This window comes from Akebia trifoliata, chromosome 2 (genome assembly GCF_017979445.1).
Source record: "Akebia trifoliata isolate Shusen 1 chromosome 2, ASM1797944v1, whole genome shotgun sequence".
NCBI classification, from domain to species: domain Eukaryota; kingdom Viridiplantae; phylum Streptophyta; class Magnoliopsida; order Ranunculales; family Lardizabalaceae; genus Akebia; species Akebia trifoliata.
Window position 1 is genome coordinate 15444325 of NC_141376.1, and position 72089 is coordinate 15516413.

Consider the following 72089-nt stretch of genomic DNA (forward strand, 5'->3'; position numbering starts at 1 on the left):
AATAACTATAATTACTCAAAAGCTTTACCATTATAGTAATAGAAGATTCAATAAGTGAATTTCTGTTAATTTACACTATCTTTGGGGGGGACAAATGGGGCATGTAAATTAGTTAAAAGTATAGGGGTGTCTCAAAATTTTGTGGGGGCAATTGCCCCCACCAACACCAACTCCTTACTAGCTCCGGCCTAGAGCGTAGGGGCATTTGTCAGAAGGGGGTGAATGATTCATCAAAAAAAAGGAAGGGTTGCCAAATAACTATAATTACTCAAAACCTTTACCATTATAGTAATAGAGATTCAATAAGTGAATATGTGTTAATTTACACTATCTTTGGAAGATGAAAATGCCATCACTTTAACATTTAATCTCATTATTATCAATGTCATTTTTGTATAAAAAAAATATAATTTCATTCCTTAGTTTTTAGCTTTCAAAATTAGAATAAAATAAAAGAAAAAAAAATGAAAAAAACCATTTGTACTAAATCTACAAAATCACTTGTGTTAATTAGGGGTGCAACTTGATCCGGTTCAAATCGAGAATCGAATCAAACCGATGGTTTTGGGGTGGTTTGGTTTGGAACAAGTTGCAGTTTGGTTCTGGGTTACAAAAATGAAGAACCGATCAATTTGATTCGATTCTCGGATCAAGCTTGTATAGAACCGAACCAAACCAAGAACTCAACCCCTATGCAATCAATAAATATATATGTATATAATAATTATTATGAATTATTTTAAGAGTTATTACATAGATTAGTGATCTTTTATGGATAAACTAATGATTTTTTATGGATAGATTTGTGATTTATTATATGAAATTTTATATTTATTTTTTCATTAAAAAATATTACTTATAATTTATAAAATATTTGCAATCCGTAGAATCGAACCGAACCAAACCGACTTTAATTTGGTTTGGGTTGGTTTGGTTTCAATGGAATTTGGTTCGGTTCTGATTCTTATTAAGTGGAACCGACCTATGTTTGTTCGGTTCCAATTTGACATCAAATCAAACCAAACCGAACCAAACCGAACCAAACCAAGTTGCACTCTTAGTGTTAATATCCAAAATTATTTAAAAAAAAAAAACCTCTTATACTATGTTAAAGCATCGTCTTGAAGTAACATTAAAATTGACATTGATTCTCACATTACAAATGTGGAAGTGCATAAATAGTTATAGATGCTTTTCACTTGTATCTCAATGAAAAGCATCTATGGTTATGTACGTACAACCATGTCAGTAATGTGAGAATAGATGTTAATTTTAATTTTAATGTTACTTTAACATTTTCCTATGTTAAATGATAAAATTTGAAATAAAATTAGATCATGTACTTAATTTTTTTTTTTAAATAATTATAAAAATTTAAATCAGATATAAATATTATTTTGTATTACTTTAGCCTTTGAACATGATGTTAATTTGTAGAAAAGGTCAAAGATAATGGGATTATTAAAAAATGAAAAAAATCAAAATTTTTTACAAGAGATTGAAGACGAGCATTGGAATAAAAAATATTCAATTCTTATAAGAAATGAACGATGTTCATGAGATCATTAATCCTTTTCTTCTGTCTTTTGAAAGACATTTGATTAGAGGGAGAAAATAAGGAAAACCAATTGTGAGGTGGGAGACAAAGACCTTTGAATTCGGGATAAGAGGAGTTTATATTAGTCAAAGATAAGGATGGCTATTTCCCTCAACTTTTATAATAATAACAAAAATAATATAAAAAAATGGATGTGACCTTTGACCATCCAATGGGAGTGTAATTAAGGACTTCTTGCCCCTCTTAAAGTGAGTTCCATGCACGAGTTGGTTACTACTTACTAGAATTTCTTCATTAGTAGCATGTTATATGGTCACCCCAATTTTTTTATCACACCACCCAATGCATGATATCCTCTCTCTCTCTCTCTCTCTTTCTCTTTCTCTCTCTTGTTTTTTGTTTTTGTTTTTTTCATTTTCATTACACCCTTTTGAGATGGGACAAGTCCTTATGGTCACACGTCATGATCTAAGTACTGAAAATTTTCAATGTATAACAAAATAAGTCAAGAGACCACCAAATTTCGAACACACGATTAGATGGAGATAGTTTTATTGTGACTACTTATGACATTTTTTCTCCCTCTCCCATGGCATCTTCCTAATAGGTCATGTTGCGAGCTTTGGACCAAATCTATATCAACTCGCATGATTTTTGTGGAGGTCGTTTTGGTGATGAATCAATAACGAAGGCCAAGCCTCTATGTCTTCCCAAGTCCCTTAAAAAGTACGCTCACAATTATTTTCCTAGATTGGCTTTTTTCTTGAAAAACAAAACCTCCGATGCTAAAGTTAGATTTTTTTAGGAAATTTTACAGAATCTCTCCTATGTTTTATGTCAAGATCACATACTTTTATTATGTATTCCTTCTTCTATTTATAAAGAACCCTCTTTCCTCTTTTTCCGTCTCCTTCTCTCCTTTCCCAATCCCTTGAAGATTCGAATTTTTCTAAGATATTGCGCTCAAATCCTAAGAATCCAGGGATCTGCGCACCTTGTCCTTCTAGGTTGTTATTCTTCCAGATCGTGCCCAACCTATGTTGGATTGGAAACGGGAACAACCGGACCATGCGAACCATTGGACACTCTTCTGACCAAATCTATTTTCTCCTGTGGTTGAGGGATTTATTCCTCCACAATTATTTTTTTCTCTCTTATAGGTTTCTTCTTCTAAATTTCTCTAAGAAATCTTAGAAGAAGACCCTAAGAAATAAAATAATAGAGAAAAATCCTAGAAATCCTAATTCTAATATTGTTCCAACTTTTTTCTCTCCTTATCCCTCGCTTTACTTCCACTCTCATTGGTTCTAGTTGCAAAGAAATAATGTAAAAAAAAAAAAAAAAAAAAACTTTCAATTTGAAAATTGTTTGATTTTAAGATTGATAGAAAGATTACATTAAGAGAGAAAGAGAGATAAGATATCCTTTAATTTGTTGGACAACTCACTTTGGGTTAAATTGGGAAATTAAATGTCTTAACCCTCTTTTTTAAAAAGGCCAATTTTCCCCTATAAGAAAGATGTTTTATGGTCCTTCTGACAATAAAAAGAATGAGAGGATGCTTATTTATATATATAGACAACATTGATAGACAAAGTTTTAATCTATATGACAAAAAAATTTCAGAATGGGCTGACTTTTTTAAGATGGTCTTTATGGCGATGAGATCATCCTTATAAAAAATCAGCTCATTCTGAAACTTCCAACCCCATGAAAAATAGTTACAAACTAGTAGTAAAAATTGACGGTCCACGATTCTTCAACTTGTAAATTAAGGATAGAAATTTCAGAATTGGCTGATTTTTTGTAAGGACAATTCCCTCACCATTTAAGACAATACTTTATCTAGAATTTTGTCTCTTGAAATTTTGTCTTATATGGGTTAGAAGTTTTGTAATGAGCTGATTTTTTGAGAGAATAATCTCTATGGTGAGGAGATCATTCTCACAAAAAAAAAAAAACAGCTCAATCTCTATCAAAAGTGATTTAGAATTGTGAATTGTTGATTTTTTACAGTTAATTTTTAAACAACTTTTAATGGGGTTAGAAGTTTCAGATTGAGCTGATTTTTTGTGAGATTGATCTCCTCACCATAAAGAATATCCTCACAAAACATCAACCTAATCCGAAACTTTTAACTCATATAAGACAAATTTTGACTCCCAATATTAGCTACCGAACGCTACCCATACATATATACAAAAAAAATAAAGTTATATATAAAAAAAAAGTTACACCTTTAATTTCCCTAGAACCATTTGAATGTCAAATGATCAAATCCATACATTGTATTACCATTTAGGGTGAAGTATACCTTGTATCGAAAATCCTAAAATACCTATCCCTTTCATCCATGTTTCAAGAGCTTGAGAGGTTGATTTAGACTTATGGTACGAAGCAAAACTTGGAGCCAAAGGTTGGCTTTTTACTCCTTGTTTTGTTTGACTTCTAATAAGTTAACTAGCCAAGGGAGGGGCCATATAAAACTCAAATGAAAACTCCCGGGGAATAAGAAGCCCTCTGGGGTTGATTTTAAGGTTTAAAAGCGGGATTGATTATCTCGAGCCAACCTCCTCCCCCCTTTTGTTTATCACGGATCTCTCTTTTATAGTCAAGAGCTGACGCAGACATAGGTCATGGTGGGAGCAAAGGACGGGAAAACATTAAAACTGGGGAAACCATATGTGCGATGAATGAGAGGGGGTAATCCCACACATACGGCTAGGGGAGCTTCTTGAATCGCATTTACGTGTCCAGGTCATAATCTTGAGTGTTAGAGCTCAGGAGCTCTTTGGTTTGGTTGAAGTCGACTCCCGGTCAATCAACCATACTGGCTAAGTATTACTAACCTACGAGCTATTTCCTCGATAATCTTCGACATTTGTTTACTAAAAAAATCCCAAAGAATATCAGCTGTGCGAGGAACGACCTAGAGATGATATGTCACTAGATGATATGTCACTAGGGAATATTGCAAGATTCTTTTTTTAGAGATGTGCTATTGGCACCCCAACTTTTACTTATTATATCCCAATTAAAAAAAATTTAAAAAAGAGAAATTTCCATAAACTTGAGTAACTTGTGACAAAATTTCGGTTCAGTACACTGGTACATTTTAACTCCTAAAACATGTTTTCCAGTGAATTCATCACTTTTATAATCAACGAACTCATTGATAAATTACCAGCAAGATCACAAGTAATTTTATAGTGACTTTTATAATTAGCGATCTCGCTGGTAAATTACCGACGAGATTACAGGTAATGACGAGTTTGTTGGTATTTTATCAGTGAGATCAATGAGTCATTTTTTGCTCACAGACTCGTTAGTGCTTGCCATGTCAGGCATACAAGGATAGTTTTGTAACTAACAAGGGTATTTTTGAATGCCATTCGATACACATGGGTAAATGTGATTGGTGGATCCCAAATTTCTATGAGCAAATTTTTCTTCAAGATTGATGATCATAAAAGTTACAAACTCATTGGAAAACATGTTTTTAAAATTAATATGAAAAGTGTATTGAATCTGGAATTTTGTTGTATTCAACTCATGAAATGGTAGAATGTTCATTTTAATTCCTAAATCATGTTTTCGAACGAGTTTGTTGGTAGGTATTATAATTTAAAGTGATGATCTCACTGCTAATTACCAGCGATCTCGCCATTAAAAATTAAGGATATTTATCTTTAAATTTACCAGTGAGATCATCACTTTTTTTTATCAACGAGACAATCTCTTTAAAATCAAGGATATTTGTTTTTCAAATTAATAAGAGGGATCGTCACTTTAAATTATACCTCCCATCCACGAAGTCGCATGAAAAAATGTTTTGGGAATTAAAATGAATTGTGCACCGGAGTCATAATTTTGGCAAAGGTTGCACACATTTAGAAAAAAAAAAAAAAATGTAAATGACTAAGCATAAGTAATAGATGGGGTGCCAATAGAAACTATCTTTTCATTTCGATATCTATTTGTTAGATTTTAGATTTTATGAACCTAATCCTAATTGTAAACAATTCTGTTTGAACCAAGCTTTTGTAGTATTTTGATACATAATTTAAGAAATTGGGATGCCATAAGTACAAGTTGGGGTGCCAATAGCAGCTCTCTATTTTTTTTTTTTTTTTAAATAGCAGTTGGTGAAGTGGATATTACAACTAATGACTTGAAAATATCTCTGGACTTGAAAATATCTCTGGACCCCATCTTAGGCAACCAACCAAAGTCTACATCATCTCACATGACTCCCCAAATTGGGGAAAAGTCTTTTCAAAGTCAAAAGATTAAAAAAAATAGACCATCCAAAAGATTCAGAGGAAAAAATAAGAAGAGTCATGAATTGGAACCATAGATAGAACCATGTTGATATTAGAATGAATCAAGTCCAAATATTCAAATAATATGATCATCATCATTCCAAAGATTTCAAGTCGGATCCGATAAGCAAATTGGCTGAAGAATCTTTTATTCCTCCATTCAATTCTGTCTAGGCCCATGGCCACTGGGTTCAAATCTGAACCTAGGGATCGATAAAATCGCAGAAGTCGAAAAGAAAAAATCCTTATCAAGGATTTTGTTTTTGTTTTTGTTTTAAAGAAAGATTCAAAGACCATGACATCTTTAGAGAGGGCATTACATGAATAGCGTGAAAAGGTGCTACTTTTCTTTTGGTCAAAGTTGTTCAAAGAATAAAGAGAAGTCTCTTCTTTGAGGACAATGTCAGAGATGAGTAAAGGTTAATTATGCACCAAGTTTTCCTTTTTTTTTTTTTTTTTTTTTTTATTTCTTTTGTTTCTCAAGGTAGGTCTCCTTGACCTCCTCTACTTGTGATTATCTTTATTAATACACATGTTCACACCTATCAAAAATAAAATAAAATAAAATAAAAGGTGTTCATATTAAGCCATCACTCATCTAATAAAAAATGGCTCCAATTGATGATGCCATATGGGGCATATTGACATCATTGGCGATGATGATTATGCCATTTTGACTGGAGAAGAATTCTTTGACATATTCGGCCATTTTTGTCAGTGAGGATAGAATTCAAGGGATACGAAAACGGCTAAAACACTTTTAGACGAACCCATTGCAAATGATGGTTCCTTCGGCTTCCTTTGCCACAATTTCAGCAACAAAGATGCTACCAGAATCACACCAGCCACCTAAAACATCCCTGTTGGAGGACTGCAGTAGAGTGGCAGATATTCAGATATGGACACCAATGACCATTGCCGGGTAACTTTAAGGTACCCCTCCTGGGTTTTGGTGAAAATTAGAGATTAACCGCACCCCCCACCCCACCAAATGACATATGCCTCTTGACGACAGTCTTCTGTGAAGGACTAACAAAATGACCGAAATGTTTTCGTCTTCAACCTCAAAATCCTATTTTGTTTTTGAGGTTTGAAGTTTGGAGATAGAACGTTGACGTTGAAGACGAGTAAAAATTTTTACCCTAGACATTGAAGAGACAAGATATTTTTGGAGGAAAATCAGTGACATTTAACAAGTGGTAATTTAGATCATTTTTATTACTCTCCCATGAAAGACCAAAAACCCAAGGGACCATCTCTAATTTTCACCAAAACCCGGAGGTGTATCTCAAATTTACCACACCAATCTAGATATTTCAAAAGGACATAAAAGACATCAAGAGCTACAAGAGACCTAGATTTTAGATGATGAAAAAGAACATCACACCTTGCTAAATCCCAGCCAGTTGGAGTCGCCTCGAAATGAAAATAGCTTCTCGTTATCTTTCCACCTTCCTCCAAAGACCTGCAAAAGTAAAGTGTTTATTCCACGGTAGAAAAGAAACAGATGCATCATGATCAAACCTGCAAGTAATTCAATCCCAAAAATTCTCTAGTTATGAGGGTGACCCTCTCACTTGTCTACAACAGATTCTAAAACCTTCCAATTTTAATATAGTTTGAAGGAAAAAAAATAAATAAACCCCATACATTTGCACAAATATATACTGAAAGTCGTGAATCATACAAACTAGCGACGGTGTAGAGATGAGACAAAAAAAAAAGTGATAAGAAACTAAGATGTAGAGTATAATAAGATAACAAGTTAAAATTAATATACTTTGTAGGAGCCTTAATAATTTGACTTTTGCTTCACTGAGCATACCCTTCTGAGGAACAACTCAAAGCTGCATTTTTAGAGACATTTTAAACACTAGTACGAAACCATTTAAGAGAAAAGTAAATAGACTTACATTTTGAGAAGATAAAAGGGTACCAAGTTACCATGAAGTAGCATAATATGGTGATAAATATTTGATTCTTTTTCTTTTTTGAGAAAAGTATGCTGATATGAAATTATGGATAGTAGTGCTTTCGTCATAAGTCCGTATATAAGAGGCGGCTTGCGTCAGATAGAAAGTAGGTTTACGAATTTTCTGATTATCTAACATGAATCCGGATACTTAGCATCAGTAGCATTAGGTAGAACAAATGAAGGAACATGATTTATATGGCCGACCCATAGATTTTGGAAAAGGGTTTGTTGGTGAAGAAAATGATGATTGTAACTGATTTCATGATTAAATATCAATAAATCACCCCAAGCTGGATGTAATGGAACCATAAGAATTGAAAGAACTCTTCAAACAATCACCTCATAATCAACTCCTTGTATGTAGATATAATTTGGGTCAAGTGATGAGAAAGCAAGTCCTGTTATCTGCATTATCAATAAGAGAAAAGTAACCATCTAACATCAAAATGCATTACTAAATCTACAAGAAAGATGGCCACAGATATAATATGGCAGAACAGAATGAAAAGGAAAAACACCACACCAGAGTATTATAAACAGAACTATGTAGAATATATGGCACATACACCCAGTTGATTGCCCCAATACCACCAACTAGATTTTCTAGGTCAAAAATCAATTTGAGCAAATAATCACAATCAATTCTTCTGGATTTCTAGCCAGATCTTTCTATACCACCCAAAATAATGAAAGAGAATGAACGGTGAAGATCATCCCCACACATTAAATATTGACTGAAGAAATCTTTATTTAGGATGGGTCTATGGTGCGCTTCAAACACATCTTGATAGCCTTCAGACACTCTAGGTCCCTATCCTACTACAAGATTATAAAAGGCCCATTGCCCACACAAACTTTTAATCGACAATGCATCAGTCTCGATAGCTTTATGAAATGTGAATATGTAAACATGTAACTCAGATATTGTGTATGAAAAATTCTTGCGCTTGAAAATTGAACATGTGACTTAAATTTATATTATATTAATATTTTTAGTTTAAAATTTCACAGGAGAGATTGAGCAGTCGTTTGGGACTGTGCTTGGATGACAATAAGGAAGAAGAAAAAAAGAGGAAGTTGGGAGGCAGTCGATTGTGACAAGCCAAATGACAGGAGAAAGTATGTGGAATGCATGTTCTTTCTCTCAACACTTTTTTCAAGAAATCAAAGTAAGATATAAGAGTTGCTATGAATAAACCAAGTCAGAGAACAGGAATAAATGGTGAACACAACAACATCGAAGGGGAAAGAGCAACACATAATTGGATCTCCTTTGGATAATAGGGCCAATGCAATACTAATCTGGACCATATTCCAATCCGAGGAGACGATAAGGGGATCCTTGTACCAATTCTAGTCGAGTCAGACAAGCCAATAATGAGAAGGAATTGACCCAAGCAAACAACTAGAACATAGTGATCCACTTGGTGAGGGCATACCTCCAGGTGATAGCATGCTTAAACACCGTCCAAAGTAATACGTTGTTCCCCGAGATCGTTCTGGAGTATCATCCTCTTTGAGGTCAAGGGGCTAAAATATGATAAATAATAAAGTTGGAGGGGTTTATTGAAAAATCGAGAGAAGAGGAAAAATAATAAAGTTGGAGCGGTGTTCTTGGAAGAGGGTAGAAGAGAAAAAGGTAATGAAGTGGTAAGGGTATTCTTGGAAAGTAATAGATGAGGAAAGAGAATAAAATAAAAGTTTTCCTCGAGATCCATAGTAAGATTAAATCTCAGCCCCTCTTTATGTGGGGGCTAAGGGAGGGTGGTCCACCATTGTGTTTAATTATATAGATAGATAAGTAATCATGTATAAGTTCCTGTTCATTTGTACCAAAGCTCATTAAAGAAACATAGAAGCACCCGAACAAATGAATGGATGGGAAAGCTGAGTCTAGTGTCCAACCTGACTGTTGTAACTTGGACGTTAGATCAATTTTCATCTATGCATTCAGCCCATCACAGATGGACAATGCACTCCTACTGTCACTTCTTTTCTTTTCTTTTCTTTTTTCACAAGTTTTCTAGAATTATCTCTGCCCATTTGAATTGAACTATTTCTAGGAAAAGAAAGTAGAAAAGTCAAGAGTTAAACATAGAATACAAAATATGCTTTCTAATACCTTTTATAATGAACGATGATAGCGGGTGAGACTTTGAAGTGTCATAGGTGCATCAAATTGAACAGAATTAAACTGTCTCAATATTGCGACGTTGCAGGCAAAGTGGCATCTTGAGACCAGTGAAGAGTGGACAATAATGCTCTAAGAAACAATGTTTTAAGAAAAGGGGCGCCAGTTGGATTCAAGAAATCTCAAAGTGGTGTCTAGACATCTGATTCAGGGCTTCAAATTCAAATTCTCAATCCTAAGAAGGGGCAAGTCTAGGTCCATCTAAAGTCCTGATGTAGACTACGGGATAAAAGAACCTGACACATGAAGAAGAGAACGCTAGAGGGTGATAAAATAACCCAATAGTGGGGGAGTGTGTTCTGCCACCCAACTGAAATGCAATTAGCAGAAAAAGTTAAGCATGATCCCAAGTCATGTAGAGTATCATGGTCGTGATTGTAACAGAAATAGTCACACAAGGAAACTTCCTAAAATAGTAGATTCAATACAATCAATAAAAGGAGGCAAATTTTACTCGTTTGATTCATCCATTTTTGAACTTGAGAATAGTGTAAGTATGACTCTGTCTTAAGCATAGGAATGCCTTTTGGCACATACCATACCAATACGAGACATAGGAGAAGAATACCGGAGTCAAGTGACTTGTGATTCAGATCTTGAGGTGTGCGGATTCCACAAAAACTCCCCCAAAATACACATTATGAACAGTACCATGATAAATGGTAATATAGGATGAACAATACCGACTCTATGCTGAGTTGAAATATGCTCTAGCAAGATTTAGGGTCTATGGGGCATAGACCTGTAGCTTGGTTTGACAGATTGCAAATCAACTTTGAGGTCGTGCATTCAAGTCTGCTTACTCATAAAAAAATTAGATTTAGGGTTTATGAGGAGGAGGAAGAAGAAGAAGAAAAAGGGAAAGTTGTGTCTCTATACACAACTCCTAAATGGATTTATTTAAAAAATAACGTAATATTTGTGAACAATAATATCCATACAGATATAACTAGTCATATATGAAGAAAATAGAAATAAAATGGACTAAACTACCCTTCACAACATTTTGTACTATGAATAGAAGGTCCGTCACCCTCAACAGATCGTTTAACTACCAATGTACCAACACCATTATGAAATATGAACATTTGACTTGGATCTGGTGCTTGACAAGTTGTTCCTGAAAATTGAACATCTGACTTAGGGTGTGTTTGGAAACCGAGAGTTCACTATGAGAGTTGGACTTTCAGAGATTCAACTCTCAGAAGTTCAACTCTTGAAAGTTGATGGTGAGCGTCAATTAGAACTTTGGTGTTTGAGGAGGGGAAGGAAGAAGAAGAAGAAGAAAAAGGGAAAGTCGTGTCTCTATACACAACCCCTAAATGGGTTCATTTGAAAAATAATGTAATATTTGTCAACAATAATACCCATAACTGGGTTTATTTAAAAAATAACATAATATTTGTGAACAATAATATCCATATAGATATAACTAATCATATATGAAGAAAATAGAAATAAAATGGACTAAACTACCCTTCACAACATTTTGTATCATGAATAGAAGGCCCTCCACCCTCAACAGGCCGTTTAACTGCCAATATACCAACACCATTATGAAATGTGAACATGTGACTTAGATCTGGTGCTTGACAAGTTGTTCCTGAAAATTGAACATCTGACTTAGGGTGTGGTTGGAAGCCGAGAATTCACCATGAGAGTTGGACTCTCAGAGATTCAACTCTTGAAAGTTGATGGTGAGAGTCAATTAGAACTTTGGTGTTTGGTTGTTGTGAAAGTTCATTTTTTATCCTATCTTTCTTCCCCAAATTACTAAATAAATAAATAAATAAATAAAATCAAAAACATTAAAAACCAAATCAGCAAAGGTTTTCAGAGAAGAAAGGAAATGAGTTTTATCCAAAGGGGGAAATCTCTATTAATCCAAATTAATTTTAGGTATTTGCAGAAAATTGAGAGAGAGAGAGAGAGACCATCAGGGTTTTCAACTATTACACTGTAATTGAAGCTCTAAATAGGATTCTTTTGAGTCCAATTTCAAGTTTTCAGGGTATTCGAGGATTAGGGGCATGGGAAGGAGGTGAGAATTGAATTTCTTGTGAGCAGAAGTGATTGAAGAGAAAGCGAAGAAAAGGAGGAAAAATCCAAGAGGATTCATGGAAGAAAGAACAAGAAATCGAGGATTTAAGAAATCTTTCTGGGGAATTTATGAAGGAGTTGGAGAGATCTGAAATTATGGTAGGTGGGTTTTTAGGTTGTAGAGTTCTTGAGATTGAGAGCTCCGTTTCTTGATCCAGGTGAAATCCTAGAAATAGTTTCGTCTTCTGGTTTGAGAGAGAGAGAGAGGAGGAAGAGAGCTTACCCAGCGGATTGATGCAAACCAGTTTTGCATGAGCTGAGTATTGAGGGATGGATTTTGAACAGTTTCACATGTTGACCACATTCACCGAATTTGATGAATGTTTTAATACCCAAAAAAAGGAGAGTTCAGGGGTTGGCGAGTTGAGAACCAGCGTTGGTTGATGAATTCAAACACCAAAAGTTGAGCAACTCTCTCACATAACTCATGGTTTTCAAACACACCCTTAAAATTTGTCATGTTAACAGTTCTACCATAGAAATCATGGATGCCCAATGGTTGTTTGTTAACAAATCTAAGCTGCTCCCCCAAAGTGTAACACCACATTACAAGCTAAAGGTAACTCCTAGTGTTTGTGCAGTTCACTGATGCTTGGTTTATCGGAGTAAAAAAAAAATAATGATACACCAGACCCATGTTATCTACACTCTAAAAATCATGGTAGACCAGATCCAATTTTAACACTCATAAACAATTAGGCCAGTTTAACTTACATGTTCTGAATAAACACCACCAAAAGGAAATAACTAAAAATAAAAAGAAAGGTCATAATTAAATAGCAACAAAACAACAGAAGCCGACTGACAACCATAACAACAATGATTTACTATAAACTAACAGTTGAATCCAATAACAATTGACATTAAATCTTTGACAAATGCAAACTAACAAACAAAAAGAACACAAAAAAAGAACCAACTCATCCCAATGTAAGCTCTCTTGATTGTAAAGAGAATAACACAAACATCATGATTGGATAAAGTGGGATCCCCACACACCTCATACTTTGAGCAGTTCACCCACCTTGATAAGGCTGACCATCTGCACCCAAGATGTAGAACACATTAACATAGAATGTTCCAAAAAATGTAATTAATAGCTAAATGAGCTCTCTTGCTTTAAAAGATATACCCTTGTCCGTAATAGACATATTCATTGCCACATCAAACCTTAAGCATTTGTTCATTAATTGATTTTCCAATATCCTATGATCCAAACATGTTCTCAAGAAAAGAAAACTTCGAGAAAAAAGGGCACCCATTGAGAGATGCAGCTTGACAAAAATATGACTGTCACAAACCTGCGAGGATCATAGATGGTTACAGTACGATCAGATCCACCAACTGCAATATTCCCTGCTGAAGAGCCGCAAACAGCATAAAAGATGTCTCCAGGGGAACCACAGATGCGTTGTACACAGCCGCCATTCTCCTTTGTTCTCAAGTCCCATATGGTTAACTGCAGTTCCCAAAGTGTGTAGCAGAATCAATTTAGTGGCAGTGTAAAAATAAAAGCTCATAGACAAGTGGACTAAAATGTGCATAACGCAAAGAGTCGCAATCCAGAACAGTGTCCTGTTCCTATAGCAACATACAGTGTCTACATGGCACTTTTTGGTTGGAGATTAAAAACATTGGGCTGCGTGCCACGTAGAATATGGCTAGATTAGGAGCCCAATGTGTTTTAAACTCCTACCAAAAGGTACCATGTAGACACTGTTCCTATTCTAGAGAAACGGGACACTGTTCTGCATCCAGATTCAATGCAAAAAACCAGACCTGGCAGCCTTCAGCAACTGCTAATATAGAACTTTCATTCCCAGGAAATGAACTTGGAAGAAAGCTTAACGAAGATGGATACCACAAGCTGCAACATAACCATGTCAAGAACAAAAGAAAACATCCAAAAGAGCACTTACAAGCAAGACTGGTGCATGTGTGTTTAACAAACAAAAGATATACCTATATATATATATATATATATATATATATATATAAGATGCAACGGTTGTGTTCTCAATGTTTATCCTCCATAAAGAGGGGTTCAGATTCAATCTTACATATATACTGAGGACAACTTTCAATTTTATTGCCTCTTCTCCTCTTCCCTTTCCAAAAATACCTGTTCAACTTTATATATAACCTTTTCCCTCGCTTCCACCTTTTCCAATAATATCCCTTCAATTTTATTGATTTTTCTCTTCTACACCTTTTCCAATAATATCCCTCCAACTTTATTGTCTTTCCTATTCTACTCCTTTAACCCCCAAAGAGGATGCCCATGCCAACATAGTCACCATGTTGGGATTCAGGAATAAGTCGGCAAAGGAAAATTTTGAAAAATCTGGTAAATCGGGAAAAAAATCAAAATAAGTAGGGAAAAAATCGAGCTAGGGCTAGTGTAGTGTAATTATTCCTAACAGGCAGTGCTATCATGTTAGATCATCAAATCTTATATTAAATAACAATTATAAATCACCAACAAGGCTTTCATTTCCAAAAATCCGTTTTCAATTTCGACAATTTTGAAAAATTACTTTTCTGACACTTTGCCAAATTTTGACAGCTTCTCAGCTTTTATGCCTTATGGTTTTATCGTGGTTTCCGAGCCTTTTGACTCAACCAAAACCATATAATGAAATTGGTTGATGTCTTATGGGCCTCGAATAACTTTAAAAACAAATATACTTTGATAGATAGGTAGGAATTTAGACGATGGGTTAATCGATTAATTGATGAATGGATATGGAGAAATTTACATGGGATTATTGCATGATGAAATTTGGAAAAAGTTCAACAATGTTTATAGGTGTTTAATTCCAATAAGATCCATCAATTTCACTAATTTGTAAAATTATAAACAAAGTTAGAAGAAATAACATCAACAAGAATGAGAAATTGATATCATCCATGTCCACAACAAATAACCATATGTTTATAACACATTCAAGGCTTATATTGTGCTGATTAAAATCGTCAAAATCAATGTTATCCTCAGTTGCATCATCATTATAATATGTTTTATCGGTAAAATTGTTACCATCATCTTCATCAAGGCCAAGTCCTCTTACTAGTGCATCAAAGCCATCTTTTGTTTTTCATGATTTAAACGTAAAGATAGTGATTTAATTGCATAATTTGCAGAAATCATGTCTTAAAGAAAAAGTCGTGATTAAATCAGTGAAGGTAAAAGTCATGATTTAATACTTTTTCAACGATTCAGATAATTTGGTGACTATGCATGCCAATAGGCACAGGAAAACTTAGTATATATATATATATATATACTACCTATGCATATGGACCGCAAGATCAAGTGGCACCCAGAAATAAGATCGGATGCCACATGGAACTAAAGCATAATTGATGATACTTATTAATAAGAGTTTCATTAGTCTAGGAAACTGTGAACAAATATAATAAAGGTCAGTCATGGCAATAATTCAAAGGACTCATTCTCTTACTAGATATAAAATAAGTATAATAATATTAAAATATTAATTGCGTAGAATGTCAATATATCATGAGATTTGGGGTAAATTTGGTCACCTTGACCCAAAGCCATAAAACATCCCCACTCAAAACGAGATCACATATGAAGATGGCACACCATACAGAGAATAGTCATCCATAATTATATATACGAACTAGTTGATCAATGAAGAACATATGTTTAAGATGATTTATGCTAGCATTTCAGTTAATGATAACATGATGTATAGAAATATAAAAACGAAAAAATAAGTTAAAAATCTGAAAAGATAGATGAATGTGGATTTGCATAGAGAATTTGAGCAACAAGAGCAATTTAGCGACATATACAACACTTACGTACGTAGACTCCTAATATGAATATCCTGGTCATAAATATCAATGCTTTTGCAGAAGCTGCGGGCCACAACTGCCTGGAAAGATAAAACCGTCAGTGGAAATAAGACAGCTTCGCATAAGCACCAGAGAAACTTTAGGTGTATACCTTATCAGGAAAAAAAAATTATTTGGTAAATAATCTAATCCAAGATACATAAAAGATGATTTCATCAATAACAAACTTGCTCTCATAAAATTTTGATGGTCGATTTAAATGTGGTTTCCATCTATCTTTTCAAAAATTGAGGCATGAAGCAAGGTGCTTAATTGGCCAATGCCTCGATAAAAAAAAAGCCTCACAGATTTTTAAAATAATAATATAACATATACTAATAATTAATACAAAAAATTGAAAAATTAGGATAGCCACCACATATTTCCAAATTGCTAGTTTCAAATCCACTGAATCATATTCCAATTTTTAATTCCCTAAACTAATAATAATATAAAGTATTATACTTCAGTAAAAAAGAAATAGTTATATTTGAATAATTGAAAGTTTCTATGAGAAATAAAAAATGCAACTGAATATTATTTTCTTTTCAATTTTCTCTGTGCAATACTAAATACTACAATAATTTATTTACGAATCAAATCACTTTTCAATGATTTTCTTTTCATGCATTTTTATTTTTTATTTGAATTTATTGAAGTGTTATAACCTAACTCTAATATCAAGTGAAGATCAAGAAATCAAAGACGAAGTGAAAAGAAGAGAGAGAAGAGAAGAATTAAGAAGAAGAGGGAGAGAGGGGGAGAGAGAGAGAGAGAGTAAAACTCAATGGTTAGGCCTCTCCTCTAGATGCTTTTATTATGTTGAAAGTATTGTGGGGCCCACTTACACAACTTAAGTAGTGGGCCCACCAATTCATAAACACTAAAAAAATAAATAAAAAGAACTTTAACAATATGCTAGTGGTAATAGAGAAATATACTAAAGAAGAAAGAAAGGAATAAGAATAGGAAAGATGCATACAAGAAGAAATATATAATGAAAAAAATAAAAAATAAAATTTGATGGGAGGCGTACTCCTCAATCACACCTCAAACAAAGGTGTATGCATTTTGGGCACCTCTTGGTCTAAGGCTTGTGCCAAACTACATTCATGTTTCATCCTTACGTGATGCAGGATGATGCAACTAGCCTAAAATGATGACTTTGAGATTAGGCTAAATTACCAAGAACAAGGAAAATCATAAAATAAGCTAATTTAACATTAAATTTAAGAGAAAATCTAGTAAAAGATTAAGAAAGGGTTCTAGGCTAATTATAGTCCTACAAGGCTAATCCCTAAAATATGGAGTGAGGTGAAAGGATATTTTGCAATTCCACTAGCCTAGAGTTTCAAATCAATAACAAATTTGGATTCCATTGAACCTTTCAAGGATTTCAAAGAATAATTAGGCCCATAGAGTTTTTTTTTTTGTGGGGGACGGTGAGGGGAGAAAAGGAAATTTGTTTTAAGATTGGGTTAAGGATTTGGGCTAGATAAGGTAAACCCAAAAGCAAAATATATATATTTTTTTTCTCGCAATTACGATGGGATAGATGAAAAGGGTAAAGGTTAAGGTTTATAGGGTAATGATTAAAGGTTAAGAGAAGGGAGAAAGGATTAAGTGTTGAGGTTTGTAAGTTTCAAGAATCAAGAAAGGGATTTTAAGAATCAAGAATTCAAGTTTTTTTTGGAAAAAAATCAAGCAAACAATTTATGGATTGGTTTCTTGAAACTTAAAAGGATTAAAAAGTTCTTGATGGTACAAATAAAATAAAAAAATGTAGAACATATGGATTAATGAAGAGATAGAGAATAAAAAGGCAATTAAAGAAGGAAAAAAAAATGATATTTACTTTGAAATCACCCCAATGATTTCCATGGTAACAATTACATTGAATGCATCAACATTCAAAAGAAAAAAGAGACTTGTAATTTCCTTTATTCCATTCATCCTCTCTCAATAAATACAATCTATAAATAAGGAAAATCAACTGAGAGTCCTAATAAAACCAAAATACCTAATTTTTGTAATTCTCTCTCCTAAATTTTCAACCTCAATAAACTTAAATAAAACACGTCCTAAAGTTAACAAACTGCCTCTAAATATTATACTAAGACCATGAGCCAATAAAACATGAAAATAAGCTCAAAAACATTAAAATAATGCCCTAAAACAGAAGATTTTAAGAAGGAAAAAGTCAAGTCTCTTTGTGAGAGCTTAGCATGAATTTATATTAATTAAAAGAATTAAAAGATAGAAAAGTCCTTCCAAATAAGAAATAAATAAAACTATCAATACTAAATAATTATAACTAAAATAGCAATTAGATTATTTCCAATACCCTCCCTCAAGTTGGAGCGAATATATCAACTAAACTCAGCTTGACAATGTGAGAATTAGTGATGGACGGACCAACAGACATCGTAAGCATATTGACAAACTGATTTGAAGAAGGAACGAAGACTATCTGAAGATCACCAGATCGAACTTTTTCTATGAGAAAGTGAATATCAACCTCAATATGCTTAGTTCTTTCATGAATAACTGAGTCAGAAGCAAGCATAATAGCAGACTTGTTATCACAGAACAAAGTAGAAGAACCAGAAACAGGAAAACCCAACTCTGTCAACAAAGATCGAAGTCAAATTAGTTCACATGTACCAAGGGCCATAACACGATACTCAGCTTTAGCATAAGAACGAGATACCGCATTCTATTTCTTACTTTTCCACGAGATACGATTATTACTTTTTCACTAGATACATTCTGTTTAGAGATAGATCTCTTGTCTGGGAAAGAGCCAGCATAATCAACATCTATAAAACAAGACAAATGCGGTTGAACAGTGGAAAAGTAAAAAAGCCCAAGACTAGGACGTGACTTCAAGTAGCGAAGAATGTGATAAACTGCATCAAGATGAGAAGTACACGGAATATGTATGAACTGGCTAACCACAATGACCGCAAAGGACAAGTCCGGTCTAATGTTAATTAGATAAATCAGATGACGTACAAGTCTCTGATAAGAAGGATCCGATAAAAGATTGCAAGACTCAGCTTGAAGACAATGATTTTGATCTATAGGAGAGGAAACAAGATGACAATTAAGCATCCCAATATCCTAAAGCAGATCCAATGTGTATTTACGCTGAGATAGTGATATACCACAGCGAGAACAAGCCACTTCTATCCCCAATAAGTAGTTGAGTGGACCCAAGTCTTTAACCTCAAAAACAAAACTTAACAGCGACTTAACCCTGCCAATCCACTGTGCAGCATCTCCAGACATAATGATGTCATTTACATAGACCAAAATAATAGTGCAACGACCATCCACCCCTCGATGAACAAAGCAAGTATGATCTGAGTGACATCTAAAAAACTCCATAGATAGAATAACTTCAGAAAACCGTTGAAACCAAGCTCGCGACGGCTGCTTTAGGCCATACAATGATTTAAGAAGATGACATACCTTCCCAGAATATTCCCCTTGAAGACGAAACCCTAGAGGAGGGTCCATATAAATAACTTCAATCAAATCACCATTCAGAAATACGTTCTTCACATCAAGTTGGTGAAGTAGCTAGAAGTTACACGCAACTAGTGAAATAAGAAGTCGAACAGTGAAGAGTTTGGCGACGAGCAAACATGGCACCAAAATCTTTTCCTGGGGTCTGTGTAAACCCCTTAGCAATTAGGTGTGCCTTATACTGATCAACAGTACCATCAACGAGATATTTCACAGTGAAGAACCATTTACAACCAACGGTCCGCTCCCTAGATGGAAGAATAACAAACTCCCAATTATTATTGTTCTGTAAAGCATCCATTTCAGCAGTCATAGCTTTAGTCCACTAAAGGTCTCGCAAAACCTCTGATATAGACCGATGAACTCGAATAGAATCAATGGCTGCAAGGAAGGCATGATAAGAGGAAGAAAGACCCTGATAGGAAAAAAATTGGACAATAGGATGATCAGTAACACACCCCCGCTTACCTTTGCAAAGGACAATAGGTAGGTGAGAATCAGAAATAGAAGAGACAAAAACATGTATATGTGTGGAGGTAGAAGGTGGTATACCTAAATCCAAAAAGAAGGTTGGCAAGGGTGTAGAGGGGTGAAGGTGACGAGTATAGACCTTAAGTGGTGGCAAAGATGGAAGAAAAACTGGAGAAGGCAACACTATAAGAGACGAGTCCTGCAAAGTAGATGTGGCATGAAAGTATAGAACATTTTCAAAGAAAGTAACATCAAGAGAGTGGATGACACGATGAGAAACTAGATCGTAATACCGATACCCCTTAGACATAAAGGAGTAATCCAAGAAAACACATCGAATGACTATCATCCAATTTTGTACGATTGGGTGTCTTGTCTTGAGCAAAGCATGTGAACCCAAAGACTCGAGGTGTAATAAGGAAAATAATGCTATCAGATTGAAGGACATGAAGAGGCACCTGTCCCTCTAAGGTGCGACTTGGAACACAGTTAAGAAAAAAACCGTAGTGAAGACTGGTATATTCCAATATGTCTTTGAAACATGCATTTCACGAAGAAGACAACAATGTTCATGAAGTGGAGATTCTTACGTTCCGCCATCCCGTTTTGCTCAAGAATATAAGGACAAGTCAACTGGTGAAGCATACCATGCTCATAAAGATGGGAGCGACTCCCATCAGATATATACTCCCCCCTATTATCAGACCTAAGGGATTTAACAGTTATATTATACCGATTCTGAATCATTTTAAGATAGTTAACAAAAATTGGGAGCACCTTAGAATGAGAACACATCAGATAAACTCAAGTGCAACGAGAATAGTTATCTATAAATGTAACATAATATCGATGACCATTAAAAGCAATAACAAGGGAAGGTCCCTACACATCAGAATTAACTAAATCAAATATTGCATTAAATTGATGCATACGAGGAATATAAGAAGTATGTGTGTTTAGAAAGTTCACAAGGAACACTGAATTCTATGTCACTACAGGTAATTTTTAAAGGAGGAAATAAAGAACATGAGTATTGAAAATTGGCATGTACAAAGTGAGCATGCCATAAATCTAAAGTTTGTGATGAAAATATATGGCTCCCAGAGGATGGAAGCACAGAAGCCAGAGCAACAGTAGGCTAAGATCCAAACAAGTATAGCCCATCCCTCTCATACCCCTTGCCAAAAATCCTCTTTTAAGTCAGATCCTGAAAAATACAGTGAGTAGGAAAAAAAGGTAATTGAGCAATTATGACATAGTAATACTACTGACAAACAAAAGATTAAGAGATAGGTGAGGGACATGAAGCACAGAATCGAGAGAAATCCTAGAGGATAAAGAGATGATACCCATGTTGTGGATGGGTGTAAGAGATCCATCAACAAGACGAACCTTCCTATAGGTGGTGGGAAAAGTAGAAAAAGTAAAATGGCTAGACTCACCGGTTATGTGATCAGAGGCACCAAAATCAATAACCCATGTCAGAGGAGTAGACTTAGACTAAGTGACATTGAATGCAGAAGATGTACCTAGCGTCGTAGTAACAGAGGCCATAGTCGAAAAGGGGTAAGTGTGAGTATGAATCTGATCCCGGACAATAGCGACAATTTGAGTCTGTAGTTGTTGCAAGTCAATCGTGCCAAGTGAAGATGGAGAATTAGTGAAAAGAATAAATAATGACTCCATTGTAGCAACACGAGGAGCAGTCTGTCCCAAAGACGAAGTGGAGGAAGGTCGTGATATCAGATGATGATAGAATTGAAAACAGTGGACCTTCTCATGGCCAGTCTTCTGTTAATGATTGCAACGAAGGCCACTCCCTTTACCACGACTACCACGACCACAATTCCCTGATTTAGGAGTACGAGAGTCGGAGAAACTTGAGTTGGCAGCTAAGGCCATATGATTTGTAGCTGGAGCAGAAAAAATGCTAGGGATTTGAGTCTGAGGAGAAGCAATATAGCAACGACGCTCATCATTGTCAATAGTCGCAAATATCTCAAATAGAAAAGGTAAAGGATTGGTATTGAGGATCTGTGTCCAAAATGTCTCAAACTCTGGACGTAGACCTATAAGAAACTAGTAAGTCTGATGTCGAGCAATCCTCTTAATCACATAACCAACTGCCTCTGAAAATAACTCAGTCATAGACTCATAATGAGAGTTCATCCTAACGTGACTGAAGAAATCCAAAGTAATCGGCTACACTCTAAGTCCCTTAGGTAGCCTTGGCAATGTCTCAATGACGCTCATAAATCCTCGAGTCATTTCTGGCATAGGTGTATATCTGAGTAAGTGCTGACCATAAAGATGGAACTGTCTCATGATTCATGAACATAGTATAGATGCGCTGTTCCATGGAGTTAAATAACCACCCAAGGATAGTACAGTTGTTGATCCCCTATGATTCAAATTTAGGATCAGTAAGTGGTAGTTTAGTTACAGTCCCAGAGAGCCATCCAGATTTCCCTCTATTACCTAGAAAGAGTCGCACAGATCGCAACCATGACTAAAAGTTTCGACCATCGAGAATAACAGTGGTAATACGTGGGGCTCAAGAGTTAGACCCAAAGATTGTAGTGTAAGTCGTAAGTCGTAATTGCTTGTTTCGAAGTCATTGCTTTGGTTCAAAGGGAGGTCTAAAGAAGAAATTTGGAGGCCTAAAAAATAGAACTTTATGGGCACCCTAAGTGCAATCGCAAATGTTGTCTAAATTTACGCACGCAAGTATACGTATCGAAACAAGTAATAAAGTGATAAGAAAGTATCGTTCCCACGGAGACGAAATACCAATCTATTGCTAATTACCAATTTATCTCAATCTAATTTTATCCAAATAAAAGTAAAAATAGGATTTAAAATTAAACAAGAAAATAACACAGATAATAAATTTGAAGTTTAAAATCAATGAGTGATGAAATCTAGGTTTATAATTTCCCCCAAACAATCCACTTGATTAAATTCTCCTTCCCTCTATGATAAATTAATCCACTATGATTGTCATCCAAGAACACTAAATTCTCTACAAGCCTCTTCCGATGGTCATGTAAAAATACCCTTCTAGACTAACTCCCTATATGCCTATGAAAATTAAATCAAGAATAATTTATTAAGAATAAGTTCTCATAAGGAATGCACATGCAACCTGAGTATATTCCTATCTCAAATTAGCATATGTTAATCTATCTAGATCATGAACACAAAATAACTCTGCCGATATTATTAAGGTTCACCAAATCAATTCAATCAATGGCTAGTTAATCAAATCGCATTAAACAATGGATAGAATAAACAATCACATGTGGGATCATAGAAGAAAGAAAGAAAACTAATCAAATATCATGAATGGGTTCCATTATAACCCTAGAATAGAAATTAGTTAATCATTGAAAAGAAAACAAAATCACAAAAGTATTCAGCCATTTTTAGAGATTACAAATATCAAGAGAAGAGATAAAGTTCAGAAAGATAAAACTCAAAAGTCGAATCTCCAGCTCTCGTCCTCCTTCTCGATCTTGTGACTCCAAGAAAAACCCCAAAACTTATGTGCTGAATAAGGCTTAATCGTTCCTATTTATAGGTATGGAGTCATTAAGGTTTAAGAGTCTCAAAATCCGTCTCTAATTTGGTCCCCAAAAATTAACGTGTAAAGCTAAGCAGGCCATGGCCTCAAAACTTGTCATGCCGCGGCTTGTATTTTCATATTTCTGTTGTGCAATTCTTGAATTTCCGCCGCGGCCTCGTTTTCTATCAAGCTGCGGCTTGAAGACTTTTTTAACTTGTATGCTTAGCTTCCTTCTTCCGAGAGTGAACCAATTTGGAGTCAGAATTTCTCCTAAACGTTGCCAAATATCCTAATGTTCCATATTGTTCCTAAACTACAAAATAAGCATAAAAATCAAATAAAAACATAGAATCACATAAAAAGTATAAAATAAACTAAACTTCACTAAAAACAACTAAAAGACTTTAAAATTAACAAAATATTATATTTAAAAGTGGTTAATTCGTAGGTATAAAACCTACTCATCAGCAAGCCTCCTTAGGTTGTGCAGATGTTGCCATTGGTCTTCCCAATAGCACCCATGTTGTTGTGGATGGATAGAAAGCTTCCAATAACTGTAGCAAGGCCGAAGAACTCCTAATAGGTTTGTCGCAAGGCTGAAAAACTCTTAATAGGGGCAGTCGCAAGGCCACTGATCCTCCCAACATCACTCTCAGTGCTGTTGTAAGGCAAAAATCTAGCAAAGATTGCTGTCACAAGGCTACAAAGCTCCCAATGGTTGTTGTCGCAGGTTGTAGAGTTTCTAATAGGGGCTGTTGTAGGCAGCAAATCTTCCCAACAACAGTCCCAATGCTGTCGCAAGACAGAATTCTATCAAAGGTTGTTGTCGCAGGGCACCTAAGTAGCCACTGCTGCTATCATAGGGCAAAAATGTTGCTAATAGTTGCTGTCGCACACCTCCAAAAAACTAGCCACTGCTGTTATCATAGTGATTATTGCAGATTTTTTTTTTTTTTTAAATTTGAATGAGAAAACCCTAATGTAGGGTAGAAACACAACGCAGAAAGATTATCGCAGCATGTGATTAAATCTTTATCGCAATATGCGATAAAGAGAAAAAAAAAATTGTAAGACCACCGAAGGGGAGAAGATCGAGTAAGGCTACTCTAGGTTAGGGTTTAGTGAATAAAGAGAAGAAGGAGAGGAACCAAGGAGGAGGGGGGGGGGGGGAGCTAAATTCCTTGGCTCTGATACCAAGAAGATTTTGAGAAGGAACAAGTCAAGTCTCTTTGTGAGAGCTTGGCAAGAATTTATAGTAATTAAAAGAGTTAAAAGACAAAACAGCCCTTACAAATAAAAAATAAATAAAACTATCACTACTAAATAATTATAACTAAAATAGCAACTAGAATATTTGCAATAAGAACAACTCAAAACTAAAAAAAAAAACTAATCTAAAATAATCTCGACGATCTAGACCTAATTAAGTAAAAACTTAAATAATTACAAATTTTTTGTCGGAACCCTTGATTGTTGACTTGATTTGTGTTCTGTATTATGTTGTGAAGTTTATAGGATCTGCAGTTGGGTCAGCAGGGTTTAGAGTAGGAAACTAAGGTTAAATAGGCGAATCTGGGTGCTGGAAAATACTGGCAGCAGTATTGTTGCAGCAAAATATTTTTTTCTGCCAGCAAATATTCTCAAAAGCTAGTTTGGTAAAGTTTTAGGGGATCAATGGGGCTGTAGAGCTGTGGTTAAGCAGTAAACTGAATTCTATGTGTTGGGATTTGATTAGATTATCTCAATGGAGTTGACAAATCTTTATGTAAATCCCTTTACATTTGTTATGATAGAATGATGCAAGAGTGTGCTAGATGCAAACATGAAGAACTAAGTGTATGTGAAAAGTGTAGAATAAACTAATATGTTCCCAACATGAGGTTTATTTTGGGACAAAATCTAAGGATGGAACCATTATAGGACTTCTCATTGATTTCTTGCCTAATTCATCAACTAAATGGATACATGGAATTTTTCCCAAAATGGGATTTAATCTTGCATACCTCATGAGAGTGCACCTCTTTTATTTCTAGCATTATATGTGGTCATGATGCATGGAAGTATGTCCCAAGATTGGGCACATTGTTGTTGGCCAATGAAATAATAAAGATCATCTCATTCAGATATCTAGATGTAATTTCTTGTCTATTCATGAATGCTATGTGTTTCATGAAGAGAAGAGAGTTAGTGTAGGCTTAGAATGATGGAAATCAACCCATGAATAGGGTGCCTCATCATCATTTCTCTAGCCATTATTCATGCCTACACTACATGAGAATACCATATTCTCCAATTTTAGAGATTATTGTAAGCTCACGCTGGTAAAAATTACCTTATGAAGATGGAGTAAGTAACCTATCGATCTTGCCAATTTGAATCTAAGTTACCCAAGTACATGAAATGCCCCCCAAAATTGGAGATTATTTAAACCTTAAGAATGACGGAAATTACCTCATGAGGAAAGTAATTCACAATCAATTTGGCCATTACGATGCCTAATCTATATGGATGCATGTAAATCTTCCAATTGAGATTATTTTGGGGCTTTCAATGGTGAGAATCACCTCATAAAGAGGGCTATTCTCCTACCATATTTTAGTCATTTTGATGCCTAATTCTATATGAATGCATGGAGATCTTTTAAAGGCTTTTATGAGAGTAATCTTCTCATGAAGAGAATGTATCTTCAATCATCTTAGCCGCATGGAATGGGATTCTAAAAGTCCTAAGGGTCCTAGCCATCCTTTCTTCCAGGTTTCCGAAGAGAATTTACCAATTCACTAGATAAACAGGGGCTTTACAAGTTAAGGCTCCACTGCAAAAGAAATAAAGTGAGGGAGGTAGAAGAGGGAAGGGAGATGCAAGATGCAAGAATTGAAACTAGAACACTAAATTACCTTGGCTTCTTCTTCTTCTTCTCTTCTTAGAGCTTAGTCTCCAACAATGGAGGAAAAAGGGATGTGACAGAAAGAGAGGGAGCTAGGAGGGGATTTTGACAGAATTTCAAGGAAGGAGAGAATCCATCCATTTTCCTTGACGCCATGGCTATTTATAGATTCCTCATGGAATTTTTGGAGGTATAATAGTTACAAATCTCAAATTGATAAGAATGCCTTCAGAATGTACCAATTCTACCATAAATGATGGAGGTCTTAATGGTAATTTACTCTTAATTTTTTTTTATCAGTAACAAAATTTATTGATGAAGTGGTCGAGGTGACCAACTAAAATGGTAATTTACTTCTTAATGAGTCTTACTAATCACGATCATCATGGGATAAGGTAGTAAATTACCTTCAAATGTTCTAGAGAAATCTTTAGAGGGTAAAAGGGTCTATGCTCCCCATGTTTTACATTGATGGGAACATGAAATTATCCTTGATGAAAGGGTCTTAGTGGTAATTCACCACATCATATATCTTGACTAACAAGATCACTATAAGGTTAAGGTGGTAATTTCCATTAAGATCTTTCTACAGCCAATTTTTAGGGGTGGAGTGATTTGCATATATTTACATTGAATACCTTAAAAGTCATCCAAATTATGGGGGAAAATTGGGCATTTTATCCCATCAGATTCTTGGGGCTCTGGGTAATCAAGATTACCAAGAGGTCTAAGTGATAAAAACACACATAGATATTTTCTTTAAGGGAATGAGAAAGATTAAGACCTTGCCAAGTGGCAATAGTCCCAAGAAGCTCAAAAGAATTGTGCTAAGTGGAGAGTGGGGACCATTCCTAAACAGAAATCTGTTAGGGTCCTATCAGTGGGTGTTGGACCAAGGCAAAAATGAGTTGGTCTGTTTCCACAATTAGGACCAAGCCATTTTTGCTTGGATCAAACTGTATGGAGCGGACCCAAGCATTTTCGCATTGGTCCAAGCATATGGAGCAGACCCAAACATTTTTAAAATTTTCTCACTCTTTTGATCAATTTATCAGTTTTGGATGGACTTTCTCAATTTCTTGACACATGTCAAAGTTTTATTGATCTCGAATGATCTGAGCAATTTTGGGGTGTCTATACACCTCAGAGAATTTTTAATGAGACTCTGAGGCACACCTCAAGGTGTAAGCCTCACAAGTCTTTAACAACACTGATTTCAACATGTGAAGGCAGCACCTCAGTGAGGTCACTGAGGCGGTAAAGTTTGTGTGGTAATACCACAAATCTTGGATCAAAACCCCACCTTCACACTGACACCTATCAAAGAAAAAAGTTTTTCCACAATATAACTACCATCATCTACTATGCCTTGGTAAGTGCACAACATATAATAATCCCTAGTTCAAAAAATAGTTTTAAATGATACGCTTCCAAAACAATCAGACATGAAGGATCAGATATTTCATTGCAATTTACAAGATTACAATACTTAAGAAAAGGCATTTAACATATTAAAAGAAGTAATGGGGTAGTGTCTAGTACACAACAGTCGCTTCACCCGGCTAAACACAAGAACCTGAATGAAACATGAAACAATTTACAGCTTGTTTGGAGGTAAGAAATTAAATACCGTGGACCATTGACTAGGACAGAAGCAGAGCCCTGCCCAACTCCCCTCTCCTACACCACTATCCCGAGGCAATACTGAATAGGTAAGCCTGTCAACATCTGAAAAATGTATGTAAAAAGCATATTAATAAAAACATAGCTATCCACCAAATAGCCTGAAGGCAGTATTAGGTCTGCATATGGTAGTCTGCAGAAATGACCTCACAATTTCATAAAATCTTAGCCACTACACTGACACAGAAGCCTATGAAACCAGATTATTGTTTCACCATTAGGTATCACATAAATAAGAGGGCATATATTTATCAACCCAGACTGTTCTAAACTCTAATTTTAATAGTAGACAAAACAAAATACAATGGGAAGTGAAAAGAAAAAAAGGAAATAGATAATGGCAAAACCACTCTTAAGTTTTTGTTTTAAAAAAATGGCTAATTAGAATCTCTCCAAACTAAAATCTGTATAAAATTCAACATTTTTAATAGTAAAAAGTAGTACTTTTCAAATAAATCCATTTTTGTATGTAAAGATTATACAAACAAATCTGAAATTTAGTGTCTTATTTAAACAAAATACATTTATTTTATTCAGTTTTAGTGAGACGTATGCCTGGCACATTGTGCCTTGACTGAGGCACAATCAAGGCATGTACCTTGGTACACCTCACTTACATTGGCTCGCCTCACATGTATAAAGGCGCCTTTGGTGCACCAAGGCGCTTGCCTCAACTACATTGAGCTGTGCATAGAAATGAAGAGACCTCTACAGAAGCAAATGAGAGCAGAGAAACACCATAGAGGTAGATAGTGGAGAGCATTTACCTATAGGAAAAACACGTATGGCCTTTAGTGTGATAAACGAGGATGATTGGTTGAGGACAGTGTCTGAAAACTCGATAAACAAGAAGCAGAAAATTTTCAAAGTTATTAGTGATGGTGGAATTTCTCTCCCTCTCCCCCATCCCCCATCCCCCTCCCCTACACCCCACCCAAACCAAACCCCCTTTTCCCTTTCTCACAGTTTCCCACCTCTCACTCAGTCCCTTATTTCTCTCTCTACCTTTTTTGCTCCCCTTCTCCGTATTATCTGTCTCTTCCACTTCCCTCTATCAATTGGCTATGGATGCAAGATTGTGGATTTATTATCCAGACTTTGTCCATAGGATCTAACACCATGCCTGGTTGGTTGAATCAGTATAGACCATAGCAGTCTAACTATGGGTACCTCGTATTTCCTCGTTATTTAAAAGGTGACAACTTACATTTGTCTACCCATATCTCAAGATATGGATTGCCTATTTCTATCATGCAATGCGGAGAACTCCTCCAAAAAATAGAAAATTGAACATCAAAATATTTCAAAAACATGCATACCCAGGATAAATAACCCATTCCAAGAAAAAACTCGTAAGAGAAGGTGGCTCTAAATATCCTTAAATTTGCAAGAGAACATAAAGAAATTTCATTAAATATCACTCCAGAGATCTTAATTGCAGACCATAAAGGCAGTGAAAAGAAGGGAATGGCAAAGATGGTACCTTGACCATTTGTAACCAGTCGTGATACAAAAAGGTGACCATAAGAATCCACTGTCCCCAAGATTAAGCAGTCATCAGCTGTGCATGTTACATCAGACAGAAGGTCAAGTTTGAAAGACTTCCCAATGCACATTTTCCATCAGAAAGAAGAGTTAAGTGATACAAGGCCGGAACAGCAACATCATTTGGTAAAGGATATTATCAGTTTGAAGAAGTGTGTTTTCTGCGACTGCAATGAATTTATAGTGTTGTTTAATCCTGTTCAGCAACAAAAACCTCTGAAGATATCAAAATGCACATCGACGGTATATTTGTTGGTAAATTTCACATATTAGTTGGCAATTTCTCTATAAGCATATTATAGTCACCATTAGGTTTTTTTAAGAAGTTAATAATTATGATCGCGAATGTGAAACCCTCTGATCCCAAATCTTTGGGACAAGACTTTGATGATGTGACACCCTCCGAATGGTGAAAAACCAATATAAATAGGATATTTTCAAGAACAAAGATGGTAGAAAATGAAGAAATGGGAAATCAAAGGCATTTTGGTGCTAGGTGCTAAAAAAGTGTGCCTGACGAGACAAGGTAGCATGTCTTTTCAGACTAAAACCTGATATGTCATTACGGATGCCATCCAGACCAACTCCCTTGCATAATATAGTTGGAATGAGGGTAATTTCTATAGAACGGGCACCCCTAAGTAACTATAGCACCATATAGAGTAGAAAATGGGGTAAAATGACATTCAAGCATCAATATATAACTGATTAATCAATTTGAATTAAGAGAATACTGCAAATCAAGGGAACATTCAACTCTCAGTGGTAATAAGTATGACTTGATCACAATACTCTAAGCACATTTCAAATTCAGATGCTATCTCCAATTCTCTGTGCAACATCCTCAATCTTTCCTCCTTATGGAACATAGATAACAAACCGAGCTAAAAAAAATCGTCTATTGATCTGTCACCTCCACACACGAATGGCAAATATAGTTTTGCTATTTTGTTTTGTCCACTTGTAGAGGGAACTGGGAATGGTGGCACAAACAAAATAAATACACAAAAAAAAACATACTAGATGCTTTCCAATTGATGATAACTGGTTACAAAATAGAATGCCACTTACAGAATTAATAACATTACAAGATGATGAACCATATCCGATATATGTATACTACTTAAAATGCTATTGACAGAAGCACTACTTATTGAAGAAAAGGGGTGCAACAAAAAGCATTAAAAGAGAAAACATAGAACAGTCACCTACAGTCTGTTTCAGCAAGCACTACACTCTGAATTTCTGATCGATGCGGACAGCGATTAACCAATGATGAATTCATAACCTTCACAAAGGCAGATTATGGCCAATGAAATTGAAAAAAAAGAGTAACCAAGAAGCATATTAAGTAAAATGTTAAACTTTTCAAGGCAGAAGAATCCTTCTCTTTCACCTATTGCGGAAAAAAAAAACAAAGAATCCTTCGCTTGTGTGATATCTACTATAATAAGTCATAATGAGGGTGCTCAAGAGTTCATGTCCGAAACAAATATGAGGTTCCAAATATGGTGCCTTCGAGAAGCCAAAGACGCGAGCACGTCTATATAATAATATAAATACATTATATTATTATAATGTAACTCGGTGCTGGTGGGATTTGAACCCAGGTCTCTGGTATCATCACCCAAAGACTTTACCAACTAAGCTAGTTGACACCTGCTTAAATGTAATATTAGTTATGAACTTATACTTAAATAAAGAGGATTTTGGGAAAAATAATAATAAAGCAAGAAAGAACTATATAAAATGTTAAAGAAAATAATTCCATTCACCATAAAGATGTCCTATAGATTAAGGGAAGACTACCAAACCAAATGTTTTTGATGTAGATTGGCTTGCCAACACTTATCTCATTGCCTATGATCAAGTTAAGATGTGTCAAAGAAAGAAATCAGCAACATTGACTGAGTCAAATTAGTCAAAACCGAGTAAACTCGGTCCAATCTTTGACCAATCCACAAGAGCTAGTCCAACTTTTCTTAGGACTCTTTCTTTTATTGAGTTTCTATTTGTTAAGTTGCTTAAGTAGTCCTTGCTTTTCCTAGTTAGTTTTTAATTTATTTTATGTTCTCTAAATTCGTTTTTATTCTTTAGGTTATAATTAGAAGTCCTTTTAGATGTCCAAATTCAGTTCTAATAGGATTAGAAGGTTAGTATATGTTATAGATAGATTAGTAAGTTACCTTTTAGTATTTTAGAAGGTTTCTAAGTTGTTATGGAGTTATCTATATAAGGAACTCTAATAAACAAATTCTGAAGTTAGTTTTTTTTTTTTTTTCTTTTTAAGATTGATTAATAAAAGAAAAAAGAAGAGACTTTTCTTCCCTTTCTTTGTTTTTTCTTTGTTTTTTGAGCATAAGAACCCGATATTGGTTCTTAATTTTAGTGTTTACGATTGATTTCCATAAATCTCAAACCTAGATTGAAGTTTCTAGTCTGTTTTGCTCAACATAGAGATTCTTCATTACTCCTAGTTCTTGGGATTTCATCCTAGAACTCAATTTTTAACATAACCTCCAGGTTTGTGTGTTTTATCCTACATCAATTTTCAAAAACCAGACGAACCGATAGTTCAAGTGAGGTTTGAAGAAGAATTAATTTTCAAGAATCACCTCATGGTTTGACTATTGAACCAGCCAAACCGTTGGTTGCCCTCAATAAATAAAGGGGAAATGCCCTGGGCTTAGACCCATAGCTCAGTTGGTTTGACACTTTGCAAAGCAACTTTGAGGTCATGGGTTCAAATCCAGCTTACCCATGAAAAAAAAAAGCCCTCCATAAAGAAGTATTTCATTTAAAGTAAATGTATCACAATCGGCAAGAGCTTTGAGAAAGGAGTTAGGGCTTTTCAATGTGAGAAAATTCACTTCAAAAGCAGGGAAGGGAGTTAGGGATTTTAAGAAAGGGATTAGGGCTTTCAAATTTGGGAGTGTACACCAAAGATTCAAGGCCAATCTAAATAAAATGAAGGTATGTTTCCTCAAAAATGAGAAATATGATTCTCCATTACCCTCCATTTCTTTGTGAAACATTTCTTCATTTTTTAAGAAAATTAAACTCAATACAAGTTAAAGAACGAGAGAGTTTAGTTCTTGTTTAATTCAATTGGTTGAGGACTGATGAAGTGAAAATATTGTATGTTGGTGTCTCTTTGTGGTGTTTGTTTTTCTCAAATAATATGGATTTAAGCACTATTAACGACAATGATAAGCAAAATGAACTAACTAATTTTCAATGATTTGACTAAATTACTAGACAATTTACATTGTTTGTTTTAGGATAAACTTTTTTATTTTCATAAAACATTATTTTTATTAACAATAAAAATAATTTTGATACAAGTTTTTATTACTTTCCTAAAAAAAATTTGATGAATAGTTTTTTTTATTTACTAACCGGGCGGTCAAAGTGATCAAAAAAACCAAAGAAGAACAAAACAGAAAGGAAACAAACAAACGACACCACCACATAGTTATGAGCTACCCATACAGTTACAAGCCCAATCCCACCTCCCCATGAAGTCTTCAAAAATAAATCCCTCTCCTTCCAATGAAATAAAAGGCCAAGAATTTCAATGTTCACCTAGTGAATTTCAAGCTCCTTATTCTCAAAGACCCTACCATTTCTTTCACGCCACAAACCCCAGCAAATGGCAAAGGGAAGAATGGTCCACAACTTCCTCTTAAAAGCTTGAAAACCTACTCTAGAGGGGCTTTGGCTGCACCCCGTCAATCTGAATAAGTAAAAGAAGTGAGACCAAAACCTGTATGCATATTTACAATGAAGGAGGATATGATTCACAAATTCCCCGTCCAACTTGCATAAGCTACAAAAGTTAACCGAAATAATTCCCTTTTACATAAGATCATCCAAGGTTAACAATTTTTCATGAACTCCCCCCAAGATGAAAAAAACAATTTTGGACAAAACAGTTGTTCCTCAAACCTCTTTAAAAGGAAAAGTTCTCATTGTATTTAATAATTTAAGGTAGAAAGAGCTCACTGCGAAAACACCTTTTTTTTTCCAACCTTCGAAAATTACCCGCCAAAGCTTCTAGAGTTCTCAAAAGACAAGATAAATCCTCAATCTCCCAGTTATTAAGCAACTTCTGAAACCCAAATCCCAGGATATCCCACTAGAAGAGAGATCCAAAAAATCTGCAACTCTCCTCTCTTTCTTCAAAGAAATGGTAAACAAACCTAGAAAATGAACTTTGAGACTTTCTGTTCTGCACCACATATCCTCCCAAAATCGAACTGAAGAGCCGTTTCCAACTTCGAAGGAAATTTTGCCTTGAAACAAATGAAGAATTCATTGAATACCCTTCCAAACACCGCAGCCATAAGACACAATCACCCTTCCACTCTCCCAACCGAAAGCTTTCTCACCAAACTTTGCTGCGATCACCGTTCTCCGAAGACTATTCTTTTCACAAGCAAACCTCCATAACCACTTCCCAAGAAGCGCCTCATTCACAAATCTAAAATTTTTGATACCTAAACCCTATTCTTCTTAGGCTAGTAGATGCCCTTCCAACTAACCAAATGGAACTTCCTCTTCCCCATCGTATCATGTCACAAGAAATCCTTGAACAACTTGTTCAATTTTACCTCCACACTGGCAGGCATAGTAAAAAGAGACAAATTATATAGGGATACTAGAAAGTGTACTTTTTATCAAAGTTAACTTACTTTTTATGACAAAAAACAAACTTTCTATGAAGACAATCTCCTGCCAACTCTTTCGTGAACTGGGTCCCACACTGATTTGTAATAATAAGAAGCCCCCAAAGGCAAACCCAAATAAGACGAAGGGAAAACACCCCCCTTGCACCCCAAGTTAGCTCTAAGGTAGTCTATATCCTCAGCATCTCCCACTAGAATTTAGTGGAATACCAAAGAAAGCCTCAAAGCACACCAAAATACCATTCAAAACCCGGATTTGCTTGATGGAGGCATCCAACAAGAACAGAGTGTCATTGGCAAACTGAAGATAAGACACCATGGGACTATCTTCCGAGACCTTAAACCTCAAAATATCCTCGTTAACCACTGCTTTAGTAACTATCCTTCCCAAAGCCTCGGCCACAATAATGAAAAAGAAAGAAGATAGTAGGTACCCGTCTCAACCCCCTCGAACTCTTGAAAAATCCCGCAGGAGAGCCATTAACCAATATGGAAAAAGGAGTTGAGACACACTTCATCACCCAACTAATCCACACCTAACTAAAACCCAAACAAGCCAACAAATAACTCAAGCAATGCCAACTAATGTGATCATATGCTTTTTCTAGATCTACCTTACACACTACCCCCGGAACCTGGGATCTGAACCTTGAATCTATGCACTCATTATGTATTACCATGAAAAGTTATTCCATATATCAAGGAATTAAGTCAACTATATTGACAAGATTTTTTATTAAATTCAAAAAAAATATTAAAAATAAATCGTAACATTGTCGATCTAAAATAAGGATTTGTTAGGAGAATTTGACAAATGAATGTACAATTCGAGGAACCTTATCATGACTATGATTGGAGAATTAGAAACATTTAGTCAAAATAGATGAACACTTAAAATTTTATAGGAAGCTCTATTGGTCAAATGGACGTTACTGTTGAGTTCAAAAGCATCGAAAATCATATTTTAGACTATAAGCATGCTTAAATCCTAATTTAGTAGGATAAGTTATGAAAATATTAATTTTATCAAGAAAACTTTGGGTTTAATACTTTGGTCAATAGAGAAAAATCAGTGAGGAATTTCAAAAATCCTAGATACATGGTTCGAATTAGTCTAATGCAATGAACATAACGGAGAAAAGAAAAATATACGAAAAAAATATTATTTAATTATTTTTTATTAAAATATTAAAGTAAATAATTTTTTTTTATAAAATTAGATTTAAGTATAGTTATTTATAAAGACGGTTGATTTGAAATTAATGAAATATTAAAGAGGTGATGTATAATTCATATTAATATTACTATATTATATTATATTATATTATAAATGTGTGTTTCAAGAAGTTAACAATCCAGGTGTAACCATTTATATATTTTATATATTATATATTATTATATAAGGTGTAACTTTATTTGTTGTCATCATTTGTGCAAGAATAAAAAACAGAGACGAACCGATTTGGGTTTAAATGTGAGTTGGTACGTATAAGTAGCCTTCTATTTCAATTTAAACATATTTTGGATGCGAATTATGACCCAACATTGACGAACAAAATATTCATGACATCAAAATCAATATAGTCATCAGAATATTTTGTTGAATCGTCAAGAAAATTACTTAGAAAAAATTATTGGAATCTCGTAGAAACGCGTAAAACCTAGCTGCAAAGATAGGAAACTTATAATTTCAAATTCGTAGTATAGCTTTCAATGAAATCTGTTTTATTTCAATTTTGATAGTTAGTTTCAAATTTTTTAAATTCAAAATTCATGTATGTAATTGTAGAATGGTTTGTTTTATATGCTTTATATGAAATATTAAAGCTTAAAAAAAATTATGAATTTAGTTGAGCTATCCGAAAAAATTAATTCGAGACAAATTGAATTTCATAAGTATTTTTCATAAGGTATTTGTTTCAAAAATTTGAAAAAATGGAAAGTTTAAGTGTTAATTGAGGTTTTTGAAAATGTATTTTAAATTATGAATAATTTAGGGAGAATGACTCTAAAGGACTCTTTATTGAGAATACGTACCGAATGGTCCCCTAGTAAAGAATATGGACCATTTAAATCCACTTAATAAAATATTAGTCCATTAAGGATATTTTAAGATTTTTTTAAAGAAAAATACCTGAAATACCCTTTTAACAACTTTACAAAGTGTTTGATCTAAAAATATAGGGAGTCAAATAAAAAACTTGACCAACTAATTTAGTTATTAATATTTTTGCCAAAAATAAATATTTTATTTATTAAAAATAATTCATAAATTCAATATAATTTTATTTGATTCATTTGTGTCAACTTGCTAATTTTTTAGTTGAATCAATTCGATGAACATTCAAATCGAGTTTTAAATTTATGTTTTAATTATTTAAAATTATTTATATATTTTAATAAATCTAATATAAATAGACCAAATTAGTTTGATGATGTACTCATCTCCATCATCATCAATGTTGTAGTCATCATCATCATCATCATCATCTGTGATTTAAAGATTACTAATTTTGATAAGAGAAACAAGTTTTATTAAATTGATCTATAAGAGATGACCATAGTTAAGGGGCATGTCATTAATTATAAAACATAGGACTAGCTCAGATATTCTCAAATAAGCATGTTTCTTTAAACTTAAAAATCATTGAAAGGGAAAAATATATATTATTATTTTTGTTATCCATTAAAGGGATAATGAATGCCTATACGATAAATCGGTAGTTCTTTCCGGAAACTACCAATTAATTTAGAATAATAGGGTTTTGATATTCTCTCCGGTAGTATGGGCTACCACTTGAAAATACCATTGGACCTAATATCTGGGAAATTCCTATCTTATCTTCATTAGAAAACAACAAATTGTAATGTAAAGATGGATTGTGGATGACTAAACTGATTGAGGAGAGGTACAATGAAACTGATTTATCAAATGATCATTTACAATGTATAGTAGTCCAACGATTGATCTTCGTTAGGAATCAATAGCCAATATGAACCGGAAAACATGGTCACCCAATTATGATAAATTGCCAGACTGACTATAAAATCAGGAACTAATAGTGAGTTCCACACTGGTTAAGTACTAGATCATCGATATACAGATCGATATATCTGTATCAATCGTGTACCTCGTCATTTTTATCAAATACACCACTAGGATTGATATACTTATGACATGTTTGTGTTTCATTTGTTTTGTTAAGAGATGAGAGATATTTCAGTACTGTTTTATTAATAATTAGCATGTTTCCAGTTTTATTCATTTTGTTTTCTTATTTAAGAACTTGCATTATTTGTAATAGGTTAGCTTGTTTAGCCATTCATGATAGGACTATTAATTTGAAATGTGAGTTTACTATTGAGTAATCCCATTACTCACCCTATCAACAAAACATTACAAATGTTCCAATTATCGATATATGTGTTCCTTATGAAGAACATTACATAAAGGGATCGTAGGATCAAGATGATGAGCATTATTTTTGTTATATGTGAGTTAAGATGGGAGTTTGGTGGAACTATTTTTTGTGTACTTTTGGACTTGTATATATTAGCAGCATGTGTATTGTTTCATATATGCATATGTCCAAAGAGTGAGTGTTAATGTTTATGATGTTAATAACTGTCGATCGATGTGGGATGTGTAGTTGATGTATGTTACATTTTTTGGATTGTACATTTTTGGATATATCATTTTTAGAAATGATATATATGATGATTGGAATACTTGTTGGGATGTAGTGGATATATGAACTTTGATTATACAGGTATTTCTCTACAGGTGAAATTTTTCGTAGGACCAATTTTTAGGGAAAACTCTATCGAAATTATTTGGAAGAAATTCACATCATATTTATGATTTGAAGATTTTGATTTCGATTTTTCTCTCCACCCTCGAGATTTGGGAAAATTTAAATCATAAATCGAGGGTGACACATTAGCTATCAACACACCATCCAAAATTTATTTCCCCTTCGTAAACACCCCTTGAGTTGGGCTAACCCCCCTTAACCTTGCTGCCAAAAGTTTAAAAATAATCTTATACGTGGCACTAACAACGCTAATTGGTCTAAAATCTGAAATGTTTTCTCCCCTCTCCTTAGGGATTAAAACAACAAAGGTGTTATTTTCTCCTGAATCTAGTACCCCATTGAGAAAGAAATCAACCAGAACCGCCATCAAATCCGTCTTAACTACTTGCTAACAAACTTTGAAGAAACCCATTGAAAATCCATCTAGACCTAGAACTTTATCCGAACTCATATCTTTAATGATCTTTAATGATCTTGAAGACCTTGTCCTCCTCGAAAGGTCTATCCAACCACACGCGATGCTCTTTTGAAATGGTATAAAAGCCAATCCATCTAGGAAAGGCCTAGACAAGTGCTCTTCTGAATACAAGTTCTTGTAAAAGCTCATTGTCCCTTCTCTAATCTCATCCTCCTCGTCCATCCACACCCCATTAATCTTCACTATTTTTTATAAAATTCACCATATGATGGAAGTTCGCCATCTTATGAAAAAACTTTGAATTCTGATTGCCCTCTTCCAACAACTTAACACAAGATTTCTATCTCCAACACACCTCTTCCTTGTAGCAAACCTCCTGAAAATCGACTTCCAAATTAAATTTGATAGCTTTCTCTTCTACTAACAAACCAATGCCTTCCTTTTTCAAATCAAGCACATTTAAATGCCCAAGAATGATCTTTTTCTTCAACTCGATCTTACCAAAAGTTTCCAAATTCCACACCTTCAAATTTTCCTTCAAAGTCTTAACCTTAAGTCTAGACACAACACCCAGCCTGCCAAGAAAAGAAAAACACTCCACCATCCTTGAACCAAATCCGCGAACCCTTCTTCCCAAAGTCATATGTTTTCAAACCGGAAAGGAATAGGGTGGTTTCTCAAGATGCCCAAAGTTAAAAGTAACTGGACAATGATCTAAGCAAGGGTTTGGAAATGTTTCCTGAGCCAACAGGCCGAACAAATCCTCCCAATTACTAGAAATAATAAACCAATCCAATCTACTCAGAATTGGACTATCCTGATGATTTGACCAGGAGTAAGCCTTCCTACACAAAGGAATATCAACCAACAAATTCCTATTCATAAAATCCCCAAACCGCCTTATCTTAGCACACACGAGCACTGCCCTGTTTCTCAAACGAAAATCTGATAATATTAAAATCTCCTCCCAAGCACCAAGGTTTCCCCCAAAACGAGCCAAAAGCATCCAACTCTTCCCAGAAATGAGCACGGTTTGCATCTGAAGACGTCCCATACACCCCCATTAACACCCACTCAACTACATAAAACCGAAGCTGAAAATGCACCCAACAGAAAATCTTTAACCACAATAAATCTCACATCCCACATCATAATAATACCACCAGCAGTCCCAACAGCAGGCACACAACACCACTTAATGAATCTAGAACCCCAAATATCTGCAATGATTCTATCATTCACCACTTCCAACTTGGACTCTTGCAAAGAGACTAGGATCGGCTTTGCAGAAACAATAACTGACTTCACAGTCGCTCTCTTAGAACAATCGTTCAAACCTCTAACATTCTAGTAAAAAATTTAAGTTGCATTGATAACATTAGATAAACGCCCACTTCTATAGTCTCTTTTGCTAATCTTGGTCATCCCCTCGAAAGCAATAGGAAGACTAGATTTTGAAGCCACAGAATCCAGATGAGGAAACTTCCCAAAAACTATAGGGCAAATCAAAGAGGAGCTATCCTCCACTATCACGAGAAGAGACTCTCTTGCTGCATCCACTTTATTCTCCTAAAGGCGAAAAAGACACTTGGTGATTAAAGCTTGTCTGCCCAAAGCCACCTCCAAAAGAACTCTCGTCGTTTTTCCCCTCCTGGAGATCCTTAAACCTACGGATAAAACCAGGTTCAAAATTCCACCCAACATCCAATCAGCAATTTCACTAATCAAATTTCTACCTAAAGCCAGAGCCCTTAAGCTTCCAGGAAAGTTTGAGATAGGATCCTTGTACACAATCAACTGATTGTCACATAGAGTATTTTTAACTGCCGAGACAACAACCACACAGACCTCCTTCCATGCATAGACAACTCCACACTCCTGCCTTCACTCAACCAAGACCAAGATTAATCGGAACACAATCAAAATTCATGAAAGGGACTTGCATTTCAGTCGCAACACAAACCCCCATAGAAGAAACACATGTGTGATCTACACCGCGAACCAGAGCTCTATCGAGGCACACCCACTTCCTTGATTGAATACTCATTTGTCGTGGACAAAAACTCATCTAATTGAAAGATGAAAGGACTAAAAGGCTGGGCCTCAAACGAGAAGTCCACAGCAGGACCTAACACAACATATGGCCCTATTTGTTTCGCAACCAAAAGGTTTGGTCCACTGTTTCTTAGGCTTGAAGGTCAGCAGCCAAAAATCACCATCTAAAACCAAGGCAGGATGGCCCAAACAAACTTCCTGGGCCCCTTTTAAGGACAACTTACTGAGCTTTACCCGGTCCAACTCAGACCTGCAACCAGACTCCACCTCACTCTCAACCATCACATCTCCTCATTCGTGTCAAGAACACTCCACAACTGACACCTCATCCACCTCCAGAAGATCCGATGGATCGAAAGGATTCAATCTAACGGTTTCTAAGAAGTTCTCCTGCGATGCAGTACAACGGCAGTCACGAGCTGAATTTTCAATATTCAAAAAAGTTTCCAAAACAGCTTTATCAGAAACTAATTTTTAAGGTGATAACTCAAGGCTAGTTTTTGAAGCATCCAGACCATCTTCCCCATCGACTGCAGCCAACCACAGCGACTTGGATCTCTATGTAGATTTCGAACCTCCAGTGCCTTTTGTTGGAACAGATATCTTCTCACCAACATCTATGACCAAAAGCTCTTTACCTGCTCTTCTCAGTGGTACAACATCCACCTCAATCCCTTCTATACTATGGCCCTCAATCGACGAAACCTTCTGCTATTCCCCGATTCTAATACCAACCTAGTAATTAAACTTCCCTTTAGAAACTTTTAAATATCTTGTAAAGTTGCCGCCTATATTTGCAACTCGGAGTCTGGCCACAGAAAGATCTTCTAAGGTGCAAGTTGGGTCTTCAACTTCAAACAGACCTCCAAACGAATCCCCAATAAACTTGAAGTACTCCTCAGTCCAAAGATGAAAAGGAAGACCCTCGACTTCAATCCAAACTGACTCCTTCCTACAATTAAAAGAACTTTGGTTGAACAAGGCAAACCAAGGTTTCAACAACACCTCAGATCCTAATACAACCAACTTCTTCAACTTTTTAAAGAAGTTAAACAACTTTAAGTTTGGCGCAACAAAGACCCTTCTACACAGATTGACATGGACTAAAGAGAAATCTGGGCTTCCACACAAATTTCTGATTGCCAACTTGACCTCTTCCCAATCAAGACCGATATCTGAAATCTTGCAAGCAAACAACTTTGTCCAAGGGCCAGACATTGCTGAATAACTCACAGCAGATCTCTTAGATTTTTTCTGAACTCCACTCAATTGGGGTCCACCTACAACAACATTCTGCATGGGCCCTACACCTTTAACACCAGCAGGAGGATCTGAACAAAAAACCCCAGCCCTGCACCCTAATTAACAACAAGAGTTGCTTTACACGGATCCCTAACTAACGAGGGCCTTACACTATTTCCCTCCACACAGGGAGTTACACGAGAATGCCCAACCTTTCAAACTTCCTCAGAGGTTTCTCAGGCCAGACCCTTCAAACCCTTCTGGAATGAGAAGAGGAGTAGACCACCCAGAATTTTGAAAATATGAAATCCTGATAAATCTGCCAAAATTATTGTTTTCACCTGAAGCTAGGAGAGTTCTCCTATCTACTGTCGACTTCAAACGAAACAGGTTTCCTTCTTTCCAACAAGCAACTTTTTCCAAAGTCCAAGCAATCCAAGAAACTTCTACACACGAACATTGTAGGTCAGCATCCCTTTTACCACCCCTCTCCACGATTCTCTCAGGTTTTTTACCCAGATCATCTTCAACTTGAAAACTTTTAAATCAACTTGAACCAGAACAGCACCATTGCAAGCTTCAACTAACAACTTCCGTGACCTTCCTTGCAACCACTTTCCTTACATCGATCTTCCTCCCACCATTTCCTAATTTTTTTCGGCTATTACCTTCATTTTTCAAATTTTTTTAATTTTATTATTTTTTTATAACCAATGATTAGTTAAACCAAGTCGAACACAGCCTGACTGATATGTCACAATGTCAGTTGGATTATCGATTCGATTTTTAAAACATTGAACCAAATAACCATAATTTTGTTTTTACACAACAGATAAGGGATGGTCACATGGAGGATGGCAAACACACGCCCACCTTCAAAATATTTTTTTTATTGAACTCATAAAAATAAATAGCCATATCAGGATGTGTGTCAAGAAAAGAGTGTAAACAATAACCCTGAAAATTCAGTGCTACTGTTACATTTACAATAACCCATCCTTGAAATTATGATCAACATTACCTGTGCATGGACAGGGATCAGGAGGCTCTCCTTTCCCTTGGTGAGTGAAGAATCTTTCATTGATACCTAGAAGATAAAAGAAAAAATTATTATCATAGCAAACCACTACAAATGAAACAAATAAATTACTTTCTTTATTCTACAAATCCATTTGACCAATCAAAAACAGATTCCATTTGTCATTAAAAATAAGTTCCATACCACCTTATGGGCTAGCATCCAAGCTAAGGGTGCCGAATTACGCAATTGCAATTTTAGTGCCAATATGAATGGTATTTAGCTTTTCATAGACTCGGGATTATAAGAATACTACTAAGTTTGAGTAAAGCCTTTGGCCTGCTAATATTTTTTTTTAGTCAATTGAATCATTTACTTTGTACTTCAGATTTTTCACTATTTACATCCCAACAATTTAATTTCCTTAAGGAAAAGAAGAGTAGAAAACAACAAAGAAGACGAAGGGAAATCAATGGGGATGCAAGGGGACAATCATTTCTCCTAACTTCAAATCAATTTTCTAGTCTTCTTCCGCTGAATGATGGATTAAGTTCAATAACAATGGGGATCCTTATTTAATATTGGAGGAGGCATTGGGTTTATTGCCCAAGATTTCATTGGTCATTTCCAACTTTCTGGTAGAGGTGCTTCTATGCTCACAGATATTGGAAGTATTGAGTTTGAAGCAACTATCCAAGGCTTCTCTTATGCTTCTACTATTGGTATAGAGAAGATCACTATCAGTGAAGACTCCAAGTTGGTTACTCAATGTATTAATGAAGAGATTAACAATCTTGGAAATATATTTTACAGGCTTGGCAAATTTTGGAGCTTCATAAGTCCTTTAGATACTGCTCCTTTGAGTTCTCTTGGCGCGAGACACAAAAACTGCAGACTATTTGGCCAAGTCTGGTGGTGGTTTGAGTTGCTTGATTGTTATCCAAGACCTTCAACGTATCCCTCCAGATTTGTCGCCTCTTCTTGTGGAGGATTTCACTTGTAATTACATTCGGATGTAACCACTATTTCTTATATAATGCATGGATGGGGGCCTTTATAGCCCCAGCTTACCCATCAAAAAAAAACATCAACCAACTAATTCATCATCCTCATCAAAGCCTTGGTTGGTTAAAAGCCAATCAACTAATTTCCTCTATCTAAGACTAAGCCAAGGGAATTATTAAACTCCCATAAAGCAGAAGATTCTTTATAGAATAACTTTTTTACCTTGAAGACAAATATTTCACAAAAGCCTCTTTGTTGTTGAACACATGACCATTTCTCTCCCTCCAAATGGCAAAAGAAAACATAAAGCCATAGAACGGAAACCATTTATTAGAGAATATTATAACACGCCAACTCTCAAACATGCGAAAGGTCCTCCTAGGCATCTTCCAATGGATCCCAAACAACTCAAAAAAGATTGTTTGCACCTCCTTTGTAGCAGGGCATTGAAGAAGTGATCCATCATCCATTCACCCTACTTGCACAAGGAACATCTATTCGATGCCCAAAAGGCCCTACTTTCAGGTCGCTTACTGTCAAGGTCTTGTCAAGCATAGCTGTCCAAACAAATAAACTAATGTTTCTTACATAGGAAAATGCCTTTCATTTGTCCCGGGCTTAATTGCACCTTATGATAACCCCTTTTGAGATCAATCTTCCAAGAAAACTACTACATAAGGCATTCACATGTCATCTAGTAGGGGAGATGTGGAACCGATATTTGATGGTAATCCAATTTGTGGCCCAACTCTCACAAATACTACATATCACATCTCAAGGTTGTTAAAATCCCTAAACGTGATCCTGGCGGAGCTTAAGCGACAAAAAAGTTAATGTCTCAATCTTGTAGTATGCAATTACAGCCAAAAAAAAATGGGCTTTATGGCAATTATGACTCAGTAGATGGAGGATGTGTAAAGAAGAGAATCATCTGCTTCAGAAACAAAATCAACAGCATCTCATTGTCATGCAAAAAAAAAATTATTATATATGTCATTACCAGAATAATACCAACTACTAAGCAAGATGGCAAATCAACTAACAACTAACATAAGGAAATAAAATTCATGTAACCAATAATATTCAAGTAAACCTCAACTAAATAAACCAATTATTAAAGTGAGATTAACCAACAATAATCAAGTAAAAAAAGTCACAATATTCAATTGGCAACAATTACCCAACAATTACAGTGGCATTAACAATTTAAAATCGAACAAAGTAACAATCAACAACAAACATGTAAATGAAATATAGTGTTCAGAGTTTAATTTCATCAAATATATGTTTAATTTTCTTTTGTAAGTAAAAAAAATTACTAATTGTTAGCTGATGAGGCCATGAGGGATATGTCTTTTAATTTTAGACATACCCCTCCCCATGTTGGTGAATGTTGAGATTCCCCTGTTTTAAGATTTGATTAAATACCCCTTAAACCACAATCTTCTATATAATATCACATAAATTACCATTTTAACCCCTTTTTTTGGGAAACCCCACTTAAAGCAGGTGGCAGATGTTCTAGGCGGCCACCTTTGACAACACTATCTTTTCTTCTTTCTTTGATAAATAAATCCATTTAGAAAAAGAACGGGATGACAAGATGGCCTCCAAAATGAAGATATACAAAATCAATAACTCACCTTACAAACCAAATCCCATCTAAATAGAAAATCCTTGAAAAGCATACCCCTAAAGTCGGGAAAGAGCTTACACCAGTCGAACACAAAAACCAGAATACTAACGATAACCTCATGAATAAAATACTCCTTACCTTCAAAAATCCTACAATTCATCTCCTTCCAAAGGCCCCAACACACAGTAAAAGGAATAAGCTTCCATAGAAAATCCTCTATTTTCTAGGAATGTCAATGAATAGTAAAAAATTGGAATCCAAATTCGTATATGAAAATTGGACATCATCTTAAAATTTTGGATATCGAATATCATATAATTTTTTATATTCAAATTCAGATATTGATATATCCACTTTGATAAAATCTTACCAAATATATGATATAGGTATAGTAATCATATTTGTTATATATAAGATAAAAAAAAAACCTTTTTTTCCTTGAAATTTTAAAATCATTCTCCTCTCTCCACTCATCTAGGGCTTGCTCATCAGGTGGAAAGTTTCAATTTCAAACACCATCTACTTCAACAACCATCCCATTGGCTGATCCAATGACCACCCTTTGTAGATCAACTCTCTATCATCTTCAACCTCGAGGCAAAAAACGCTTGATTTTTTTCTCAAAATCCAACATAAGCTCTTTAACCTTTATATTAAATTTATTTTAACATATTCAACCTTATATTCAATCCATAGTTTTCAACCTTGCCTTAACCCTTCGTAGAAAACCATTGATTTTTCTACCCAAAATTCCATCATTTTTTATTTCCCCAAAAATCCTATCTTCCCTTAAAGTTTGAAGGTTGAAGATGATTGGTTTTGAGAGAAAAAACAAGAAGGGTCTTTCGCTACAAGTTGAAGACAAGAACATTTAGGTCATTTTTTATTGCTCTATCATCAAAGATGGAGTTCAAGGGGGGTATGTCATCAGTTCGAGTTCCGAATACTATTTGAATTCGATTAACTTATTAGATATCCGTATCCAATAGGATAATCAGATTCAAATTCAAATATTGATTCATAATATCAATCGAATTTCTAGTTTGAATTCGGATACTTTTTTTTTGGATTCGAGCTCAGATATGCCTATATTCAATTCAAATAATATTCGTTGACAGAAATACTATCTGCTACTCAAAACCTTGGACCACCAGCATTGGAATAATTGAACAATAGAACTAGGACAACACAGTGATATATGGAATGGAGAAAGAAAGTGCACCTAAACCTAATAGGAAAAATTGCAATGAATTAGGAGATTCCCACAGGATTTTCACAAGAAAGAAAAGTCTACAAGCATAATACCCATCAGATCTAATATGATCCGCACTCAAGATCTTATCAAAGGCCGCCTCCCAAAGGAAAAAAGCTACATGGATGGAATATTAGGAGGCCAAATGAGAGAAATACAGGATCACAACAAGAATCAAAGGCATGTTCAGTCAGTTATCCAATATAGAAGATCAAACGACTGATTGATCATTATTCCACTTGGAAATCAATACAGCCGATTAGGATCACACAAACACTTGAAAAAAAAAATCAGCAAACAAAAAGAAGAAGTGTTCATTGGATTGATAATAACCACAACTATCAGTAAGAATCCACCCTTACAAGGAATCTGCAAATCCTATATGAGTTGAAACTCAAAAAGAAGCTAGACAAAAACTGAATGAATGGGACAGTCCCTCCCCCTCCCCTCCTTAGCCTACCTTTAGACATGAGACGACCATGCAATGAAGATTAGACTTTTCACCTACTCTGTTGAACCATAAATAGGAGTGGTGGAACATGTAAAAGTGCGTGAAGGACATGTTGTAATCAGAATACACTAGTGAATTGATTCACAAGCCCGGGAATGTAGTCTGAACTCCGTCAAAAATTGTGTTAGTATTCTTTTTCTTTCATTATTTATATTCCTTTCAATTATGTGTGTTAAATTCATAGTCTTAACCCCCCCCCCCCCCCCCCCAAAAAAAAAAAAAGTAACGTAAAAAAAGAACACAAACCACAAAATAACTCCCACAAAAAGAAGGTAAAGAAATTAGATACAAAAATACCTAGCTTACCAAAACTTGGCAATAAATAAAAGCTCTCTAAAAGTACAATTAGAAGTTTCTCGGTTTCTTTCAATGCAAGAATCTATAATCCCTTCTTACATATAGATTGACTCTTGAAGTGGAAACTAAGCATTACTTCCAAAATTAACCTTCATGGGTAGTATATTTTATAAGTACAATGAAGCCCCTTAATAATTTCCTTTTCTACCCTTCTTATCAATTCTGCATTATTCTAAAAAAGAAAACAAAACTAAAAATCCATACATCCATACTAGCGTGGGATTTCTACATCCACATAGATGGGCCTTACCAAGTCTTGGTCCAAAGGACATAGTACTTGCTATGTATTTTTGTTTTTGTTTGGTAAGCATGTTTTTAATTAGATCAGTAATTTGGTGCAAGCGGGAATCAGACCAAGTCCATTGTATTATCACCCAAAGACTTTACCAACTACGCTTGTTGTCACCTACAAATACTTGGCTATGTAGGCATCTCCAAACCATGATTCCGTCCCCAAAGTCTCTTATACTCAAAGTTGGGTAAAGACTAACAATACTAAGAAAAAAAAACGATATACTATCCATCTCCCAATCATTAAGGCTTTTGTGCATCCATGAATTTGAGTCCATTAGGCAATCCTTCACTAAACAACGCTTCCTAATAGGCAAAAAAAAATTTGTTGATATTGCCTCTTTGAGTGTAGGATTCACACCATGTATATTCTCTTAGAATGATTTTTTTTCCAACTAATAAGTGGATGAAAACAAGGTTTTGACCTCAGAGAAAAGTTATCACTACTTGGAAAATTTATGAACTCATGAAGTTGTCACCTTCATATCATCCCAAAATCTGATTTTATAGCCTTTTCCGATCTTTTAGAGCAAATGCCCTTGCTGAATTCTGGATAAATATTGGAAACCTCTCAACACTGCATCCATATGACAATCTAACTACATTATTATCCAAATACAAGTCCTTGCTCCCATACTTACACTCCACCTCTCTTACATAATAAGGTTTCTTCTTAAAAACCTATTGCATTTTCTTAAAAGAGGAAAGTTCATGGGTATAATATTTATGATCCCCAAGCCTTCTTGATTATTTGGACTTTGGAGTACACACCTTCACCTAATGTGGAATGCAACTGATGATGAGAATTACTACAATTATATTTCTCTAGTGGCGAAATCTTCCCAATTGAGGAGAATTGATGCGGACATCAAATCTTAAAGAGTGAATTTTAGTTTTTATATTAGATTTCTATTTTAGGGCTTTATTTTCATGTTTTTGGGCTTATTTTTATGTTTTATTGGCCCATGGTTTTAATAAAATATTTAGAGACTATTTAGTAACTTTAATTTGTTTTATATTTGAGTTTATTAGGGTTTGAAAATTAGGAGAGAGAAAGTTACGAAAATTAAATTTATTTATTTGGTATTTTAGTTTGAGTAGGATTTTTGATTTATTTTCTTTATATAGATTGTATTATGATTTTTTTTAATTAATGAACAATGAAGATTTGATGAATAAAGAATAAGTTTCTTTAATAGAATGAAGTGAGTTATCCACCATTCTTGGTGTGATTCCAAGGTTCAATCTTATTGTACCTTTCACCTTCTTTTTTTCTAATCTTTATTTTTGTTTTCTATTCTTTTGTTTTTTCTTGATATTCTTTTAGTTGTTTGTTCTTGATTTTTTTGATTCTTGATTCTTGAAACCCCTTTCTTGATTCTTGAAATCCCTTTTATGATTTTTTATTCTTGAAACAAACATCAACCCTTATCATTACCTCATAAACCTTAACCTTTAATCCTTTCCTTACCATATAAACCTTAACCTTTAATCATTTTTTAACCCTTTTCATCTATCCTATTGAAATTGTCGTAATTGTGAGAAGAAAAAAAATATTTTACTTTTAGGTTTACCAATCCTAACTCAAATCGTAAACTCAATCTCAAGTCTACCCTACACCCAAATACCCTAAACCTTCCCTTAATCAAAATACCGTCAACCTTGTAATTTCAAAATATTTTAATTGGAAACATTTTGCAATTGTCGCCCAAATCATAAACCCAATCTCAAATCATTAATCCTTAACCCAACCCCCAACCATATTTCCCTTTTTTCCCCTCCTCTCATTGTCCTGCATCAGATTTGGTATCAAAGCTAAAATTAAAATAGATAAAGATGGTATTAAAAGTCAAAACCAGAGTTGTTTTAACTTCTAGGAAGTCACTTGGGGTATTGTGCAATTACGAATATGAGAAAAACTTGATTTTCACAAAGTTTTCTAAGAAGATCTTGCAGAATGTTGAAACTAAGACTTATTGTGGTTATCGCGATTATGGCTATGTCGTTCAATTCCGTCGAGGAAATTTTATTCATGGTGTTGAGTGCAAGTTGGCTTCTCTAAATGATTGTCATATTGTGTTGGGTCAACGTTGGATCTCACATGTACAAGCTACGTTTGATGTGGAGCAAAATATTTTAAGTGTTACTTCAAGCAAACAATATATACTCAAAGTATGTCCATGAAGATCAACTCCTATAGTACCATCACTCTAAGAGCAGATTGAAGAAACGACATATCAAACATCAACTTTAGAAGATGTTGTGCTAACAACTCTATTATCAACGCAAGAACAAGATTATGAAATGGAAAATACATCAAAAGAGCGTAAGGAAGATCTTTTGGAGACAACATTTACAATTTTTATTCATGATGCAAGTGCTCCATCACTACCTCAAACCGATTTAATCATCTCAAACAGGTACAATGAAGACTTTGTCAAGATAGAAGATCGCAATATGAAGTTAATAGTTCAACACAAGATCAAGATATGATGACGAATCTTCGCCAAAAGGGATGAACCACAAATTGTTATGATCATTCTCAAGCACTTTAAAACTCGAGGACAGGTTTTTTCCAACCAAAAGAAAATAATGTGGAACGCAACCGATGATAAGAATTACTACAATTTTATTTCGCCAATGACGAAATCTTCCAAATCGAGGAGAATTGATGGGGACATCAAATCTTAAAAAGTAGATTTTAGTTTTTAATTAGATTTCTATTTTAGGACTTTATTTTAAGGTTTTTTGACTTATTTTGATGTTTTATTGGCCCATGGTCTTAGTATAATATTTAGGGACAATTTAGTAACTTTAATTTATCTTATATTTAAGTTTATTAAGATTTGAAAATTAAGAGAGAAAAAGTTAAGAAAATTAGGTTTATTTATTTGGAATTTTAGGTTGACTAGGATTCTTGATTTATTTTCTTTATATATATTGTATTAGGGTTTTTTTTTTAATTAATGAATAATGAAGATTTGATGAATAAATAATGAATTTCTTTCATGGAGTGAAGTGAGTTTTCTACCATTCTTGGTGTGATTCGAAAAATCCTTGGTGTGATTCTAAGGTTCTATCTTTTTATCATTTTCTCCTTTTTTTTCTTCTAATATTTATTTTTATTTTCTATTCTTTTGTTTTTTTTTCTTTTAGTTGCTTGTTCTTGATTATATTATTTTTCTTTTCTATTATTTTGTTTTTATTTTTTTTATTTTCTTTTAGTTGCTTGTTCTTCATTTTCTTTATTCTTGAAACCCCTTTCTTGATTCTTGATTCTTGAGATCTCTTCGTTGATTTTTGATTCTTGAAACCTACAAACCTCAACCCTTAATCATTACCCTATAAACCTTAACCTTTAATCCCTTCCTTACCTTATAAACCTTAACCTTCAACTATTCTTGAACCCTTTTCATCTACCCTACTGAAATTGTTGTAATTGTAAGAAAAAAAAATTTATTTTACTTTTAAGTTTATTTATCCTAACCCAAATCATAAACCCAATCTCAAATCTACCCTATACCCAAATATCCTAAACCTTCCCCTAATCAAAATACCCTCAACTTTATAATTTCAAAATGTTTTAATTGGAATATTTTTGCAATTGTCGCCCAAAATGTTTTAATTAGAAACCCGTTAACCATCACCGAGAAGGATGCAAGAAAATGCACTTCTGAATCCATTTTCTCCACTTTTTTCCCAATCTCATCCTTCCTAAAACATAACCAAGAAAGTGCAATTGGCATGGACATGTGCATTGTCCATGTTGATTTGCAATCTATCCCCCGAATCCTAAAATGGAACCTAGAGTCAATGCACTTTTATCAATTACAAACGCATCCAAAAAAGTTGAGCCATCGTGCCCATATGCCTTATCACCCTATAACTCGTTTATTGACATAAGAACTTTTTCCTACTCAAAGGAAATCTCCAACTGCTATCCAACACCCAAAGATGCTTTATAAGAAAATGGCTCAAAATATAGCCTCAAATAGTAACCCACTATCTTTTTCCTGTATATTTCCCTCATCATCTAGCCTAAAACCTTCCATAACATGGTCATCGATGGAAGAATGTAGTAATCTTGTCCCTTACTTAAGCCACCTCATTCTAAATCCCCCCTCTAGTTTTCTTCATTTTAAATAATTATTAATATTCAATCTTAAAATCTCCATTTTCCTCTAAATTCGAAAGTAGAACTTCTTCTCTCTTATTACTCAGAGGGATCTCATCAAGAATAGTTACAGTCAACCCTCCCAAACTCCTCTGTGTTCCATAATCTCCTTCAGCAACAACAAAGCATCGTCCCAAAGATTTGAGGTCAACAAAATGGATCTTACTCCTCCATTCCACTATGTCGAGGGCCAAATCTTTTGTTATTGTCTTATTCAAAGTGAGTTCAGATAACTACATGAAATAAGGCCACAGATAGATCGAAGATTTTGGTCAAGTCAAGATTTACTTGAATGGGTTATCTCAGCTCCCAAAGGTACATACTTTATATGAGTTGCTTCAAAACCTGACACGAGAAGCTTATATTTCTAAAGATTTTGCCCATTTATGCATCCTCTCGAGGAACGCCACACCACCATTTTGATTAAATTTTCAGTGGGTTTTTTTTTTTTTTTGTAGGCATTATTTAATATTAACTCACTCTCAGATTGCATGAAAACAGAGATCTCAAATATGCCGAATCAAAAATCGTTTCTTGGTGATAAATTCAGAAACAACAGAGATAATTAAAAATAAAAGAAAAGAAAAAAGAACACCATCAATCTATTCTAATCAACAACGAACCCATTTTAAATCGAACAAAACAAAATTCAGTCAAAATATAATTTTCTTGGTTTTCAGTAAAATATCACCTCCACTTTGTAAATTAGACATCCGGATGCGATGTAAAGGTAACAAGAAGAACCGTCTGGACTAATCTGAAGAAGAAGAAGAAGAAGAAGAAGAACTGTAAAATTAAGGAAGAGTGAGAAAGAGAGAGATGGGGAACTAGGGTTAGGGTTTTACATGGAGAGCAAGGCGTGTCGACTGAATGTTTCCTGGTGATGGATTTTGAAAGAGAGTTGTGGGGACGACTGTCTTCCTTAAACTCTTCGCCTCTAACATTGCTAATTCTGATTTCTGAGGCGGGAAGCAACTAATTTCTCCAACGGCCGAAATTTGTTTGTTCAGGGTATTTAAGGGTGGGATCAGCACCCACCGATTCCGATTCCGATTCGACTCGAATAATTACCTCCCAGCCGAGTCAAACGATTTAACATCAACTGCAAATATGTATGAATTATCTCTATGGTGATTTTTGCTGAGGATTATCTCAATGGTGAGTAGATCATCTTCACCAAAAATCAGTTCAATCTGAAAATTCTAACTCCATCAAAAGTGATTTATAAAAAAAAATGATCGATACATCATTCTTCAACTTGTTTTAAAAGTTTTAGAATGAGTTGATTTTTTGTGAAAACGATGATTTCCTCGTCATAGAGATCATCTGCACTAAAAATCAGCTTATTCTAAAAATTTAAAGAAAGTGCTAAAATGACAAAAAGTATTTACTGTGATTCTCACAAGTCTGATGTGGGGGTGTGCACATAACCATAGGTGTGTGTCTTCGCGATACGAGTAAAATCATCTATTGTTATGTATGCATGTCCAAATCAAACTTGTGAGAATCACAGTAAATCCTGTGTCACCCCAGCACTACTCAAAATTTAACTCATATAAAAAAAAACATTGGTATGTGGTGTGGGTGTCTTTACTAAGAAGTAAGGTGCTTTTAACATGGGGCCATTACTAAGCATCCTTTAATTTATTTCTAAGATTTACGCGATTTGACACCCAATTATTCTAATTTTCTTCTTTGGTGACTAGAGAAGCTTCACACACAACCACCACCACCTCACCAACGCCACCATTGTCGGAGCATCCAACACCTCGCCAACGCCACCATTTTCAGAGTAGCTATCATCACCACGCCAACGCCATTGTCAAGCAACCCAATACCGCTACCACCACCGGAGCACCTCCTTTTCTTCCCCACTAGCACCACTAGCTTCGTGTAAGTTTTTTATTTTATTATTATTTTTTTTTAATTTTCTTAATTGATGGAAGTTTATATGTGTAAAACAAGGTTTTTCATTTTCTTTGATGTGATTTATAATTTTTTTTTATTTTCTATTTATTTTTTACAAATCAATTGTTGATTTGGTAGAAATTTATTCATTTTGTTTGATGGAGTTGCATATTTTAACAAAGGTTTGGTGTTATTACACACCAAGTGTTTGATGAAATGCATCACCCTAATTGACATATGTTGTATGTCATATATTTAACGTATATGTTTGATGAAATGTTTTACCTAATTGACATAGTTTTTTTGTCAACTTTGTTTAGCTTATGGGTAGATAAAAAAAATGTTAGGAATGCCTTCTACTTCTTTTAATGCACAATGACGTCGGATTCCTCAGAAGGTCTCTGAAAGGTGGCATCGTGCATGACTAGAAGATGAAAACACAAAGAACGTGAACAAATAGAAAGCGGAGAGAAAGAAGAAGAAAAAAAAAAGATCAGGAAGAGGGAGCAAGAGAAAAACAACCCAATGGACAAAACGAATCATTCCCTGGAGGTCCAAAAGATTCATCAATTTTGAAGAGTTTTAGGAGTCACGTGGCTTTCTCAATTTGGCATAGCAAGGTAAGAAAATTTTCTAACTTCATGTCATTTAAGTTATTTTAATTATGTATATTATATCTAACTTAGAACATTTTTTTTATATAAGAATGTTCAATTCTGCGATGCTTTAATCATTCTTAAAAGCTTAAAGTATGGAAGCTTAAGAATGAGTATAGTTTGGTTAGAATTAGGGTGCAAAATTCATGGCTATACAACTTGGTATTGTATGGATATACATTCATTAATAAGACGTTCGTGTCTGTTATTGTTGAGAGAGGTAGCATTTAGAGACGAACACTTTCCATCTTCCATTTGGTGAGATGACTATTACTCTTAATGATGTGGACCACATCATAGGACTTTCTATAGTGAATAAGACAGTTAATGGGGCTAATGTAGGTGTCGTGGGTATACCACAAGAAACAATTGTTGAAGAGTTGTAAAAAAACAGGGATCACTCAGTTAGGATGGAGTGGTTTCGGGGTCACTTAAAAGACTGCAAATAATACAAGCCCACAAAAAAAAAAAACGATTGTATTGCCCAAGGATTTTTATTGCATTTGTTTGGATGCTCCATTTTTGCCAACAAAATGGAGAGTAAGGTACATAAAATGTATCTTAAGTTGCTGATGGACTTTACAAAATTCAAACATATAATTGGGGCACAACTATCCTCGCATATCTATATCAACAATTGGGATTTGCATTGAGATTCAAAGTGCGTCAAATCACTAGGTATCTTCTCTTCTAAGAATGTATAAATTGCAAAACACTCTGATTTAATTGATTATTTGATTAAATGTTGTTAGTTTCTATTTTTAGAACTATTTTTTTTTTAATTTTTTAATTTTTTTTTTTTTTGCTTACATGATTTTATGAGCACATCTCAGCTCTACAACCCAATTCAAACTTTGGCATTTAAAATAGGAGATCCATGTATAAAGCATGGGTACCCACAACCCCTCATGGAGAGGTGCCCGAAAACTTGTTAGTTCTACGAGTGTCTCTCGATGACTTACTAGTAGTCGGTGTAAGTTTCAATAAAATTATTCACATATTTTTTTTTTAGTTATTGATAAAAAAAATAATTGTTATTATTATATTGTATATGAAATTTTCAGGTGGTATGGAACCCCTATCATGATTGTAGGGATCAATATCCATTGAACGACGTTGCTTTTTTTATGGGTGTTTGAGGGCACAACATCATTGAGCATACCATCCCATCCGTTGTCTTTGACAACTTAGCTACATTCAAACAGTCCTTCCAGAGAGGTCTTACCTTTCCTACTTACAAGGGGACATGATTTTCCATATCAATATTGGGAACAATAGGACAACTATGTATTGTCATTTAACAAGTGGGGATCAAAAGCTTTGAATGCTTGGGATTGTGATTCTAGAAATCCTATATAGTACCATACCCATTCACACAAAATCATCTAGAACCCTACAAATAGAGTTGGAGCCTATCCACAACGTCAAAAGGCTCCTACACCCGAGAGAAACAATGGTTTGGTAAGTTTTTGTTGCCTTATACATTTGCTTTATGTCAATGTTTTTTTTTATTAAAATTGTGATTTAGTTTATCTTTGTAATTTTCTTGATATAGTTGGCAAACAAAGACAGAGCTTTGAAACTTCTCAAGCAATTAATTTAGTTAGGCTTTCTTCAAGACTTTGTGATAGTACTTGAGAAAAAATGAGAAATCCATTAAATCTTACACTTTGATCATAGGTCGCCAACACCACTGGTGGACGATGACGATGAGGATGCCACACTACAAGAAATCTATTTTAAGAAGGGCATGGACAAAGGAGGGACTTCAAGGCATCGCAAAAGGAAAAGAAGCTCGATTAATGAATAATGAGATAAGTCGATAAGGAGCTGAGTGGATAGTGGGGTATGTGGATGTGAATTGAGAACGTTTATTTTGTTATCACTATTTTATGAGTTTGGAACATGTAAATGTCTATTTTGGGAACATTTGTGTGTTTTTTGATAGTTTGTAAATACAATTTATTATAATACTTGGATATAAATGATTTAGTTTCTTATATGATGTTTGAATAATTTGAATGGTCAATATAATGGTTTGAATGCCCAAACCATTCTTTTTTCAATATATTGGTCAATATTGATATGTCTAAGTCAACATTGACCAATTTCATGTTCTAAAATCATGTCAACATATCACAACGTCGACATCCCTAAAAGGGTGTCAACATAGGCTAGATACAGCTTCTACATGTTGAAATGTCATAGTGTCGAACTTCCTCAGAGGGTATCGACACTGGCTTTTTTTTTTCTTTTAATGTTGTCTATGTCGCATTGTATGGTAGGTGTCGACATGAACATATGGACATAGGAAAAAATTCATGTTCTTGAAGCATGTCGACGTGCTACAGTCTTGACATTGGTATTTTTTTAATTGTTTTTGTTGGTTCTATTTGCTTGTTTACTATATAAAATTTATCATAAATGTGAACAAAAAATATTTTCATTTCATTTTTTTTTAAATACGTTATATATCTTCATTTGTAAGGATGTTACTTAAAAAAGAATAAGTAGCTATGGAGAATCGAGCAAAACATTGTCGTCGAAGCTAACATTTTTACCATGAACAATCTCTTTGAATGTGTTCATCCTCGCCAAATGCAGAGTTTCCCAATCTTTCAAAAATGGACGAACCCAATAGCCATTATATGATGCAATGCTTCTAAGACTGGCGATGTGAACAGTTGAAAAAATGTGGTGCATATCTCCATAGGTAAATGAACTGATATCACACTATAATATGATGAAATAAGATAGCCCATCTCAAGTATCATCATCCAAAAATCTTTTTGTACGAGACTTTCAAAATGATCTCATCAACAGTTCGTTGGTCACCCAATAATTTACAATATTCTTCCATGTGGATCTTCAACTCTAAATGCATCTTCAGTGAAATGGGGCTAACAGGATATATACCAACTCAAGCAAGTGTGGTAAATGTAAGAAAATATATCTTTGGGGTAAAGTATTTTGGAGACTAAGGGTAAGAAAGCAATGCATCTTTGTAGTAAAAAAAGTAAAAAAATATTGTGAAAAACTCCCAACAACCGATCAAGATTGATAAACTCCGAAGATTAAAAGAGAAAAAAAAAAAAAAAGAGCCCAGGAGATTTATGTGATTTAGAAAAATTGCTTACATCCACGGGTGATGATAATAAATTGTTATTGATGAAAACTGCGAAAATACAATACTTTATAGTAAGATATACCCAAAAAACTCAAGTTAGGGTCATAAACCAACAAATTTCCACCTGACCCTAAACTTCTAAAAGTACTTCAACACCATCCCAAATATAACACCATCGCTGCCAACACCTCGAAAGTGCTCAAACATGTAGAATCTTGATCAAGTTCAAACAATGCTCAAACTTGATTGTTGGAACCACCTTCGTCATCTCATCAATTAGATTATCCTTGGTGTTCGCCTTCTTCAAATTAATCTTTTCATCTCCGATAATCCATCATATAAATTAAAATTAGATGTATATGTGATTGGTACATGCATAATGAACCTGGCTCATTGCGAAGTGAATGACACTTTTGTAGGGAATTCAACCCTAGATTCCCAACTTGTGAAAAACAAAAATAAAAGAAAAACACATGTCAAAAAAGAAAACAATCACACGCACAAGACAATATTTACATGGTTCGGCAATTTGCCTACGTCCATAGAGTTGCAGGGATTTCACTATTATCAAGAAGAAAATAAAAATGCGGCTACAATCTCAAAAACGACAACCAAGACACACCCCAAAAAAAAAAACCTAATCACCAAAAGCAGTTTCTATATACTGTGCACAGGATTCACAATGGGCTACAAAACGGGCCAAAACAAATTTTTCCCGGGGGCGTTATCCCCTGGATCCCTAGGAGGTTTGTCCATGAGTGCTCCCGTCAAAAAATCACACAACATTATTCAGGTCGGGTCGTCAACCAGATCAAACATAACTAGGCTCCACAAAGCCCAACAACTCTGACTATCACAATGGACATCAACATTCTTTATAGAGATACCCAAATCACCAACTAAACCACGAAGACATAACGTCTCATTCACTATCTCAATGACTTTTATGCACTTCTTCTCTGTAGTAGACAAAGCAATAGTTAACTACAACATAGATCTCCAACTAATTAGGCCATTGCTTAGTGCTTGGAGTGAATCGTCTCCTATCCAAGTCACCCGCATGGTCAAAATCTACATAGCCACTGACATGAGACTTTGAACTATTATCCCATTGATACACAAATCCAACATCCATAATACCTTGAAAGTACCTCAACAACCATTTCAATGTCTGCCAATGTTCCTTCCTTGGATTTGGCATATGTCTACTAACCATATTGACTGCATTTGAAAAGTTTGGATGAGTGCATACCATAGCATACTTAACATTACCCACCGCACTTGGATATGGAACTCGAGTCATATACTCTCTGTCCCCATCTTTAGTAGGAGACATAGCCACTAACAAATGAAAAATGGGTTATAATGGAGTACACATTGATTTTGAGTTCTCCATACCACAATAATCATACTCACTTCTAGTATAACTTTGGCCCATCATAAACAGTCAAACCTCTTATACCACTATCTCAACGATTGATTCAACCTGTACAATGACTTATACAGTTTGCACACATACTCTTCCTTACCAACAACCTTGAACCCCTCAGATTGAGTCATGAAGATTTCCTCCTCCAAATCATCATTGAGATACGTAGTCTTGACATCAAGCTACTTCAACTCTAACTCAAACTATGCAACCATGGCCAATAAAACTAAAAGTATATATCACTATAGGTGAAAATACCTCACCCTCCTTCTGAGCATAGCCATAGGAAACTAATCGAGTTTTGCATCACACACCATTCACCTTTAGAGAACCTTTCTTCTTTGCATACACACATTTGCACCCAATTGCTCACTTTCCCTTGGGTAACTAAACCAAATTTCATGTTTGATTCTTGTGAAGAGAATTCTTCTCCTCACTCATGACAATCTTCCATTCTTCACATTGGCTGTCATTAACTGTCTCCTAAAATGTAGACTACTCACCACACTCAATAATGAGTACAAAAGTTATCATATCCTCAAACCCATAACAAACTAAAGCCTTAAGTCCCTCTTGGGTCTACTACTCGCTAAGGGTGGTTGTTGTTGAATACCTTCTGCCACAACCTCAGTTGATGCCTCTGGATCTCCACCTCCATAGAATTATCTTTGATCTCTTCAATTGTCCCTTCCTACTTGCAAGAAATTTGCATTGCAAATTTATCAAATGTAACATCTTTGTTAACCACTACTTTATGCAAATCTGGACACCATAACTTGTTGCTCTTGACACCATCTGCATAACCCAAGAAGATATCATTTCTTGGCCTTTGGATCAATTTTACTCCCCTTGACATGAAAATAGGCAGCACATCCAAAAATTTTAAGAGAACTGTAATCAATAGGTTCACCAGACCATACCTCATGAGAAGTTCTACACTCTATAGCTGTAGATGGTGATCTGTTGATAAGGAAACACGTAATAACTGTCTCAGTCCAAATCTCTTTACCTAACCCAACATTGGATCACATACATAATGTCCTTTTCAAAAGGGCCCGATTCATTCACTCTACAACCCCATTTTGTTGTGGTGTATTTGTCACTATGAAGTGTCTAACTAATCAAAGTCTAGAAAGTAGTTTCTAGAGCCCTAATTATATAGACTTTACGAATAAATTATACATTAAATCCCTTTATTAGATATAATTCATTGTTAGTCCATGATAATTATTGATTTCAATAAAATGATGTATTTTGAAACTAATTACTGTTATTTTTGTGTAACAGGAAAAAATGGCAAGTTTCTGAAAACAAATAAGAAAATCCGAAGCATTCAATGCAATCTAAGATCCAAACAAAGTCAACTAACCAAGACCCAGACCATTTGGGCCCACATGGACCCCGGCGCCCAGGTTGGGTAGGACAGTGCAGTGAACATAGCATGGAATTCCTCAAGATTTGTACAAAGTGAACATAGCATGAAGTTATTATATTTACGGAAGGTTTCTGAATCCTAAAAACCCTAATCTGATTTTTATAAATAGGAAATCAGACTAAAGTTTAGAGCTATCTAGAAAATTAGGAAATTTCTTTTTCTTGTTTGGTCTTTTTAGTTTTTGCTTTCAGTAGCAGCTTTGTAATCAAAAAGAATTCTACCAATTTCAGAAGCAAGATCAATAAAGAAGACTTTTCTATTCTCTCATCTTAATTCTTTCTTTTACTTTTATTTTAGTTATTACTTCTTGCAATGACCATCGGCTAGACCTCCGTTAGAGAAGTCAATGAAGCCTAAGCAATATCTTCTTAACTCACAATTGGTTTTGTCAACTTTGTGATCAAAATGGGTAAGTTGAAAGACAAGTATTTTTTCGACTAGGGAAGAATGTCGAAAGACGTCGATGGATATCCATCAGCATATTACAAATCATTTTGATTGTACGAGGAAGCCAAAATGCATTTTATTAATGATAGGCGTACTTGTGGTATAGTTGAAGACAAATTCCATGAAGTAGATAATCAATTCCATGACGGGAAGCAAATATTCCATAAAGATTCAACTATTGAAGCGGGAACGGCTTTTTCTAACACCATGCTAAAAATGCTCAATGGGCAAGAGTGCAGGCTCGACTCCAAATATTCTAAAGTTTTTACCCAAAAAAATGTCCCTATTGTGTTGATTGCAAACATGTTGCCAAGGTCCTTAAGTGGAGGCGCCTTTAAGGAGAGGTTTCATCGAATGAGATTTCATTCACAATTAGAAAGCTTGGACGAAGACAGAGGTCGCATGATCAATTGTTCTGTTGTTTTCGCAAGTAAAGGGCGTCATCGTGCTCTGAATGTTCGTCTTCTTCCGAGTGTGGTGTCATTCGCAAGATCGGTTGTTTTTGTGTTGAGTCTCCACGCACAGGTTCCCCCACCTTCGCAGGCAGGTAGCTTTTCCTCGTCTCTCTTGCCTCCTAGGTTCCCCTACCACACTTCTTTTTTGAGCTGGTGAGCCTCCAATATCTTTTTTGAGTTCATACCTCTTGGTTGCTTTATGTGGATATATCACGTTTCTATGTTGTACCTTAAGCTCACGTCTCGCGTTTCAGTGTTCCTTTGCCCAAAGGGGTTATTTTTTATTCTTCGCTCGAAGCATCCGTACAGGGTAGCTATGATCTTATCTTCGTCCAAGCTTTCTAATTGTGAATGATTCTCATTCGATGAAACATCTCCCTAAAGGTGCCTCCACTTAAGGACCTTGGCAACAGGTTTGCAATCAACACAACAAGGACATTTTTTTTGGTAAAAACTCTAGAATATTTGGAGTCGAGTCTGCACTCCTACCCATCGAGCATTTTAGCATGGTGTTAAAAAAGTCATTCCCACTTCAGTAGCTAAATGAAAAGTGTTGTTTTCTTCAAGTTCATGAAATTCATCGAAAACTCAAAGATCATAGAAGTCGTTTACCTCAGAGAAATCATTCACCCGAAACTCTAGAATATTTGGAGTCGACCGTGCTCCTGCCCATCGAGCATTTTTAGCATGGTGTTAGAAAAAGCCGTTTCCGCTTCAATAGCTGACTGAAAGATGTTGTTTTCTTCAAGTTCATGAAATTCATCGAAAACCCAAAGATCATAGAAGTCATTTGCCTCTGAGAAATCATTCACCCGGGAACTAGCGAAGTATATTTTAAGTACATTGGCTAGATAGTGAAAGATTAGTGTTTTTTGTGTACTTGGTTTGCCGTAAAGGAAAAGTTGCTTCGTTTTTAGGGGTCTGTGGAAGCAGAGTTGGCGGGCTATCCAATCCAGTAAAAGATATTTTTCTCTTAATTCTTCTATAGAGCATGTGGAATTGAAGAACAAATCCAATGGATTGAAGAGACTGCATATAATTTTTATAATTTTTTTTCACTTGTCTTTGTTCATGGGTATATATTTTCTTTGAACTTAGTAGTTATTTTTAAGGGAATAGTTGTATTTTTCCTAGATTTGGACCTTGCATGTATTTATTAGGTGATTTTGGATAAATGGTTTTTGGGGATGGTTTGGTTGACCAATATTTTTGTTATAGTTCTTGTAGTTGGTTCTTATACATACCTACTATGAACAAAGACATTTTTATACATACCTACTATGAACTATTTTTATAGTTTTGCTTACCCGATCTATGCGCTTCCTAGGTGCCATCAGGTACTATTGAGACCTGATTAAACCTACCCTTAAGACCCATTACTGACTGCTTTGAAGATCTCCTAGGCTAATCATCCAACTCATCAGTAAATATATTTATTTTAGCATAGAAGGTTCACCAAACAAGACCCATAATTTGGTGGGCCAACACTTGCATGAGCACCACTTGTAACACAAAATCATCTCACTTGCAATGGTATCCAGCTTCCCCCAATCTTTATGACATAATAGTGAAAGAAAGCTCTATCCATTGAAACCCTTTTAACATAATTAATATCAACATAAGCTTTACCACATTTTTTGTAGATTTTTTTGGGTTTTTTTTACTAATAGCTCATCCCTTTTTTTTCAGTTGTAATAGTAAGGAAAAATTACTTGAAGGACCGCGACAAAAGGATTTCTTTCTAATTTCCTATGAATCCCTAGTTGCAGGGTCTATCAAATCAAAAGAGTTTAATATTACTAATAGATTTTATGAAGCAATGATGTTGGCAGGGTTCACATTGAATGTATGCATATTGGAAAATATGCTTCAGGGCTATGTAAACAAAAGAAACTTAGTAAGGTTCAGCAATTTTTAAATTTTATGGTGAATAGAGGGTGGAATGCGAATGGGAGGATGGCTAAGACTGATGGGAAATGATACATTTTTTGTGCAACCCTACATTTCATTTGCAACCTTGAACCCAATGCTACTATGAAATGCCTAAACTGGAATTCCCCCATGTCTGATCAGGTGGGGACACCTTCCACATTGTATATCAGAATTCTCAATCTGGATATTTACAGTGCAAGGACCTTCATAGATTTTGTACAAGAACCGATGTTTACATTACATTCCAAGCACGATCAAACTCAAGAAATACCAACATAGCATTTTAAATTGCCAAATTAATCATCCTTTGTTCTTTTTAACTCTTGCAATTTCATATGGGAAAGAGTTTATTAACCAAAGTTACATTTAAAACAATAAGATCAATTTGCAACTGCATCGTTCTCCATTTTGGTTAAAAGGGCAGTCAAGGGGAGAATTTGTAGATGACACCCTTGTTTTTGTGGACTTCTCTATTGAGTGGGGATATTTGAGGGTTGTTCTTTGATGTTTTGTAGGAGTCCCAGGATAGGATATAAGCCTAGAAAAGAGGGGAAGCTCCCAACGTCAAACCTTGGATTGCCTATGGGATTTGGGGTATTGAACTAGCTCATTGTGAGTACTATGACTGAAAGGTGGAAAAGAGGTTGGCATCATAATTTCTTTCGAAAGGTGAGATGTTAGCTTTTATCAAAAGCGTGTTATTTAGCATCTCGATTTTCTTTGTCATATTTTTTATTCAATTTGAGCTCTGTTGACCAATGTATTGGAAAAGAAATTGAGAAACATTTAGTGAAGACTTGAAGTCTCCTAAATGCTACTTAGCGAGGACTCTTACATGTTCTTCTGTTGGAACCTTCTTCCTTTTGCATTTGTTGATGTGCATTTGGAGGAAGAGGAATGCTAGAAATTTTTAGAGGAAGGATGAAGGTGTAAGTAGTTATATTATGCTGAGAGGTCCAAGTTTTAATCCAACAAAAAATAGAACACAAGGGGGTTATGTTGGGGATAAATTGGTTTGGGTTAGACTGAACAGATACATTATAAGAAGTGGCCTTCTAACATATAAGAGGGTTTGACTCAGCCTCTAAAGGAGATTACAAGTTTAATAAATTCTCTGCTACACATACTACATTCCAATTCAAAACAAAGTACATTCATTCCCCTGCATTCCCCCAACCTACTTCTAGACAAGGAAAAAAAGACGACGTATTCTGAACTCCACACCTGCTGCTATAACATAGTAAAAGTAAGTCATAAAACTGATATTTAATCCATTATGACGATACAATAATAGAAGTAAGGAACTTATATGCTCTTCGATCCTGCATGAATGATACAGATCAATCAAGGTAATGAAATCTCGTAAGTCATAAACTTGATATTTAATTAAAATATCTGTAGCATATAATAATCCAATCACAGAAATGATTCTCAATTGCTAACTCTATCCACATATCTGACTTCTACTTGCGATGGTCTTGGCATTTGGGACTTTTTGAATGATTGGGACCACTGATTGACCTACCTTTGACAAAAGCTAATTGGGAAGGGCTGATGAGGTCTTAAAGAACTCTTTCCATCCTATTTGCAATGACCTTCAAAGCACATTTAGAAATAACATTATAACAAGCCTGCAGTCTTTTACTCGGGAGGGTCTTTCCACCTTTGGAACCAAGGTAATAACAGTAGAGTTGGCTTCTATGATGAATCTGCCTGTCCTGAAGAACTCCTGAATACAACTAAAAAGTTCTTAACCAATAATGTCCCAAGAAGCTTGATAGAATTTGGCTGAGAAGCCATCAGGCCTTGGGGCCTTGGATTCATAGAATAGATGGCTTCCCTAATTTCTTCATCGGCTACAGGTCTGTTAAGTCAGTCTTTAGTGTCTTGGTTCAATTTTCTCTTGAAGCACGAAGCAATTCGATGATCTCTACTGGGGCTCGAACCATATAAGTCTGTGAAGTAGCCAACTATTTCTTCCTGAATCCTCTCCTCCCCATCTAAAGGGACCTCATTGCTGGATTGGAGGGATGCAAAGGGAGAAGCGCCTAAAAAAAAGTACTATTACTTGTGATGGCCTAGTTTTACATTTTTTAAAGGATTTTCATAGGACCTAATCCAGTGGGTTTGATGCATGAAAGTAAGGTTCAAAATTCCAAATGCTAAGAGCAATGAACTTGAAAATGAGAAGATAAAACATTGAATCAAGAAGTACACCATATTATAAATAATGAAGGAAACAAAATGCATTAAAGCAAAAGTTCTATAAGTAACCAGTGTTTATATCGAAGGAGAGTAACATAATTACCTCATATAGCTGGACATCTTCTGAAGCACTAGATGCATCCAAAAATGGTGCACTCCAAGAATTAATCATTGTCTATGATAGAAAAGAAAACGAAAGAAGATATTATTTATAAATGAGAAAACCCCACTGTGTCTCGACTTTCAATGGATAAGCCAGACAATAATTGGCATTACATAGCTTCGTAAAAAACTAGAGTGAACGTATGATAAAATGTGGAAGTTAGAATAGAAGAACTAATTTTTGTCAAATTTTTGCCCTACAAACAATTGCTAGATTGAAGAATATCTTGGTTTCTTGAACATTCATTTGGAATCATATTGCTTTTGGATACAACATAGAACTAAATAAAATTTAAGCAAGTTATGTAAGTGAAACAAACCTGAATGCATTATGGAAACTGTAATGCCCCATGACCGCTCTTCATGTCCTGGTCTAATCCTTGTACTTCTTCATTATCTGAAGTTTTGTTAAGGAAAAAAAAACAATATGTTATAATTCATATGATATCAATGCCTTGAAGAATAAATTTATCTTACGAACAGAAAATTACTTACCAATCTTCTTCTTTTTTAGGATTTTCAGGACAAATTCGCTTGTCATGGCCGAAGTTTTGACATAATGCACATTTCATTTTTTTTCTTTTGTTGGGCTAACTCAATACTGCTCTTCAATCTACCAAGATAGAGAGCCTTTTCTTTTCCCTTTTCATCTTTCTTCTTACCCTTCATTTACGAGATATTCAGATTCAAGAGTAACAATTGAGATTGGTTGTTACTAAATGTCCCATCTGTATTTGCAGTAGTATCAACTGGAGGACCTGACATTACATGAGAGGCAAATTCACTAAGTTTTTTACACATTTCATTGTAGTTATCCCTTAGCAATTTGAATCTCTCGATTAAAGATGCAACAATATAAGCTAGTTTGGTATCGTATTGACACAAATAATAAAGTCTCATTGGTTCAGACTGTTTTTTCTTATCACCCATTGTATATAAATCCATCATTCTAAAAGTACGATTAGCTTCTTTCCTCCATCTTCCCAAAATAAAGTCAGACGGTATAAAATCAATATCATGACGAGAAAAAACCTTTAGAAAATGTTGACAAAGTATTCTCATAAATTCAAATCATTCGCACGTACCCTTGTATGTTTCCAAATTAAATTCACCCACAAACTCCTCAGACATACCAAACTTAGTTTTCCAAATATAAATTCGATATCCACCGTCAATTGCTCGTTCTTCTTCAATTTTATAATTTATCACATTCACCCATTCGTCCCTAAATTTCTCAAACAAATTTTTGGTGTGCATGTTTGTCGCATGCTTCAGAAGTAATTCGTTATCTTTGACACATCGAAACTTATACTCTGAATGAAAATCTTTTTTACTTTCATTATCTGTACTCTTCTTCAAAGCTTGTTCATGCTTAATAACAAATTCCTTAAGATTTTCTTTCGAAGTAATAAACCCATAAAAAAAAGAATTAATGCTTTCACTATGTCCGATGGTATTCATACCAACAAAAAAGAAATTACGATTATAAACGGGTACCCATGACTCCCGTATTTCAAACAAATGTTGCGACCATTCATTTTGTTCCAAACCATTTTCATTGATCACAACATTCCACCCCTTTTCGAAGTCCTTAGTGTATGTCGACCAAATACACCTTTGCATTTTATTCTTAAATTCAATATTCTTAAGGTATACATGTGATAATTTTTTAGTGAACTTCTTTTCGATGTGCCATATACAAAGATGATAGCAGGTGTTTAGAAAAACTTTGTAATTGCATTCCTCATTGTCAAATCTTGATCAGTGATTATTGTTTTCAAATGTTATCCTCCCATTGCTTCTAGCCAGGTTTCAAACAATCATATGAAGGTTACCTCAGTCTCATCTTTTAGAAATACACCCTCAAATTGTATAGACTGCCAGTGGTGATTTACTCTAGTAAAATGGGCGAATGGCATATCATATTTGTTGGTACGATTAGTTGTATCGAATGTCACCACATCCCCAAAACATTAATTTACCATTCATGATCTAGCATCAACCCAAAAAAGAAAAAATAGTTGCATTCCCATCGTCATCACACTGTATTGCATAAAAAAATTGTGGATTTTCAAGATGTTTTTACTTGAAGTACATGAGAACTAACTGTGCATCTCCCCCTTTAAATTGCTTGTGTCTAACATTTCTCAAATAATTGTAACAATCCCTATTATTGAAATCGATTATACCACTACCAAGGAATGCTAAAACTTTGCCAATTGACAGATTTTCTCTTTGGAATGCTTCAACCAAATTCTTAGTTATTTTTTGACATATTTTGATTTGACCTCATATTCATTCTCCTCCCTGGTGTAACTATCTTATGATTATGGTTGTCTTTGAAGAACGTCATTTTCCATCGGATAGTATATATGTCATGTGTAACTCGCATTGATGCTTGACATCTGCATTTAATAGTTGAGCAACTCCTACATATCTTCTTCCCGACTGTTACCTCCCCTTTTACCATCTTCGACATGAATTTACCTTCATGTGAACAAAAAAATGTCATTCCAGTCACCTCATTTGAATCCCTCATGACTTAGTAGTGTCTCAAATACGAATCCAAAATCCTTCCTAATGTCCATAATCTTCATTATACTTTTGAACTTCTCCACTAAAGTCAAAAAGCATCCCAAGATACGGTGCTGTAAAAGTTTCAACGTCTTTGTTGAGACTCTAACATTCAATATGCTCACCCCCATCTACTTCCATTGTCAAAAATCCCACAATGTCATCAATAGGCACTTCACCAAAATTTGCAACATCGCCCATATCCATGATGGACTTTTACAACTAATAAAAGACAAAAACTTATATAATTAAAAACCCTAAAATGAATGCATAATGCTTCCTATGAACACCTTATCCTCTCTAACGGGTGGGATCTTATCTCATTTAGGAATGCATAATCTTTGTTACAATCAATAGCGAAGTGTTTATTTCCATTTTCATAAAATTTCGGTAGCATCTCCCTATAGTTCTTCAAGTACACGACATAGAATATGACAAACATGCCATCTAATCTAAATATGTACCTAGAGAACAAGAGAAACGCTAGCCAAAATTTTACTTAAATGGAAATAGTCACTTCTACTATTGATTGTAGTAGAGATTATGCATTCATAAACTGTCCAAAATGGGACAATTCAAGAATTAGCAACAAACAAGTACTTCTCATCACTAACAAATGATGAGGCATGCAATTGTCCCGCAGTGATTCTTGAACAGGAGATCTAAGTTGAATGCATGTATGTGAATGACAATATAAGAAGGACCACTTAGCTAAGTGGTAAGACCTTGTAGAGGATGTTCCCAAGGCCTTAGGTTCAAACCCCTTGAATTCAAGAAAATAATATTCTCAATATATACCAAATCAACACAATCAAGGATAATATACCAAAGAAAACATGAAGAATAAAGTTCTTATAAAAGACCCATAGAAACCAAATCAACACAACCAAGGATAAATTCAAGAAAATAACTATAAATTACATAAAACCCAAATGGGGGTTCTCAAAATTCCTCCTTTGGGAAAAGATAATAAACTAACAAATATATACCAAAGAACTGAAGACTACATAAAATCCAAGTCAACCAGATGAAGTACAAATTCAAGAAAAATGGCTATAAATTGATTTAAACTAGGAGTGCAACTTGGTCCGGTTTAAACTGAGAACCGAACCAAATCAATAGCTTTGGGGTGGTTTGATTCGGTTTAAAACAAGTTGCGGTTCATTCCGGGTTACAAAAATGGAGAACCGATCAATTTGGTTCGGTTCTCGGATCAAGCTTGTATAGAACCAAACCAATCCGAGAACCAAACGCTTATAAAAGAAATAAATATATATATATATATATATATATATATATATATATGGATAAACTAATGGCATTTAATGGATAGATTAATGATTTATTGTATGAAATTTTATGTTTATTATATATTTATTTTTTCGTTAAAACATGTTACTTACAATTTATAGAATATTGGCAACCCATAGAACCGAACCAAACCAAACCGACTTTAGTTTAGTTTGGGTTGGTTTGGTTCTAATGGGATTTGGTTCGGTTCTGGTTCTTATTTAATGGAACCGACCAATGTCGGTTCGGTTCCAATTTGTCCTCAAGCCAAACCAAACCAAACCAATTTTCACCCCTAGTTTAAACCCAAATGGTGGTTCTTTAAGAATCAAAGTGGTCTAGATGAAACCATAAGCATCGTAGATTGTCTTAATTATGATGACTTTTCGTATTTTGTAGAGAATTGAAGGTTTCATTACATTGTTCATTCTCATTTAAGTCTTTCTAACACGATGGTAATATGTTGCAGGGTCCAATGAGTCATTGAAGATTTATGTAGGTATGATATCCATCAATTGAAATATTTTATTGTTCCACTCTACCCCCAATATGAGAAGTCCCATCTTCATATATGTGTTTATTAAAAGTTGATTAAAAGAAGATTTTGATGTAAATTAATTCTTTAAATTTATTACACACTACGCATTAGATTTACTTGTGAAATAAAGTTCCCCTTAATTAGTAATCCCTCTATTTTAATGTAACAAAATTAAGAGTTTTCTGATGGGAGACCTTGACTATGATTCACTTATAAGTTATAATAGTTATATTGACCTTTAGTTTTTTTTTTTTTTTTTCTAATTATAAGTACTTTTGCAGTAGTTATAGTTATATGTGATGTAATGAAATTCTAATAGCTTAACTGAAATACAAGAGGGCATGAACCAAAGGCAGAGTAATGCTACCATTAAACAATTACTAATAGCCATTGTAAAAATTAAACCTTCATCTAATCAAGCCAACCCATTTAGAATGCTTAACCCAAGAATCAAGGTATGAATCTGTTGGAATCCAACACTAAATATTGCAAATCTATATTTACATGATATACAAAACCGATTTCTTTGCTTATTCTTTTTATTTTATTTACATGACATAAAAAATCAGTCAAGAGATAATCGAATCAACACAAATGCCTTAAGAGAGAGTAAGTAAGGAGAAAGGTTACCTTATTGCCAAGAGAGAATTGAATTAACACCAATTTCTTTGCTTATTCTCTTCTGCGATTTCTTATTGCCAAATCACACTAACTTTCTTGAAAACAAAACTAAGATGGGAGTTTTGTTGGGGTTTTTCATAGTAGAGAGAGAGAGAGAGATAAAGAGAAGCTTTACCATTACCTTAGGATTAAAGAAAATCATGAGAGAGAGAAGACAGATCTGCGTTTGGGGTTGAAGTCGATCATGAGAGAGAGAAGACATATATGCGTTTTAGGGTGTTCTTAGGTTTGAAGCTGAGAGATTGCATAGAGTGAAAGAACTCCTGCGTACCGCTCTGTTTGGATTGAGAGAAGCAGAGAGAAGAGAAGACTAGTTTCTCTTCACCCTATTTGGATTGAAAGAGAAGAGAAGAGAAAGAACCAAGTTTCTCCTGTTTGGTTAGGATTCAGAAGAGAAGAGAAGAGAAGAGAAATTATTCTTGTCAAATGACAATTATACCCTTAATAATCTAAAGAACAAACTTTTACTTGTACAATGATACAAAATATAAACACCTAAACACATTTATAAAGAACATGATCAATATTCATCTTCCAACCAAATATCAGACTAAGAAATTATTTTTAGTCCAAATGACTATTATACCCTTCATAGTTTAAAAAAACAAAGTTCTACTTATACAATGATACAAAATATAAACACCTAAACTTATTTATAAAGAACATGATAAATATTCATCTTCCAACCAAATATCATACCAAGAAATTATTTTTAGTCCAAATGACTATTATACTCTTCATAATCTACAAACAACCATTGCACTATACTAAAGAGTCGATAAATGAGATGAGCTGTAAGAAATTATTTTTAGTCAAATGACTAGTATTCCCCACCTTACACAGCCGTGCCCAAATTCATGTCAATATATGGCTCAACATAATCAACAACCAAGCCTTATTTGGATAGATGGAAGTATAACAACACCCTTCATGAAGATTTCCTAAAACAATATATTGTTCAAGGTAGTTGGAAACAAGTTTTTATATCAATTTCCACAACCTTGCATTGTGGCTTGTGACTGTTATGATACAGGAATCATGGATTCACCATCTCGACATTCTCCCAATGTCACAAAAAAAGCATAAACATTAACAT

General features: G+C 34.8%; 2 protein-coding genes and 1 long non-coding RNA gene across 5 annotated transcripts in view; 1 reads left to right on the forward strand and 2 right to left on the reverse strand.

The window, feature by feature from the left end:
* Positions 1-6224: 6224 nt before the first annotated feature.
* On the reverse strand, positions 6225-53159 carry LOC147409762 (uncharacterized). The gene is made up of 13 exons (XM_086431820.1): positions 53000-53159; positions 52846-52911; positions 42932-42997; positions 30905-30980; positions 29631-29708; positions 28095-28192; positions 15978-16051; positions 13926-14013; positions 13448-13605; positions 13146-13188; positions 8195-8260; positions 7268-7345; positions 6225-6751 (listed from the first exon to the last, which is right to left on the reverse strand). The coding sequence occupies exons 1-13, from the start codon at positions 53096-53098 to the stop codon at positions 6641-6643; spliced, it is 1101 nt and encodes a 366-aa protein (XP_086287946.1). The 5' UTR covers positions 53099-53159; the 3' UTR covers positions 6225-6640.
* Positions 53160-53650: 491 nt separating this feature from the next.
* Positions 53651-56783, forward strand: LOC147409763 (uncharacterized). 3 transcript variants are annotated; one of them, XR_015175378.1, is made up of 5 exons: positions 53651-54047; positions 54383-54682; positions 55552-55691; positions 55783-56179; positions 56399-56783. It is a non-coding gene; the product is annotated as an uncharacterized LOC147409763 (long non-coding RNA). The 3 variants fall into 3 exon arrangements; XR_015175377.1 differs by lacking the exon at positions 55552-55691 and having other exon boundaries at positions 53659-54047; positions 56274-56782; XR_015175376.1 differs by lacking the exon at positions 55552-55691 and having other exon boundaries at positions 53665-54047; positions 56399-56780.
* Positions 56784-72060: 15277 nt separating this feature from the next.
* The window catches only part of LOC147409764 (uncharacterized), a 1651-nt gene continuing 1622 nt past the window's right edge, over positions 72061-72089 (reverse strand). The window contains exon 3 of the mRNA XM_086432005.1: positions 72061-72089. This exon is cut by the window's right edge and continues 783 nt beyond it. The gene's annotated coding sequence lies outside the window, so the exon portion shown is untranslated.

Coding starts and splice junctions, on each gene's coding strand:
- LOC147409762 (XM_086431820.1), bottom strand. CDS start 53,098: ATGTTAGAGGCGAAGAGTTTAAGGAAGACAGTCGTCCCCACAACTCTC. Junction 52,912..52,999: donor CGACACGCCTTGCTCTCCAT/GTAAAACCCTAA, acceptor CTTCTTCTTCAG/ATTAGTCCAGACGGTTCTTC. Junction 42,998..52,845: donor GTCTAATTTACAAAGTGGAG/GTGATATTTTAC, acceptor TTTATCTTCTAG/GTATCAATGAAAGATTCTTC.